General features: G+C 33.9%; 8 protein-coding genes across 12 annotated transcripts; 2 read left to right on the plus strand and 6 right to left on the minus strand.

Moving 5' to 3' along the window:
* Window positions 1-21,076: 21,076 nt before the first annotated feature.
* LOC125224348 (aluminum-activated malate transporter 13-like) lies at window positions 21,077-24,372 on the plus strand. Of its 2 annotated transcripts, none has more exons than XM_048127733.2 (6): window positions 21,077-21,421; window positions 21,749-21,889; window positions 22,215-22,427; window positions 23,048-23,172; window positions 23,270-23,413; window positions 23,877-24,372. In XM_048127733.2, exons 1-6 carry the CDS (start codon window positions 21,157-21,159, stop codon window positions 24,213-24,215), a joined length of 1,227 nt encoding a protein of 408 aa, XP_047983690.1. In that variant the 5' UTR covers window positions 21,077-21,156; the 3' UTR covers window positions 24,216-24,372. The 2 variants fall into 2 exon arrangements, with proteins under 2 accessions (XP_047983690.1, XP_047983688.1); XM_048127731.2 differs by having other exon boundaries at window positions 21,078-21,421; window positions 22,215-22,487; window positions 23,877-24,371.
* Window positions 24,373-25,702: 1,330 nt separating this feature from the next.
* LOC125222905 (antifungal protein ginkbilobin-like protein) lies at window positions 25,703-26,356 on the plus strand. Its single transcript, XM_048125787.2, has one exon. It carries the CDS (start codon window positions 25,703-25,705, stop codon window positions 26,102-26,104), a length of 402 nt encoding a protein of 133 aa, XP_047981744.1. The 3' UTR covers window positions 26,105-26,356.
* Window positions 26,303-28,888, minus strand: LOC125222904 (protein trichome birefringence-like 11). Its single transcript, XM_048125786.2, has 3 exons — window positions 28,401-28,888; window positions 27,074-27,463; window positions 26,303-26,981 (listed from the first exon to the last, which is right to left on the minus strand). Exons 1-3 carry the CDS (start codon window positions 28,754-28,756, stop codon window positions 26,468-26,470), a joined length of 1,260 nt encoding a protein of 419 aa, XP_047981743.1. The 5' UTR covers window positions 28,757-28,888; the 3' UTR covers window positions 26,303-26,467.
* A 4,980-nt stretch (window positions 28,889-33,868) lies between these two features.
* On the minus strand, window positions 33,869-36,300 carry LOC125185157 (F-box protein At2g27310-like). Of its 4 annotated transcripts, none has more exons than XM_048081650.2 (3): window positions 36,071-36,300; window positions 35,188-35,252; window positions 33,869-35,083 (listed from the first exon to the last, which is right to left on the minus strand). In XM_048081650.2, the coding sequence occupies exon 3, from the start codon at window positions 35,061-35,063 to the stop codon at window positions 33,957-33,959; it is 1,107 nt and encodes a 368-aa protein (XP_047937607.1). In that variant the 5' UTR covers window positions 35,064-35,083; window positions 35,188-35,252; window positions 36,071-36,300; the 3' UTR covers window positions 33,869-33,956. The 4 variants fall into 4 exon arrangements, with proteins under 4 accessions (XP_047937607.1, XP_047937606.1, XP_047937605.1 ...); XM_048081649.2 differs by having other exon boundaries at window positions 35,188-35,266; XM_048081648.2 differs by lacking the exon at window positions 35,188-35,252.
* A 4,973-nt stretch (window positions 36,301-41,273) lies between these two features.
* LOC125223308 (small nuclear ribonucleoprotein SmD1a) lies at window positions 41,274-43,084 on the minus strand. Its single transcript, XM_048126390.2, has 4 exons — window positions 42,954-43,084; window positions 42,789-42,865; window positions 41,580-41,771; window positions 41,274-41,488 (listed from the first exon to the last, which is right to left on the minus strand). Exons 1-4 carry the CDS (start codon window positions 42,965-42,967, stop codon window positions 41,427-41,429), a joined length of 345 nt encoding a protein of 114 aa, XP_047982347.1. The 5' UTR covers window positions 42,968-43,084; the 3' UTR covers window positions 41,274-41,426.
* A 781-nt stretch (window positions 43,085-43,865) lies between these two features.
* Window positions 43,866-46,370, minus strand: LOC125219364 (Phenazine biosynthesis PhzC/PhzF protein). Its single transcript, XM_048121329.2, has 6 exons — window positions 46,236-46,370; window positions 45,977-46,162; window positions 45,056-45,370; window positions 44,698-44,859; window positions 44,261-44,344; window positions 43,866-44,176 (listed from the first exon to the last, which is right to left on the minus strand). The coding sequence occupies exons 1-6, from the start codon at window positions 46,263-46,265 to the stop codon at window positions 44,069-44,071; spliced, it is 885 nt and encodes a 294-aa protein (XP_047977286.1). The 5' UTR covers window positions 46,266-46,370; the 3' UTR covers window positions 43,866-44,068.
* A 2,968-nt stretch (window positions 46,371-49,338) lies between these two features.
* Window positions 49,339-52,141, minus strand: LOC125218470 (uncharacterized). Its single transcript, XM_048120141.2, has 6 exons — window positions 52,006-52,141; window positions 51,750-51,935; window positions 50,779-51,093; window positions 50,281-50,442; window positions 49,783-49,866; window positions 49,339-49,709 (listed from the first exon to the last, which is right to left on the minus strand). The coding sequence occupies exons 1-6, from the start codon at window positions 52,033-52,035 to the stop codon at window positions 49,602-49,604; spliced, it is 885 nt and encodes a 294-aa protein (XP_047976098.1). The 5' UTR covers window positions 52,036-52,141; the 3' UTR covers window positions 49,339-49,601.
* Window positions 52,142-56,452: 4,311 nt separating this feature from the next.
* LOC125217957 (uncharacterized) lies at window positions 56,453-58,810 on the minus strand. The gene is made up of 6 exons (XM_048119538.2): window positions 58,691-58,810; window positions 58,397-58,585; window positions 57,921-58,196; window positions 57,684-57,845; window positions 56,999-57,082; window positions 56,453-56,641 (listed from the first exon to the last, which is right to left on the minus strand). The coding sequence occupies exons 1-6, from the start codon at window positions 58,721-58,723 to the stop codon at window positions 56,534-56,536; spliced, it is 852 nt and encodes a 283-aa protein (XP_047975495.1). The 5' UTR covers window positions 58,724-58,810; the 3' UTR covers window positions 56,453-56,533.
* Between the last annotated feature and the right edge of the window lie 2,138 nt (window positions 58,811-60,948).

Genomic DNA, 60,948 nt, shown 5'->3' on the forward strand with positions numbered 1-60,948 from the left:
CCCACCGTATACCACGGAATCTCGATGAACCGGCGAACCGCCATCATATCCGCGCTTCAAGCGACCGCAACGATGAAAAAAGGGCGAACTGCCTATCTCGTCTACCTCCATGGAGAGGAGTAGGACGAGAAGAAGATGGAAGATGTTGCTGTTGTGCAAGAATTTCCCAACGTTTTTCCGAAAGTGTTACCTGGACCACCGCCAGATCGACAATTGGAGTTCACGATTGACCTTGAACCGGGAGCCGCACCCGTATCAAAGGCACCATATCGAATGGCGCCAAAAGAGTTGGAGGAATTAAAGATACAACTCCAGGAACTCATGGACCTAGGTTTCATTAGGCTTAGCGTCTCGCCATGGGGCGCACCAGTACTATTCGTAAAGAAGAAGGATGGATCAATGAGGATGTGCATCGATTATAGGGAGCTAAACAAGTTGACTCTTAAGAACAAGTATCCACTGCCAAGGATAGATGACTTGTTCGATCAACTTCGAGGAGCAGGCGTGTTTTCGAAGATGGACTTGAGGTCCGGATATCACCAGCTACGAGTTCGAAGGGAGGATATACCCAAGACTGCATTTCGCACAAGATATGGCCACTACGAGTTTGTGGTGATGCCGTTTGGATTGACGAATGCCCAAGCGGTGTTCATGGATTTGATGATCGAATATTCCATCTGTACTTGGATAAATTCGTTTTAGTCTTCATAGATGACGTGCTAGTCTACTCAAAGAACGAGAAGGAGCATGAGGAGCATCTACGAATCACGTTGGAGACATTTTGCTATAAGTTGTTGACATTTGATATGCAAGCTATTGACATGTGCTGTATGATCATGATATCAGAACTTGTGTCAAATAAAAAATATTAAGATAAAATAGTTGTTATTTTTTAATTACAAGAATTATTTTTGAGCTGTTGACACTATATACAAGTTGTTGACATTTGATATACAAGCTGTTGACATTTTTATATAAGTTGTTGACATTTGATATAAAAGTTGTTGACATGAAACCAGAACTTGTTTCAAATAAAAAAATTAAGAGAAAATAGTTGTTCTTTTTTAATTATAAGAATTGTATTTGCGTTGTTGACATTTCGATACAAGTTGTTGAACTGATTGACATTTGATATATATTACTTACTACTAAGTTCAAAATTCAGAATCCACAATAGTAGTCCATGGTTTGTGTTGGAAGTGCAGGTTTTGGGAAGAAGCCTTCAGCAACCCAAAATTTGATGAGTTTAGAGGCACATATCTCACAATCTTCCGAGAATGCACCCAGGTAAAGGAAACAACCTTGAAGTCTAGCGGGCAAGTAAATGTAGCTGAGAACCAAGATCTCCATGTAGGAACCCTCCCCCATTGCAGCATCAGCAGTATTTTCTTCAATCCTTTTCCAGAAATCAATCTTTTATGTCTCCTAATGAGAAGACCACCAACCACAACTAGTGATAGATGAAGACCTTTCCATTTCTCGACGATCGATCTTCCAATTTCCTTCAAATGAGGAGGGCAATGCAATGTAGCATCATCATTATCATTTTTCAGCATATCACCGAAGGTAAGATAACAGAGCAACTGCCAATTGTGCTCCAGCCCGAGCAGCTGCATCTCATGAAGTAAACTAGATTTTTCAAAAAATTTATCAGCGACCTCCCGAGGCCTAGTGGAGAGAAGAATCCGGTTTCCGTTCTCCTTATCCGGCAAGGTGTGCGCGATCCGATCCCAAGCATTAGTGTCCCAGACATCATCCACGACGATTAGAAACTTGAGATTGTAAAGCTCCTAATGCAGGCACTGGAGCAACGTCTGTTCGTCGCCCTAGGTAGCATAGTGGTCTGATTGGTAGTTTTTGCTCTCCATGGTTACTAGCAGTTCATGACCTCAACTATAATTCATTTACTACTGTTGAATATCAAATGAACTTAGTAAATTTGTTAAATTTAGTCATGCATCAAAAACATTATTCCGATAATTCATCCCGAGAAACATGTTTTTACAGCGGGACGAAATTAATTGATATCAAAATCATAAAAATAAAAAAATAAAAACACTTCGACAAACTTTCAGTAGCCAACTTCATTGAGAACTTTCATCAAACAGTTGGCAGAAAGATGCCACTTACATATGTCAACAGTATACAATATCATGTCAATGACAAGTATATGCTGTTTATAGAAAACACAAGTATATTGTTATAACTATGTCAATAGCTATTGTATAAAATGTTAATAATCTTAAAAATTTAAACAAATCCTTAACTGGAAGGAGATGTTTGTTCTCTTCCTTTTTTACCAGCAGCAATATTCAATTCCATCTCTTCTGGTTTTACCATAGCTAATCAACAAAAAAAAATCAGCAGAAATCGAATTCATAAGAAAACAAATCCAGATGTGTTTTAACACACTAAAATCGAAGCAATATACTTAAAATTTGAATAAATTTCTTAACCTGTAGAAGTCGCTTCAACGATCGCCGATTTGGATGCCTTTTCCGGCAACAATCGGCGCTTCAGCTCCAGCCGATACGCTTATATTTAGTTCTTCGATCCTCATTTTTGGAAATTATTGATGTAGGAAATTGACTTCGTAGATCTAGGATTAGGAGATGAATAACAATGTTTGATTGATTTTTGAAGATTTGCATAATTGTATAAGTGATTTTTGAAGATTTGCAGAATTGTTTGGGAGAGAAACTTGGGAGAGAAACGTTCGAGAGTTTTAGAGGGGTTTTGAATATAATTTAAACATTTAGAACTGAAATGAAAATAATACCCCCTTATTGACATAAACTACATGTTGACATTTCATAAATATTCTGGATGAGTGGCTGAGATTGCATCTCAATTCTCAATTAGGTCCAAAAATCTCAACCTAATAAGACCCTATATATATAGATTGTGATCAATTGAGATTATTTAGGCTAATTGAGAAATGAGATGCAATATCAGCCACTCATTTTTATTAAATGAGTGGTCCAGATTTTGCCACACAAAAAATATTTTTAGATTAATTTATTATGAAAGGGTAGATTGGTAATTTCATCAATTAAATTCAACGAGAGAAAGCACTACAGCAGCTGCTCCAAATCCTTCTTCTCTAACATCTGCTTCTCCACGATCATATCCACCATTGACCGCCTGAAATTCCCCAGCGGATCCTCCGATTTCTTCACGATCGCGAAGCTCTCCTTCACCTTTCCCTCCACTGTGCACGGAATCAGCTTCTTCAGCATCGACAGCCTCGTCGGCGCCGGCGAAGGCTAATTCCTCTCCGCCGCCGCTCGATTTGACGATCGAGATGATCTCCTGCTCCGGCGGCGGGGATTTCTAGGGTTTGCGGCGTGCGATTTCTCTCCGATCGGATGCAGATCGGAGGAGGATCGCGAAGATGAGTAGGCGAATTCCCCTCCGCCGCCGCCGATGCTCCGGAGAAAGTCGTCGAGCTCCGCGACCAGATCTCAAACCTCACCCTCACCGACGCTCAAAAGCTCGTCGAGTACCTCAAGGACAAGCTCGGCGTCTCCGATGCCTCCTTCATCTCCGCTCAAATCGCTGCTGGAGATCGTCTTCGGCGAGATCTGCAGTAAGACGAGCTCGTGCACGCTGAAGCTGCTGGTGCAGATGCTTTCATTTGCTTCGTTTCTGTTTCAGATCAACTCCAATATGTAAGTTTTGCTTTCATTTGCTTCGTTTCTGATCCAATTTGCTAGATCTGTTTGTGAAATCAGCGCCTTTGCTTCGTTTTGCTTGATTTCGAATCAAAATCATGTAATTTAATTCTTAACTAAACTTGATTTTGTCTACGGCTTAAGTGAACATTTAGTTTTCAAGTTGATTTGTGTATTTTAATTCGATTGTGTTGCTGGAATTTTTTAGTTGTGTAGATAAGATGTTTGTGATATTGTCGACATAAATTATATAAGTAGTTGACATGAAAATGTTTATTTTTTACATGAATTATATAGCTCGTTATTGACATTAATTATATAGCTCGTTGGCATAAATTTTATGAAAAATGTTGTTGACATAAATTATATATGTAAAACATTGTTGTTGACATAAATAATATACGTCGTTGACATGAAAATATTTATAGTTGACATTAATTATTTGTAAAATGTTATTGTTGACATCGTAGTTGATATATATTAATGACTGATGATTAAAGCTATCATAATCACTAGTACTGAACTAATTTGTAATTCCAATATTAGTTTATTGAATGTATTGAAATTTGAGATATGTTTGTTCGAATAATTTAGCAATATGTAAATATATAAAATGGGGGTTGAGTCCAATCTGTGGTTTCGAAATTGAGGAAAAAGTTGAATCTGAGGCGGTGGAGTTGGTCGCTTTTGATGGGGCGGAAATTGAGATGCATATATCTCAATTTTTTAGCTACGGTGAACTGGGGAAAAAGGGGGAAAGAAGAAATTGGTGAAGAGAGGGAGGAAGATTGGCGCTGCGGTGGTGACATTTTAATAAAGTTGTTGACATTTGATATTTTGGCTATTGATATGTGAATAATAAGTGTTATATTTTAGTTGTTCGCATTTTAATATGAGTTGTTGACGTTTGATATTCTGGCTATTGATATGTGAATTATAAAAGTTATTTTTTAGTTGTTGACATTTTAATACGAGTTGGATAATCTGGCTATTGATATATGAATTATAAGTGTTATTTTTTTTTGGTGAGTATAAGTTTTATTTTTTAGTTGTTGACATTTTAATACGATTTTGTTGACATAAATAATATACGTCGTTGACATGAAAATATTTGTTGTTGACATTAATTATTTGTAAAATGTTATTGTTGACATAATAGTTGACATAAATAAAGTTTGTTGTTGACATCGTAGTTGACATAAATAAAGTTTGCTTTTGACATCGTAGTTGACATGAATAATGTTTGTTGTTGACATCGTAGTTGATATGAGAATTATAAGTGTTATATGTTAGTTGTTGTCATTTTAATACGAGTTGTTGACATTCGATATTCTCTGTATTGATATGTGAATTGTAAGTGTTATTTTTTATTTGTTGACATTTTAATACGAGTTGTTGACATTCGATATTCTCGGTATTGAAATGTGAATTGTAAGTGTTATTTGTTAGTTGTTGACATTTTAATATGAGTTGTTGACATTCGATATTCTCGGTATGATATGTGAATTATAAGTGTTATTTGTTAGTTGTTGACATTTTAATACGAGTTGTTGACATTCGATATTCTCGATATTGATATGTGAATTATAAGTATTATTTGTTAGTGTTGACATTCGATATTCTCGGTATTGATATGTGAATTGTAAATGTTATTTGTTAGTTGTTGACATTTTAATACGAGTTGTTGACATTCGATATTCTTGGTATTGATATGTGAATAGTAAGTGTTATTTGTTAGTTGTTGACATTTTCATACGAGTTGTTGACATTCGATATTCTCGGTATTGATATGTGAATAATAAGTGTTATTTGTTAGTTGTTGACATTTTCATACGAGTTGTTGACATTCGATATTCTCGGTATTGATATGTGAATTATAAGTGTTATTTTTTAGTTGTTGACATTTTAATAAGTGTTATTTTATTGAAAATTGAAGATTTGAAGATTTGAATATTGAAGATTTGAAGATTTGAAGATTTGAATGTTGAAGAGATCTGAAGATTTGAATGTTGAAGATTTGAAGATTTGAAAATTTGAATGTTGAAGATTTGAAGATATGAATGTTGAAGATTTGAAGATTTGAAGACTTTGCGGCTAGAGTTTTAGAGAGGATTTTAGAAAATGATTTCAAACACAATTTAATGAAAAGACAATTATACCCCCTTGTTGACATAATGTGGTATTTGTTGACATTTTGTTAATCATGTGGATTAGTGGCCCATATTGCATCTCATTTCTCAATTTAGCTAAATAATCTCAACCTAACAAGACTCTATATATATAGAGAGAGAGAAAGAGAGAGAGAGAGAGTTGTGATCAATGTCGAACCAATTTTAAAGACCGAACTAGAGACTAAATCTAGGCCATTAGATCTAGTTTTTTTTATGAGATGTGCTGCTGTGAAAAAATTTTCGGCTTCATTACAAGCTCATTTTACTTCATTATATAGGTTTATTACTTCATTCTGTACGCAATACCTTGAAACTACAACATGATTTTACTTGCTTCCAATAGGTTTTGAAATAATTCAACATATGCTTCATTCAAATTCATTGACGTGGGTTTTTGCTTGATTAACATTTAAAAATGCAATTTATTCAAGTGAGTTTATTACTTCATTCAGAAACGTTATTACTTCATTGGATAAGATTTTTACTTCATTCCCGTAGGACTTCAAATGCTTCTACACATACTTCATTCCAATAATTTATTACATCATTCCATGTGTTTATTAAACCATATTAGCGTCATGGCGTTGGTGATAGATATTGTAGAGAGAAAGAACGACACGCGACGGCGAAACCACATTTACGTACTGGAATGAAGTAAAAACCTACTAGAATGAAGTAATATATTCTGAAACGAAGTTAAATCTTCGTAACATGTTAGTATGACTTATTTACCTTCAGATGAATTAAAATAGGCTCGTGATGAAGGCGAAAATAATTTATAAATTTCTGAATCTTATCCATAAAAAAACTAGATCTAAAAGCCCTAATTTGATAGGGTTCGGTGGTTCGGTCTTTAAGAGTGGATTTGTGGATAATGGAACTCTCTCTCTCTCTATATATATATATATAGTCCCTCTCTCTCTCTCTATATATATATATATTATATCTTCATCGCAATGAATTTTAAAATTTATAAAAAAAAATAACAAGCATGTCTTTAAAACTTGAATCAACTTCATTAGATGTACAATGTTAAGATATCACCTTACGTAAATAGGCTAAACTCCTGATAGGAAATTGTGTTTTGTTTCTCATGGTTAAATTAAGAAGGTATGAGAAATCACCATGACAGCGCGAAAATTGATTTCTTCCAACTGATTTTAATTAGGAGTGAATAGTTTTGATTCACAATCGTTAAGCCACCAATATTGAGCATGGGAAGACAACTTTAATTTAACCATATTTAACATGATATTCCACAACGAGTCTTCTTTTAAAATCATAAAAAGGAATAAACTCAACGAGTCTTCTTTTAATATGATATTTTGTTTAGATATTAGTATGAACTGATTAAACTAATCAAAATTTTTGAATTTAACTAATTAAAGTACATGAAATATATTCAAATGATCAAATTTAACTAATTAAATAATATTTTTATGAAATGATCATTTTATATAAAATTATTAAATTCTCAACAAAAATTTATTATGGCCCCCCACAGTGTAATTCTGCCAGTGATGGCCACGATGGTTGTCTCCCACCAATTGTATGTACGATCACAATTTTTAACTAAACTTATAATTCCTTACATGCTTAAAATACCTAATAACCACATAAGGAAAATAGGGTTCGTGCCTTATCTTTTCGGTCCCAAAAATCTAAATTTAGACCAATAGAAGAGAACAAATTTTATAAGAATTTTTTATAATAAAATGGGGAAAAAATTAAGTACAACATCTAATACAAACATCCCACAAGAATAACTAAAACTAATGGATAAAAGAAAACACAGAAATCTTGGTTTATAAATTCAAAATTTATTAATAATAGAGTAAAGGCCAAATCTGGTTCTGAACATATGCTCATTTTATGATATTGGTCTTATACTTTATCTTTTGAATTTTTTTATCCTAAACATTTTAACTCGGATTACAATTGGTCCTATACTAACAATTCCGTCAATTTTTAAACAGTTTTAACCCGATTTTGATCGATTTTGATGGTTTTAACACTCCCATTCGGATTAAAACCGTTTAAAAATCGGTCAAAATCGGGTTAAAACCGTTTAAAAATTAACGGAATTGTAAGTGTAGGGCCAATTGTGATCCGAGTTGAAATGTTCAGGATGCAAAAATTCAAAATATAAAGTACTCCCTCCGTCCCACAAAAGATGTCACGCTTTCCTTTTTAGTTTGTCCCACAAAAGATGTCATATTTCCATTTTTGGAAAAAGTTCTCTCTCACATTAATATAAAAATTATATTTTCTCTCTCCATCTAGCATACAAAATAAAACCTCCTAAAATCTCATGTCATCTCCAAGTGTGACATCTTTTGTGAGACGGGAATACATGACCAAAATCATAAAATGAGAATATGTTTAGGACCAGTTTTGACCTTTACTGTTAATAATATTAAAAAATGACGGCAAAAACAAAAATACTATTTATAAGTAGTTTGGAAGCCCTGGAAAATAAAACGAAATAAAGAAAATTAATAAAATAATGATTTAACCTTATAACATTGTCAGGTAGCCAAAATTGTGAACAATTATCTTTTGTAAATTCAGACATCTAATTGTCTAAAAGCTAGTAAACTACTTTTATACTATGAAAATAGGAAAATGGGATGTATTACCATGAACAATTTCTCAAGAGAACAAATTAAATACACATGAATGAAAGACAACCAAGAAGTTTGTTAATATTGGACATTCAAAACCATAGATAGTTGAATTCAAAACCAATAAAGAGCAAAACCATTCAAAATTAAAGATCGAAATTTATATGGGTGAAACATAGGAATTGCGGACCCAGGACGGTATAAATCTGTAACACCCGCCATTTTTATTCCTAAGAAATTTGGAAACTGACCTATTAATTAATATATATTAGTTTCGCGCCTAACCTCTTTTACTTCTCAGTATGATCAAACGTTGTGAAGTATTTTTGAGTGATGAGTGAAAATAGTGTTATTACAATATTTAATATCCTTATAGTCCATATTTAAAGACCGAGCTTCAAATAAAAGTTCTACATCGAGTTCAACATTAAAGTAAAAATAAAAATTATGCTCCATGCTCTCCGGATTTTGCTCAATAGTCACGTCTTGAACCTCGATAGCTACACGAAAGGATAAGAAGCATGTTAAATCAAGACGAGACGATCGACGAAATCAAATCACATCAAGCACGCTTATCAAACGACGGCTCGCGTTTTCCAAACGACGGCTCACGTCTTTTTAAGCGACAAGATGTAAGATTCTTGCTAAATATGGTAATTAGAATGATGGATGAGACAACTTACCCCAAATGGTAAAAAGTCCCTACACTTTGGACAATACTTTTCATTCATAATTCAAGCTTATGACCATGTATTTCCATGCACCTTTTTCCTCTATAAATACTACACCCACTCCACTCTTAAACACTTTTGTTCCACCACAAAAATCTTCAAATTAAATGATCTAGAGGTGATGATTCAAATGAGAGCTTGAAGAGGATAAATCTCAACACCACTTTTCTTTCCTCTTTTCTCCAAGGTAATCTTTTCTCCCAAAACTTCTCTTACTTCATAGACATTATCCTACCATATTCAAGCATGAACATTTAGAGTTTAACATGCCCAACACCATCGTCTTATTCTATGCCGTGAACTTTGGAATCACCAATGCTTATGATTAATTGTTCGTGAACAAACTTTCTTATGCAAATTGCTAATAACTATGCTTTACCTAAGCAATCAAGGATTATGAGCTTTTGATAACCATTAAATCAATAATCATAATCGAGCATCAAATGGAAATGAGGGCTTAGCTTTTAAGAGTGCAACGATAAGCACCGGAAATTCCCGAACGGCGCCGTAGCTGCTCCGCCGTGGCAGCCACCACAGCTGCCGCTGCTGTCCCGGCAGCCACGCACAAACGTTGCTGCCGCTGCCCTCACACACACCCATCCCATGCCTTCGCAGCTACTATCCGGCGACTCCGCCGTGACCTTGCGCTCGCTGACCGGGCACCGCTACATCATCCCGAGCAACCCAGCGCCGCCCCTATCCCGGGCAATACCCCGATGCACCCTTCTCCCCTCACTCGGCGAGTCGGTGCTTGAAATCAAACCTAGAGTGAGGAGTGTGTGTGTATGTTCAAACGTGTGCTAAAGTATGGAGTGGTATGTGAGGTAGAGAAAACGTACCTGAATTTTAAGACGGCGATGGTGGTGGCGGACGGACGGCGTGACGAGGGGGCTGCACTCCGGCAGCCGAGTCCCTGTTCACCGAGAGAGAGCAGTCGAGATAGAGGGAGGGTGAGCGTGACCGAGGTTTGAGAGAGGGAGTAAGGCCGAGGAGGGAGCAGCCTCGACCGGTGGCCAGCGTCGCTCGCCGGCGGGCGAAGAAGATGGTGACGAGAGAGAGAGAGAGAGAGACGTGAGATGTTAGGGGGAGGAGGAAAAATCTGATTTTGAAAATGTGTTAATTTAAATTAGCATTCCACTTTAAGTTTTGGGTATTGAGCTCCCCTTTGGGCCAAGATAATTCTTTTAGTGTGGTCTCTTGTTAGTTTTAATGTGGGCCGAAGTTTTAGAAGAAAGGAGAATTTGTGGCTTTGGGGCCTAAGTAAAGAAATAGACTTTTATTTAATTAATTGTTTGGTTTGATGTTTTATTTTGGTTTGATGTTATTGAGTGGTTTGAGATGATTAAATAATTCAATTTCTTTTAAAGTCTCTTATAATTTTGAGAACCATAAGTTTTTAATTGAATGAAGTTATCTTGATCGAACTTCGAACATAGGATGCATTTCCATATAGGATCATTGCATGTCATGCACCTAATGTATGTTCATATGACTAATTGAATGAATACCCTCTTTCAAGAAGGGCGTGTACAAGGAGTTTGCTTTCGAAGCCGAGCTTGTGTAGAGAAGTAGTACTTTATTGGGAAGCATCGAGGTGGGCTTTATATCCAACACATTAAGTGTGGATAAAATTATCAAATATATGAAATGATTTTTGCTTGATAAAATCGCACTTACTTTTTTTTCAAATATTATCGTGCCATAAATTATTTGTTTTATGATGCCTATCTGCTTGGCGATGCCAAATGAATGAATGAATGGAACGAATTCGGCTCCAATAGGACCAAGATCCTATTCGAGTTAGTGTACACAAAGGAATGGACCGTGAGTCATCGTAAGGGTTGGCCGGTCAATGTGATCGTGGAAGGTGGCCACCTTCCCGACACACAATGAACCATCAGATATGGCGGATTGATGGAATGAACTTAGCTTGATCAAGCGAACTTTATGAAAATGAACTTAGTAAGCTCGGGCCTTTAAGAAAACCCCGTGTGTTACTGTGATGGCATGATAATGACTTTTTCTTATATATGTGTAACTTTTGGCAATGTGTTCACTGAGTACCTCGTACTCAGCCCTGCATGTATTTCTAAATGTGCAGGTTGAGCAGTGATGAAATGGTTGCTGAGTGGAGTTGGTGGTCGTCTCATCTCTTTTGTAGGGTTCTTGTGGCATATGTCTTCATACATATGGCCATGTGTTTACAACTCCTTCCGCTGTGCACTATTGTAGTATTATTTACTAGATGGATCGTAAGAATAATGATTAGTAACAAGTGACTGTGTCAAACACTCTTTTAAATTTCATCATCTTTCGTTGTCTTGTGAACCTCCTTTGTCTTATTAAGAAGTATGTGATTTCTTATCGTTATTTCTTTTATCCCCTTTCTATCCCCTCTTCTTATTTCTCTCCCCTAGTCATGATTCACCGAGCAATGCTATCCTTAGCAAGGTGCGGTCGTGACAAAATCATAACTATCTATGTACATATTTTGATAAATTGAAGCAACATAAATATTCAATCATGGAGTGCATGGGGCCGGGGGTCCGGTGTGACAGCCTAACCGGCGCCCTCGTTGAATTTTTAATTACATTTGTAAGGACTACGCTCATGCACTCGTGCACGGGTCAAACCCGACCCATATGCTAGTTTTCCCGAACCGACACAAGCACTAAATACAAGAACCCGACCCATATTTCGGAATGGGCCACCATCCAATAAGATGATTTTTGTTGTAAGAGAATAACACTATATGGCATATGCATGTTATTATTAGCTATTAAACTTAAAACTATTATGATTTGATAAAGTTATTGATTTTAATTTATAATAAATATTTAGGAGCAAATAGAATTCAATAATCCTATAAATAAATATTTAGTATGGCCGAGTCATCAATCTCTTAAATGGAAATTAACCAATTGGGCTAATATATTGTTGTCAATTGTGAAACTCTTACATAATAATATAGATTGGATATAGATTTTATATGTACAAGATTTATGCTAAAATGGGCTTCGACATGAAATGAGACAATGTTGTGAAGAGCCTATATGATAATGGACTATATTAGAGATATTATATCCATAGTCACATGCAAACAATATTTAAAATTGGCCCTATATAAGAGCATCTGCAATGGTGCTTAGGCCAGTCATAGGTCAGCAATAGGCCAGCCATTCTCTCCCCTGCCACGTCAGCAACACTAAAAAATCCACCTGCCACATCAGATTTAGGCCAGCCATAGGCCAGCCGCAATAAAAATAATTCAAAATATACTACATTTACGGAATTAAAATTACGATTAAATTACGGAATTAAATTTACGACACATATACGGGAAAATTCATTAATTGCATTTAAAAAAGTTACATAGATAAAAAAAAAATCCGGGCTTCCACACACGAGCCACCGCCCCACTCTACTCCTCACTAATTTATTAAAAATATACATAAAAAATGTTAGTATGCCTTGAATTTGTTGTCCATCGCTGGATGTTGCTCTTGTACAAAAATTTAGAGATAGAGAAAATCGCGTTTATATAGTTTTTCAAAAATTAAAAAAAAAATTAATTTTTTTTAAAAAAAAGAATTAAAAAAAAAATTAAAAAGAATTTTTAAAAAAACAAAATTCGGCGCTGGCCGATCGGGCCGCCACAATGGCGGCCAGCGCATCGGCCAGCGCCGAGCGATCGGCCAACCCACGCCGATCGGCTCGCTGATTTCGCTCTCGCCGACTGCAATAGTTCGGCTAGCGCGACGAATCGGCTAGCCGATCGCTAGCCGACCATTGCGGATGCTCTAATTCTGAATTCGAATTAATTCGATCATTAGCAGCCCAATCTCATTTCCTACCTAAATCATGGAGTACTACAATTCATCTTTTCAATGCCACGTCAGCATTATACTCAAATCTTAAATTATACCACAACAATTAGTAATACAACTTCGTACCATACCCCAAATTGAACTATATCTCACTTTTTTATTTTAATATTTGTTTTAATTTTTAATAATTTGTAAAATGTAAATGAACTAGAAATGAAATGAAGTGTGACTATTTAGTACTTATTGTATTTATATTGTATTTATATAAGGAAAAAAGTATAAATAAATAATAAATTTTAAATAAAAAATGAAATTTGGTTTGCGGTGTGATTTTGTGCCCCGCAATGCAACCGTTGCCGAGGCCAGACTGCACCATGCCCCCAACTTCGCACCTCAACCATGAAGATGAATTGTGACTATTTATTATCGTATTTATAGAAAAATAAATAAATATAAAATGTTAATTTTAAAATAAAATTGAAATTTGGTTTGCGGTGCGGCTCCTTGCCCTACAATGCATGACATTTGGGAATAATAAATCTACATAGTAATCCCATAAAATTTTCACATAATCCCTCTCATGAAGTAAAACTCAATTGTCCTCTTCGTTTTTTTAAAAAATTGTTGATAATCAAAATAAAAATCATTCCACAAATCTCATGATTTATGTTTAGCCATATGTGTAGGCAAAAATAAGAGGGTCAATAACTTCCATTTAAGAAAATAGTCTTGACACAAACCTAATTAGATCACTTCATCAATTAACCAATGGCTTGAATTTATCATGGAGATTAATGAATACTTCAACTAATTTCGTTTAGTTAGATGCAAGACAGAGTTATGGGTAGGTGGAGTCTCCACTAGTTTGTGCATTGTATTTCCCTTATCTCTTGCAAGCTTTGTACGGTTGTACCTATTTGATTTAGAACTTTCGAGACACAAAAATGAATTTCATTAATGGAAGAAATAATCGAAATGAAATGGCACTACAAAAAACAGCACATTTACCGACGGATTTTTCTGTCGGTAAATCCTATTTTCCGTCGGTAACACTCTACCGACGGACATTTTTCCGTTGTTAAAAAGCTTGTCGGTAATATTACCGACGACATATATTCTGTCGGGAATACTTTCTGACGGAATCTCTCATGGAAAAAATCTATTGGTAAAGTTAATCTAATATCTGTCGGTAATTAAATACTTCTATGGTTGATATCTAAGAGGATTGAATTAGGAAGAACACCAACCTCTGGTCTAAGAACTAAGGGACATGGACAAACATTTCTTCTCTTTCTTCTAGTCGGATTGCAACACTTAGAAATGTTGCCTTATTACAAATATTCCAAGTAAGATCATATTGTGACATAAAATATAGAGATTTATAACTTTTTATCAAACTTCAGAATATAGCGTCCAACCAATTTAGAAAGCACATCGTCATGACAAAAGGAAATGCTCTAACACTCATAAAATAATGATATACCACCTTATAAAAGATGACCTAATTTGCTATGTCAACCACGCAAATACATCACAACTAAAAAGTTTATTTTTTCGGCTTAGACTAGTATTATGTTATGATTGGATATTTAAACTTGAGTGAGTCACTATGGCTAATTCGATTATCTCATACACATATTGTCGTATATGAGCATTATTTATATAGTTCATCATAATAATGTAATAGAAGCAACTAGAACAAAATTAATTGATATGAACAATGATGAGGCCAATAAAAGATTAATGTGATGATTATATAATTTAATTTGATGTGATAGAAATGGAGAATTCCGTGCTACGGATAAAGTGGTAGTACGATTATGCCCACCCCCCATAGATGGAATCTCTCTACATCACCCACCAAAGATTTTCTTTTTCCACTAATCCAATAAGTATTTTTTTTTTCTTATTTTCTTTACGTGATACAAAATGTTCAAATTAAAAAATAGCTAGCAATTTAAGATATAAACAATTAGTAAAAAGTAACAAAATTATTGTATCAACAATGCCGGCAATCTTTCTAAAAATCAGTACATAAACAATACTAATCAGAGTAAACACGAAGCATATATGAAATCGTCATTCATCGTCCATTAGGAAGTAGTGATTTCACTGCAATTTTGAATTGGACAAGAAGTTACAGTATATTCTCAAAACATTTATTGGATATCGTTAACTGAAGTATAAAATGCAACCCACGTATATTGAGTGATGCATATGCAAACGGAGCGGACTATCTACATTCTACAATTGACACCGCCTACTGAAACATAGAGGCAATGGTTAACAATTCAAACTTACCAACCTTATTTCTCGCTATCAAATGGATAGGGGAACCTAATTGAAATGAGAAGATGGTTGGATGAAATAATAAAACGTGTCCTACAGTCGGCGGCCGATGATTATATCACTTACTAGCATAGTGAGCGTGATGTTATGAATATTTTTCTCTTTAACTTTGTCCATCGAATGTCAGAGTGTTATCTTTGGATTAGTTTGATGACATGATTTATGTTGATGACATTCTTTGTACAACGCTTTAGCGCTTTTGGTTTTATTGAGAATGTCCCTCAATCATTCTCATAAATTGTAGGAACCGTTTTGTTTTGTTTTGTTTTTTTTTTTTTTTTGTTTTAATTTTATCAAATTCATGCTCACTACTATTCATTTAGTACTAATATATTTATTTCATTCAATCACTAACCGCACCAATTTATTTAAGGGAAGCAACTATTTCATTTGTTAAATTTTGGGTAACCTATATTATAGCAAACATTCTAATTTCCAACCACTCAAAACTTGTTGGGAAATTGCACTGAAATTGCCAAATCAATCTCATGAAACATTGAGGAACATATGTCACCATGTTAGTCCAAGAATTTAATTAAATGTATAGATATTTTATATGTCAAAAGCAATCAGGTATCCATCAAATCAAGAAGGCATAAGCCACACCACAATTTCATCAAATCATCTAGTGGATTGGTATATGAAAAACAATTACATCACAAAAGTTAATCAAACAACTAGTGGCCAACACCTTATTGTTTCATTTCTTTTTTTTTCTCTATAATCTATTTTGTGGTTTGATTTTGATTTTGATTTTGATTTTGATTTTGATTTTTTGGGGTTTAAAATATAAGAGATATTCCGTGTTGGTTACGCGTACAATTTATTTCATTTAATTATTGACAAATCTTCAGCCGAAATTCTTTTATTTATACCATATTTTGTCTCATGTTATTTCAATCGTTCCATAGGAAAGTACTGATTTGGTTCTCAAATGAGATCTCATGGGTCTATTTGTTCATTTTCTTTTTAATTTTGTACTACTATGAAATAATTTAAATATATTAAAACATATTTAAAATATGTTTATTTTGTTATATTTTCACAAACCAATTAGTGCTGTTTTTTTGTATTTTACTATATTAACTTGGGTCATGCATGTGTGTATTTTGCATTAATTGGAGTCAATAAATTAATGCAACTAATTATAAATATAAATAAAAAGTTTTATAGTGAATGTTGAGTCATATATATCATGCATGCCACCTGATATTATTTTTTTAAAGCAAAATAATGAATGGATTTTAATGTCCTCGTTTTTAATGGTACAAGTCCAAGATACCGTACAAGATGTATTCAATGATACGTTGAAATTTACTTTGATACTACTTCTTTATGTAAATTAACTATTGAAAGAAGCATGACGTAGAATAAACCATTTTATTATACTTCCTCCGTCCGTAAATTATTGTTCAAGTTTGACTCGGGTTTTAAGAAATGTGCATAAAAGTGAATTGAAAAGTTAGTGGAATAAGAGTCCCACATTTATATATTAGTTTTATAATAGACTTTGAGTGTAAAGAGTTAGTGAAAAGTAGGGATCACTTTGGAAATATTACAAATTTTAATGTGAAACTGAAAAATAGAAGTAAGAAATAGAGTTAAAATAATGTTAGTGAATAGTTAAACCCACATATCAGTAGTTTAATGTGTGACATAAAAATCTAAAATAGAAATTGTTTAAATTTACGAGGCAGACAAAAAAATTAAAAGTTAATAATGTTGTATCAAAATGACAAAATCTACAACATATGCTTCGTTTGCTTCAAACAGCTTGTTTAGTTATCAATGATGGGGACCTTTCAATGGCTATTATTTGATGGACAAATTGTTTACTCCTTATTTTATCATTATATAACCTATAAGAGAATAGACGAATAGATGTGTCACAACCATGTGAAAATTATCTTTACAAGATTTCAATTTGAATGACTTAGGTGGAATTAATTTGCTAGTGGCAAACCTATCATTATAGTGTCTTTCTTGGCCCAATATTTATATGTTGGATTATTGGATATGATCCCATAATATTGATTGGCATTAAATAAATGGCCCAATTGGATAAGCATGATGTTACACAATTTGGTAGTACACAATTTGATAGTACTCTGGCTATTTTCTATGAATACAGATATTTTTATTAACAGCACCTTTTTTATAAATCACGAGTAAAAATGTTATTGCGTTCCTGTTTGAAGACATTTATAAGTACAAGATTTTATTTCTTTCTAGAAACAAAATTATTCTTCTTTTGATCATATAGTTATACACGTCAAAATTTCTTTTTCTTTTAACAATCTTTATTATTCTAATACTTTATAAATAAATTATAAAAAAAATCAAAGTTCCACTTCTTTCTATGTATTTTCCCTTTTAATCACAAATAGTTTAATAAAAGTAATGATAACGATAATGTGTGTGGATAATAAGATAATGTGATTTCGTTTATTTAGGGATAATGTTTGGGCATTAATGTTTTGTCGTAAGCTTTGGAGTATCATATTAATTTATCAAATATAATCACCATGGAACTGCACTTATTTTATGGTTCCAAATATTCCGAGTGTCTATTTTGGGAAAATACCATGTTACTTATACAATATAATTAATTATATTATACCAAATGAATGCCACGTCAACTTACATATGTTTAATATATATACCTCAGCAATTAAAAGGATCCACACGTATTTCATTTTACAAGGAAGACTCGGTACTAAAGACTAGTTTCTCAACCAACGGGTCGCAGCGCAGTTGGCAGCGCGGAGCTACCGTGACTATGAGGTCACGGGTTCAAACTCTGCCACCCGGTGGGAGATTTTCGGCCTTAATCCGCAAGCCCGGTCGAGCAGGATTAGTCGGATTCCGCCAAAAGGCGGGTTTGGTACACAAAAAAAGACTATTTTCTCAACTTTTCAACTATTTTGTTCCGAAATTGAAGATGATAAATAAAAACATACACTATATATCTTTTGTAAGGAAGAGTTGGAGTGTTGAAGATCAATGAATATTCATGTTTTATATCATCACACTATGAACTTAAGTAGGATTTAATTTGAAGAGAAACGGTTAATTTGGTGTCCTCTTATTGACATGTCGAATAATGAATCGTAGTTTTGCTAGAAAGATTGAGATCGGAATTACTATTTGGTGACAAATTTGTGAAATTTTTGCATTTGTCGAATTTGTAATTTGTTGTAATTGTAAATATCAACATTTGAGTGCATTTAACTCAAAAGATATAGTACTAAACAAGTAAAGTAAGTAAATTATTTCATTTATTCCTTGTTAATAGAGTCACTTCTTTTTTTCACCTGTTTTAGAAAAACGATAATAAATAATAGTTAAAATATATAAAAAAAAGCAAGAGAATAATGTTATTTTATTTTCATCTTAACTATTTATTACTATTAACTTTTTAAAATAAATGGAAAAAAAAGTGACTCAATTAATAAAGAATGGATAGAATAACTACTAGTTTGATTTTTAATTTATTTACCATAAATTATATCCACTTCATTATGGTGGATATAATTTATTATGCGCATATATTCTTATTATTAATCGTTTCTTCAAGTTTCATTTCTTGTATTTAATTTAATTTTATAGTTACAAATTAGGGCTGATTATAACCATTGTATTTATTACATAATAATCATAAAAAATAAACAAATTAATATGAATTGTACTATGTATTTATTACATCATAATCATAGAAAATATGGAATTGTACTCGGTCAAAATTTATTGGCGGACCAAAATGATATACCGCATGTATTTTTAAATTCAAACTTATTCAAACACTTGCTTCACTCAAATAATAATGTCTCTCTTATTTTAGATAACTTAGATTTTTAGGTTGCCTTACATAAGTAGTGAAAGTTTTATGAGTTCCACTTCCATGTAATTTTAGTAAATTTTTATTTTTATTTTTTGACTTTTGAGGAGAGGGAGAATTATGGAATTTGAATTGTAGGAGTATTGTATATCTTAATGACAACTTGGACATCTTCCTAGTGATAATATAAACTGCAAGCTTAATTTGCATTTTTAATATGGTTAATTATCTATAAAATTAAGTTTAGTCAAATTATTGTACTTATCTCTTATCTTTTCTGAAATTTTAAAAATTTGTATGACAAATTCTGAAATTTTAAAAATTATCAATTTTCTCAATTGATCAAAATTGTAATATTTATTTTCAATTTTTTAGACTTAAAAGGTCATTTAGGTGTCCATGTCGTTGCACGAGTATATATTTGCGTCACTATTCATCGATTACTAAAATTATACAAGTGCGCCAATTTATTGTACTATCAGATTTGCCCCAAAAAGGTTATCGTTTAACAATTAAGAATTTTTCGTATTGTATTCAAAATTTAAAAAGTATGGATAACAAAAATTCGACCAAAGTTTGTTAATTTGTGATTTTCTAGTAATTAACCCTTTTTCATATGAAATTATTTGCAATAATATTATTGTCTTTAGATTTAGGTTGTAATTAACCCAAATTAGAATTAATTAGAGATAGACATTGAACATGTGACACAGGTATTTATTAAAAGTAAAATGTGGAGTTTTTTTATGTTTAAATTTGTTGACTCGTCGTCGCCTACGCGGAGTTTGGCGAGCAATGTCACATTTTAAAATTAATTCTCTCTCTAAATATCAATGTTGTGATCAAATGTAAATTTTAAGGTGTCAGTTTATAATGAAAAAAGGCATGAAAAATTAGGAATTTCTCCAACATCTGCCAAATAAAATACAACAATTTAAATTCTTGCATCCACCTCCACACGGTACATTACACGACATTTAACTTTAAATACTTTTAAATAATTAATTACAAAAAAAAAAATCCCATCCTTCACAGTTTTGTCTGATGCAATCGTGCTAGGCAGCGTGTACCACTTAAGCCACCAACTAAAAAGTACTTCCACAATATATGTTTTTATGTTACAAATGTACTATAATATTTTAACTTTTTTTTAATATTATCACTTAACAAACGTTGAATATAAAAAATATATAAAAACACACATATTTTGCAATATTGTGAGGGTTTTGCTGCGTACAAAAAAATTTAAAATTATAATGATATTGTTTTCATCAGGACCAAGACCACACACATGTCACAAGTTATCACATGTCTTGACTAAGACCACAGGTCTTGCACATTGGGAACTTCACCTGCAAAGCCGCTGATCGAACCTCGATGTGATATCAGTGTGAGGGTTTGATGATACACACTCGAACTTAACATTATATTAGTATACCGCTTTGAGTCAAATCCTCTAAGTAATGTTTTTGTGTCATTTCCCATAAGACCTCGCGTACAAGTGGAGTTGGACAAACAGTTATGTATTCCTTGCAATATTACTTTATTTTTGGCTCAAGTGATACGAAAAGAAAGTGCTCAAACTATCAGATGGTGAGCCAAATAGAGTCGTAACAGATACAAACACACATAATATGTGATAAAAAATTAAAATTCACGATATAAGACCCCAACCACAAAAGATGGAATGGAAAAAATGTATACCTAATTAATACTACTTGAATTCATGCTATGTTTCCTCTTATTTTGGCAAACCAAACGTGATAAAAGAGACAACACCCATCCCCCCACCCTACCCTACCCTACCCCCTCTTGATAATTTAGAAATAACATGCTATATATAAGACTAGAAACTCGAACTCAAATTGGCATCAAAGAAGCTGAATGAGTGTATCATCAAATTGTTTATTTTTATCAATTTTGTTGGTTGTTACGTGCAAGCATGAGTTCTACTACTACCTCAAATGGAAGTAAGAAAAATGGAGATGGGAATGATTCATCATTTTCTTGGTTTGAGGGTTTTGCTTCGGTTTTTAAGGAAATATGTAATAGAAGTGACAAAAGGAGGATTATCCATAGCATCAAAGTTGGAGTGGCTTTGGTTCTTGTCTCACTCTTGTATTTGGTAAATTCGATGTTCAAGCAAATTGGGGAGAATGCCATGTGGGCTATCATGACCGTCGTTGTCATGTTCGAACTCTACGCAGGTCGACTCTCTCTTCATCTCTCTATCTTGAATTCAATTACTCTCATTTAAGGTGTGAGATGTTCGCTGTTGTCTGATTGTGACATTGTTTTTCTTTTGTTCTTTCCGTTGATTTGAGCATTTTTTTTGATAAAAAATAAAATCCATTACAGGGTTTGCTAAGCCCAATTCATGATTGGAAAATGTACATTTTTTTGTATATGTCTAAAAATGAAAACTCCATTCTTTGCTTTATTTCTCTATTTTACAGCATAAAATTTTTCCATTTACCACATTAAACAACACAACATAAAATCTCGTTTGCTGAAATATATGCGTGCGTGTGCAGGAGCTACATTGAGCAAAGGGATAAACCGCGGGGTCGGAACGTTGATAGGAGGAGGAATGGGGTGTTTGGCTGCCGTTTTAGCGGCTGAAAATGGAGGGATTGCTAAGCCAACCATCGTTGTTATTTCACTATTTGCTTATGGTGCGCTTTCTTTTTTCCTATCTTTTAATTTTGTTATTTATTATATTAATTATCAAAGACATATCTAATCTCTTCACATGCACCCAAAACTTTTCTTGTCCATACCTAATAATCTTATACTTTCTGTTACTATTTATTGATCAAAAAATTATGTGTCAAAGATTTCCTATAACTCCTAGGACACGTTTGTTTGTTTGGTGGAAAATAAAACTGTATTATGATTTCTAGGAATATTATGTATGAAAATATAAATTCTTGTGGCTATCTTAATTACAAGTAATTTACATACACACAATTGAGATAAATTTTGGATTTAATATTTTAGGCACTGTGGCGACATATTATAGAATGGTGCCAAATATCAAGAAGAGGTACGATTATGGGTTCATGATTTCGATCCTAACTTTCAATCTGGTGGCGGTCTCGGGAGTCCGGGCGGAGAAGGTGGTGGAGGTGGCGCGCGACCGCCTTGCTGCCATCGGCATGGGCTTCATCCTTTGCATCTTTGTCAACTTGTTCATATTTCCCATTTGGGCAAGTAATGACCTCCATTTCTCTACCTCATCCAAGTTTAACAAACTTGCTAATAGTATCCAAGGCAAGTAATTATTTTTTTGTTATTGTGGATTAATAGTAGTTAAAATCAAGAAATTTGAACAAATTCTAGGCAATCACATAAGTAATAATGTTTGGAATCAGAATATTAAATTACAAAGTTTCAATTATTTCTCGATCAATGTTAGAAATGACGTTACTCCATTAAAAATAAGAAAAGTAAAAAAGAAAGAAAGGAAAATATAAGAAAAATAGAAACACACCATTTTGAACTTAAATTTGAAGTAAACATTTGAGAAAAATGAAATTTTGCGATATGAAATTCAGATTTTTAATTTTATGGGACTGGCCAAGATTTGACTATTTTTTACTGTGATTTAAATGATTGTTGACCTTTATTATTTTGGGCTATATTGAAAATAACATTAGGAAAAAGATTAGTTGAACGTTTTTTAATTTTGATAGTTATGAATTTTAATGGATGAATGGTGATACCCAATTATTCATTAATGTTGCTTAGTGCTTCTAGTATGCATTTATTTTTTGTGATATTATATTGGAATTTTAGTTCGGGGTCTAACAATATCTTTTGCAATATTTTAGGATGCTTTGATGAATATTTCAAATTGGGAAGTGACAAGGAAATTCATGATAAAGTGGGTGATGGTAGTGCATCGATTCTAGCTTGCAAGATAGTTATCAATTCCAAATCAAATGATGAAGCATTGGTAATTAATTCATCATGTTGTAGTTAAAGATTTCATTTCCATTTTTTTATAAATGTAAATTAACCAAATAATGCTAATTAAATTTAATTATTTGCAGGCAAATCATGCAAAATGGGAACCATGGCATGGTAAATTTGGACTGTATTATCCATGGGATAAATATTTGGAAATTGGAGAGCATCTAAGAGAACTTGCTGCAACAATTATTTCTCTTAAAGGATGTCTTCAATCGCCCAAACAGGTACTAATAACTTGTTGCATTTCGATCAATTCGATAAGGTTTAAAAACGAACTATTAAATCACGAAATTTTGATTTTTGCCAATCGTCCCATCTGTGTACTGTTAAACAATATTTTAGGTGATGCTTTAAATAATGTTGTTTAATTAATATAAATAAAGGAAATAAAATTCATTTTAATGACACAATTTTGTTACAAAAGAAATTTGTTTTATACATATGAGACAATATGAAGAAAAAAAAATCATGATTTAATATTTTGTTTTAAAACCTTATATTACCTACTCGAATTTGATCAAACGTTTAAATAATTATCATCCCGTTAATATATCATTACTTATGTAAAATCATCTAGTCATTAGATGATTCAAATTTGAACTAATATTTAATTTCAGTGGTATATTTGTAAATATGAATCAAATTTATGAATTATAATTAATCATGTTTTTTATATTTTGTAATCAGCCACTACCATTGAAAAGGCAAATGCTAAAGGGACAATGTGACGATTTCTTGTTATCAATGATTTGGATATTGAATGAGATTGGAGACACCATTGGGAAAATGGAGAAGTGCCAAACAAAGCTTTCAATCAACCCTAAATTGCAGTTGCTGAAATTACAATTAAGCCCACCAGGGCCCTTCTCTTGCAAGATCGAAGTTGTCGAAACTGATGAAAATCTTGCTATTTTGAGCTCGAATTTCTTGATGTTGGAGATAGTGGAGAAGGTCGAAATTTTGGCTGCAAAAGTGGAAGAATTGGGGGAGATTGCAAATTTTAGAGCCACCAAAATGGATGTATAATATTTTTATGCTCCTATAACTAGTATTTATAGAGGCTGTAAATAACAAATTAATTTTGCTCAACATATAAGCCTTACTTACATGATAAAGTATACCAAAACTATAGAAATACACATAACAAATAGTATATGATGATATAAAGATTATCTTTTTTTTTAATCTAAATTCCATGACTATTTTAGTTATAAAGATGGATTATCTTGTCTTAAAAGTTGTGTCCAGATTTTTATTTTCTATAAGGACAAATGTGTGAGAAAATTATCAAAGTAGAGGGCGGCCCAAAAATAAAGAACAATTGCTTCCCATGAGGATTGTTTAGAGGCCCAATGTTTACGGTTCGGGTGATTAACCGCGAAATCGTAACCGACGGTTATGGTTTCAACCGGAATCATGAGATTTAAATATAATTAAAATTGTCACTTTTGGAGCCGTGTTTCGGTTGAGGTTCCAAAATTTCGAAACTGAAATCGTGTCGGAACCGCCGGTCTGCCGAAAAATCGTGAAACCGACCATCTAAACCATAAAAAACCGCATATTTTAGAACTTAAACCGTAACCGCAAAACACCCTCACGGTTCGATTTCGATTTGACAATTTCCGAAACTGGAACCGTGGGCATCTCTAGGATTGTTTCTTAGATGACTTTCTTATCCTTGCTTCTGTGCCTTAATGAGTGACGCTCAGCTTAGATGTGTAGCCTATTGGCTAAGGACGTTTTTTATTGCTATTTTTCGTCTTGCTACTTTGTTAGTTGCCGAAGAGTAGGGTTTAGGGTTTCGCTGCTCAGCGAGGACTTGGGTTTCACTCCACTTGTTTGCTTTCTTTAGTTACGAATCTTGTACTGCTTTACCTACTATTTATTCAGTAATCAAACCCTTCTCTAATTGAAAAAAATAAAAATAACACTATAGTACTCCCTTTGTCCCACATTTAGAGTCACTTATTGTTATGGCTCGAGTTTTAAGAAATAGTTAAAGTGTGTAATAAATGAAGTGAGATGGTGAAGTGTATAATAAATGAAGTGAGATAGTAGAGTGTGTAATAAATGAAGTGAGGTGATAGAGTTGGTTGAAGGTGGGTCCCTTTTGACTTTCGATTTTTGTTTTGATTTATTTTAATGTAGATAATGACATTTTTATTTAATTTTGATGAAGAATAGGGTAAAATTGTATGACCAAATATGGAAAATTCTAAAAATGACTCTTAAATTGGGACGAACTTTTATGGCAAAAAGTGATTCTTAATCTCGGACAGATGGAGGAATATATACGACGAAATATGTAAAATGTTATAAATGAAAGTATTGTTTAAGACAATACAGATTATTTTATTTTGGAATGAGCATAGAAAACAAGTGAGGAGGCGGCCAAAAAGAGAGCAAAGACGAACAAAAAATCTAAAAATGGGCGAATCATCCAACAATCTCACTAACGCATTTTCACAAACACCTCTTCTCCTTCACACAAACAACAACATTCATCAAACAAGATGGCTAAACCAATCCCCCAAATCCTCGCATCATTCCTGCTCCTCTCTCTCTGCCGCATCTCCTCCGGCGCCCCCAACACCGCCGTGAAGAGCGTCCTCTGCAACTCCGGCACCTACTCCAGGGGCGACCCCTTCACCGCCAGCCTCGCCCACGTCCTCGCCGAGCTCGAGGCCTCCACGCCCTCGCGCCGCGGCTACGATCTCCGCAACATCTCCCCCTACCCCAACGCCTTCGCCTACGGCCACGCCGCCTGCAACGGCACCCTCGCCACCTCCGACTGCGCCTCCTGCCTCGCCGCTGCCAAATCCGCCATGCTCGCCGGCTGCGACGCCCGCATCGGCGCCCGCGGTGAGCTCTTCGATTGCCTTGTCAGATACGAACAGTACCCTTTCGATGACTGATTCGATCATCGTGTTTGAATAATTTTGTGAATTGAACACAATCAGAGCTTTGATTTGTGCAATTTGCTGAAAAATTGGAACCCTAATTTACAGTATTCAGCATCATAAGCTTTAATTTGTGTAAATTGAACACAATCTGAGCTTTGATTTATGCAATTCGCTGCAAAATTGGAGCACTAAGCTTTACATTTGTGTAAATTGGCAGAATCAGAGATTTGATTTATACAATTTGCTGCAAAATTGGAGCCCTAATTACAGTAGTCCTGTGTATATGCAACAACATAAGCTTTATATCTGTGTAGAAACAAAATCTGTGGTTTTGTTATGTTGAATGACTCCCAAATGTGGAGGTGATTGAGTCAGTCAGGCTGAGGCAGGGGGAGAAGAAGAAGACGACGACGACTGTCGTTTGAGGAAGGCGGCGAAGAGGAGCTCGTTCCACGAATCGGGCACGCCGGGGAGACACCAGTGGCTGCAGTCTTGGCGGTGGATCGGAGCTCGTCCCCCGTTGGGACCTAAATAATACAAGGAGGAATGGCCATCTTTCCTCTGAGAAGTCATCAGAGTCACATTCAGTAACTCCACATTCCCAGTTTTTAGATGCTCGGATAGGCCATCTAACACGGTTTCCAGCTCTACGTATGAGGAGGAAGGCGGTGGGCCCGGATCGGGCAGCGTCTGGAGATGGCAGGTGCCGCCGTTCTTCCAGTCTCCGCCTCCGAAATGAATGGGGGAGTAGGCTCGGAAGACGAGATGGGTCTTGGAGGAGTTCACTTCGCGGGTTATCCAATCTGAGAGAGTCCTCAGGGACGCGTGGAACGCGTCCCCGACGCTCATCCCCATCTTGATCTCGTCCCCTTCTTGGAAGTAACATCCCCTGAAGACGACAATACGCGTTAACTTCATATACATGTATCGTATACAAATCGAACAAGATAACTCATTACAAAAGAGTAGTCTATCGCGTACCCTCTAATGGTCTTCTCGTAGTTCCACCAATGGCCAGTGTTCAAAACGAGCAAATCCGCCTCCTTCCAATGCTTGGAGCTCCAATCCATGTGATCGAGTTTGAGGGTCATTTTGATCATCTCCGGAGTGCCTGGAGGCGCTCGGCTCTGTAGGACGAGGAACGGAGCTCTGTAGTATTCGACTGTGCAGTTGAAATCGGAGAATTTGAAGATCAACGAGCCCGAATGCTTCGTGATAGGGCTTCCGTTCACTTCATACACGGAAGTTTTATTACCAATGGCAGAAGACAACATACACAAAAGGGATTCCCATTGGTTTCTTCCAATTGAATCTCCAACAAAAACTATCCTTTTGTCTCTCAGCTTTTCAAGCATCACTTTTCCATCAAATCTGCAACCCAACAAACATGAAAAAATCTAATTTTCATTCAATTTCCGTCAAGCCCATAAAAAAAAGATTTCAAGAAATAAAACAATACAACAACTTAATCGAAATCCCATAACACTATTATATGCATTTCTCTATCTCATTCATATTTCACTGCCTAATCCCACTATGTAAAAATTTTCCAAATCTTCATAGAAAAACAAGAAGCCCCTTCATTCAATTTCCATCAAGAAAAGAACCAATTCAACAACTTGATTAAAATCATGACACTATTATATGCATCTCTATCAAAAACCTCATCTTTTTCATTCATATTGCACTTTCTAATCGCACTGAAATTTTTTCAAGAAAAACATCTTCAACAAAACTCAAGAATCCCTTTTATTCCATTTCCACCTAACCCATAAAAAGATTTCAAGAAAGGAAACAATACAACAACTTAATCAATCCCATGACATTATTATATGCATATCTCTGTCAAAAACTTCATCTTTCTCATTAATACTACATTATTGTCTAATCCCACTGCGTAAAATTTTCAAGAGACACATCTTCACAAAAATCAATAAGCAAATTTCCATCATGCCCATGAAAGGATGTCAAGAAAAGAAACTATACAACAACTTAATCAATCTCATATCTCTATTAAATGCATATCTCTATCAAAAACCTTATCTTTTTCTTTCATATTGCACTGTCTAATCTAATTTCACTAGTTAAAATTTTCACAAAAAAAAAAACCGTCATTCAATTTCAAGAAAAGAAACAACACAACAACTTAAACAATCCCATGAAACTATAATATTGATACTATTATATTGCAGTGTCATGTAAAATATTAAAGAAAAACACCAATCTCCACAAAAATCAAGAAACCCTTTCACACCCACAACCCAAACTTCAAAATCCACACCAAAAACAAGTAATCCAAAAACAAAACCTGGGCAAGTTGCAATCTTTAGGCTGCCAACGCCACTTGGTGTAGAAGTGATCAGGCCGCCCATTCTCAGTGCATCGAAATCCACCATCCAAAAACATGCAATCTTGGGATTGGTAGAGAGGGTAGCTCTCATCCCACACCCAATTCCCACTAAATATGTCACAACCAATTTCAAGAAACCCCACTTTCTCCGATGACTTGAACCAGCTGCTCAGAAGCAGCAGCTGCCCATTGAGGACTCTGTAATCGAGTAACAGAAAGAAGGAGATTAGGCAGAGGCTGGAAAAGAAGCATCCCACAACTGCAGGAGAGGATTCTTGAAACTTCAATTTCTTGATGAAATCAAAGTGCCCCATTTTTTCAAATTTGAGAGGATTTCGATTGGGCGGTGTGGGTTAAGTCTGACAAGAATGTGGGATGATGAGAGGGAGAGGACAAAGATGTGAACAAATGATTTGTGGACCAATTTGTAGCTTGATTAATTATTTTGTTTGCATTTGAGAGAGAGGGAGAGGGAGAGTGGTGGGGACTGTGAAGTTGAGGTGTATATACAGTTGTGGCAAAGCGGTTTTGCGCATTCAGAGGTGACGCCGCAATTTCTCCCCTTTTTGGGAAAACGTTATTGCTTCATTATTTTTATATAATCTCTAATGCAAAATTTGCTTCCTTACACAAAAAAGTTAAATTGGTCCAAATAATGAAGTAGAGAGTCTATAATAAGTCCACACAGAATTTTTCTAAGATGAAATTGGTTACTCTTATAAATGTAAAAGGTTGAAATGAATAATTATAAGATAAAATAGTGGTATAATTTTGACGTTATGGAGAGAGAATGATATATATTGTTACAGGTTGAGTTCATACATATTGTCACGAATTGAGCTTATGAGTAGAAAGTTAATCGAATAAGATATAAGAATAGACATGACATCTAATCACAATTAATCATAACAACCGAATAGCTCCTAGGTATCTAATGCTATTTTATACATTAAGGTGACGTTCGATTGTCATGACTAATAATCATGAGACTATCCATCTAGTATTAAGTTATGAGATTATTTTAGTTGGAGGGGGAAGCTATCACTAATTATCATGAGACTATCCATCTAGAATTAAGTTGTAGGGTTCAATCTTATGAACCAAACATGATACATATTTAATCATGAGATTTAGTCTTGTCAACCAACACCCCCTTAAGATGTGTTCAGTTTTCATTATTATTAATTACATGAGGCCATATTTATTTTTATGGCAAATTATTAAAAAATATGAATTTTGATCAAATTTTGGTTGTCTTATTATTTTGAAAATAAGCTATTTTAACACTCTTAACAATTTTTCCTAAAAGGGCAATATTCAAAATTCAATAAAGATAACACCACTTGTGAATAAGAATTTGATTTTTTTTCGTTGAGGAATTGAAAAAAAAAATGTTGAAATTAGTATTTTACTGTTGATTTTCAGAGTTCTGGTACAGATCAAATTATAGTATTTGCAACAATTTTTCCTTATTTTTATATCTTGTTGGCTTGCATCTTTTCAATAATTCAACTCTCGCGTCAGTATATTATTTAGGAGGATGATTTCTAGATGGGGAAATATTAATTCAAAAATGAAAACAAAAAATGATAAAATTGTTAATTTATACAAATAAAAAAGAAAATGGAAATTGAGGAATGGGGTATAAAAAGTGTGAGAGAAAATGAAGGAAAGGCGTGGGAATTGTGGGGCTTTGGTTATGAAAAAATGACATTTTGCAGCCGACAAAATTCCATTGACTCTCTTCCAACACGTGAAATTCTTTGTCACAAAATTAAAATAGAATCTAATTGTAGAATTAAATAAGTACTATAAATTCTTTTCGTGTGACGTGAAATGTGTGTTATATAAGCGCATTTTATTGCATCAATTAGAGAAATATTTTTATGCACTTAAATAAAACTTCGCTAGTTTTTAGGAATTAGAAGCTAGTATCAACCGAAAATTTTGCATTTACTAAAAATATAGTGGAAAAAAATCCCACATTGATTTCGTATTATTCTGAATGGAGGCTTCGAAATGCTCACTCTATTATTCTATGAGATTTCTCAATCAAATATATAATTTGATACTCCCTCCCCTTGATAAATAATCTCATTTTGGCATTTTGGAATATCTACTAAAAATAGTTCAAATTTCTAAAATGGAAAACTTCTCTTTCATACTTATAGTACTTTATTTACTTTTTCTCATCTCTTTTATATTTTACCCACTTTTTTCTTAATATCTCTCTTACTTTATCTATTTTTTCTTCTTCTAACTGTTATTTACAAATTTCTCATTAAAATTCATGTTGTCCACATATTAATTATTTTTTGTGGACGAAGGAATATTATTTTATTTTTCTATCATTGAAAAAATATTATTGGGGGTGATAGTTTGGGGCTTTGTACTACTCAATTTTATTATAGTAGTCCTATAAGAGAGATTCAGGAAATTATTTTTAACATTAGTTTATGATTTTTACTACCAATTCTTAGGCTCGCCAAAAATGATTAAATTCGAGATTTTGATAACGATTGATCTAAATTAGAGTTGTTCAAAATCTAATTGGGATATGACGAAAATTAAAATAGTTAAAAAGGTAAAGTACGTTTGTTATTTAAAATTTTTGATTGATTATAAAATAAGGCGGCGTCTAACGTTTTCTCATTTTGCGCATTAATTTAGGGTGATTTTATTCATACCCTTTATTTTAATTATTATAGTATCAAAGGATTAATAAGAAATTATTATAAATTTGCAATTTAACACTATAATCCATAGCCCTTAAATTACACGTAACTTTTTATATCGAATTAATCTATAGCTATTGAGAAATAACACATGCACAATCACAAAAATAAATAAAGAGCACGAGACAATAATACTCAGTTTAACAATACGGACTTATGGAGTAAATATTTGTCTTTGTTCTGTGAAAAAAAATTGCGAATTTTAATAAAATCGCAATTAAATCCGCACTATTTAAATGTTATGGAATTGATAAAAAAAATGAACCAAAGTATGACTTAAATAACCGATAATTTATCCAAGAAAATAATCGCTTCAAATTGGGGCTATGGACTATAATTAACTAATAAATTCGTTACTATATGTTTTTCCTATAGATAGATATAGTAAATACGGGGAGTAATCAATGGCTAACTAATTAGCAATCTCAAACTAAGATTAAATCTGAGCTATTAGATTAGAAGATCTAATGGTTGAAATAATATTATATAAATTATATTTTTAATTAAAATATTAATAAATAAAATTAGAGGGTATTAATATCAATTCCCTCTCATTAAAATCATCTTAAAACTTTAAATTTACGTAACTCTCTCGATTTAAATTATTTTTTCGCAAAAAATATATCAAATTAAAGATAATTTTATAAGGATTCCAACGATATTTCAATTGCATATGTTCCGACGACATTCGGATGATGAAATTTGATATTTTTTATTTTAGTTTTCGTAAATGTTGATAACCGGATTTTTATCAACAAATACATCAAAAATCTCAATAAAACCATGTAAAAATCTCAATAAATATGTGTTGATATTTTCTTATACTTGTGTTGATATTCTTATGTCATATTGTTGATATTTGTAATACACTATGTTGATATAAAAAAACATTCACGAAAATTATCATATGATAACATAATGACGATATTATCCTTTTATTGATATTTTGTCTACTATTTATTGAGATTCATAAGATTTAATCTCATCCACTCATTTTAAAATTTAAGAATAGAAATTTAATCTTGATTTTGGATTAAGGTGCTACAAGCATTAGAATATAACCCTACTAAACATAGTGAATATGACAGCGATTCACGAATCACCCATTAATTTGTTAGTTATCAATTTGTATGTTGACCTTAATATAATAGTATAAATATAGGCATCAATAATATTTAGACTAATATTTTAATATTGGATATATCATTACACTTTTCGTGGGGCGGCCCAATAGTACACCTAGCACCAGCGCAAATATTTGATTCTTGATAAACAATTACTAGTATTAACATGCACTGTCCTAATTCCATGAACAATTACTATATTAAAATTATATATTTCCTTCTTCGTACATCCACTTTTCTTTTTAACTAAAATGATTCAATAAAAATATTTTTATTTTTATTTTATTGCATCTCTCTTAATTTACTTTCTCTACTTAGCACACAAAATAAAGCTGCATAAAATCTCATGCCGCCCAAATAAGAGATCATCTTCCTTAGGACGGAGAGTATTATATTTAGTTCATGAGATTGAATCTCACACCTTAATCCTAGATAAATAATTATAATAATTAGTTTTAGTGACTCTCCTTCAACTAAAATAATTTTTCAACTTAATTATAAATAAATTATCTTATAATAATTAATCACGACAAATTGAACGAAACACCATATAATACTAAATCAATTCCATTATTCTCTTTAGTCCACTAACAAATAATCTCATATGATATGAGTAATATAATATTCCAATTCCAAATGTTTCTTAAAATGTGTCAAGCGAAGAGCGATTTTTTATTTTTTTATTTCTAGAAGCGATTTTAATTAATGTGCTAAGTGCTTCGTGCTAGATCATGGTATGCTCATTAAATCTACTCATAGACTGCTAGACTTTTTAAGGTTTAACTAATCCTAATCCTTTAGAATATTCTGAGGTTGAAATATTCATTTAATTTTGATTTATTTAATTACAGTCTGTACAGATGTATACTCCTATGTACGTATTTTTCCTCATTTCAGGAGGTGGTAATGGAAAACGAATGTTCGAAGTATTATTTAATTAGAAAAAGAAATGGAAGAAGAAGAAGAAAAAAAAAATAGTTAATTCAATCAACGTCACATCATTTTTAGCACCATCATAAGTCGTCTTTTTGTATGAACGGAATAATTGAGAAAGAGTGAAACATTAAGCTGGAGTACTAGTAATATTCAATTTTCAAACTTATTAATCAAACTTTGTGATTTAATTGAATATGATTTGATTCATATTATAATTTTCAGTCTCGATTGGAATCCTTCTTTTACGAATTCCAAATTTGCAAAATTTGTACAAATAATTATTTTAATTCATGTTTAAAATCGAACCGGAACCGGACCAACAATTCCCATTTTGGAATCGGACTTGCCTCTAACTAGCTGAACCAGAACCGGCATACCAATCAATTCACCAATCCAAATTCGGTTTTGGTTCAGAATTTTTGGAACTACAACCGGTTATTAGTTGCCGGTTTTGACCTAAAAATGTCAAAATCGGCAATACCGGCAAAAATAGCCCTAAAACCGGAATTGCCGTTTCCTTTTGTTATGGTTCCAAAAAATTGGACACATAACCATGATTCTTGAACTGACGACATCCCTAATCTATTCAGATTATCCATTTATTGCAAAGATCAAACACACAGACACCAAATAAAACAAGAAAACCAAAAACATATTGCTACATTTGATCAACTCTTTGAAGATGAAAAGATGAAATTACAAACTATACATACATATATTCACAAACAGTATAAACAAAATGTAGCACAAGCAGCAATGCTTCCCAAAATCCACATTGTATCCAACCTGTTCTCATATCTCATCTTCTCCTCCTTTAGCTCACTCTGCACTCTCGAATACAACTGGCACGACTCCAGCACCTCGCTGTAGTTCTTGCTCCTCGGGCAGTTGAGCGCCTCCCTCAGAACGAGCAAGCTGTTCCTCCCGTTGACGTGAGAGCCCTCCATGTCCCCGAGCTGCATGCTCAGCTCCGTCAGTTTGAGAGACGTCAAGCTGTTGTCGGACGCGACCACTTTGAACTTCATGATAAGGATGCACTCCACCACTTGGCACGGGAGGATGTATTTCGCGGGGAGAATCGAGCCGAATCGTATCAAGAAGTCGTTGTCCGTGGGCCAATGTCTCTGCCCTCCGATCGGGCTCCAGCTCGAGAGGTTCGCAGCCCTTTTCGTCTTCTTGTTGACGAGAATCCAGCTGAGCCTGATTCCATCGCGAAGCTCGTGCCAGAGCTTCCCGTCTTTTCTTTCTCGATCAATCGACCAGCTCGGAGGCAGGCCGTCGGAGAGCGAGAGCACGACGTCGTCTGCTTCTTGCTCGGAATTCGCAAGGAGATCGAGACGGAAAGGGCAATTGTAGAACCAACCACTAGAGCCATTCGCGTAGGGAATGCCCCAGACGACTTTCGAACAAATTGTCTTCTCTCTATATCGGATATCCACAATCGACACGAAATCGGACGGTGAAATGTTTTCGACTTCGTCCTCGTCGCCGTAGTAATCGGCTTCCGTCCATTCTTGAGGGTAATCGTAGTAGTCGTTGCAGTGAAACTCGGGCACATCCTTGTTTACTATGAGGGGGAAACAATCGGCGTAAAACTTTTTAAGGCCGCCGACGGAAGAGATCAAATTTTTGACATCATTCCTGTTCGTCGAAGGCCACATGGAAGAGCATACGTCTTCCCACAGCCTCTCTTCTTTCGAGATAGACGAGAACGCAGCACAAGTACAGGCTGCAATGGCCAAATTAGCACCATCGAGGCGCCTTAATATGTCATAGCAAAGATCGCTGCTTAACGATGCCATACTATCAACCGATGAAACCGACATTTTCAAAGCTCTTTTACCATCTGAAAACGGCAACAAAAATTACAGATAAAGACAAACAAGCTGCGATAATACTATAAATATCACAAAAGAAATCATTTAAGTAGGAAAAATGTTTCCAGTTTACCGCATGAAACCTTAGAACGCCTGATCCTTGAGCATAATCATCATCGGGTGATAAAGTTCCTTCAACTAAACAGCAATAGCTTTTAACCGAAACAACGACTAATTTAGGGATCTTCCTGCACCTATGTATTTAAAAATCTCTAGCTGCATACGAACTATTGAACTAATTCAAAGTCTTATACCACTCATTCAATCAACTACGGTAATTTTCCCTATAAATCTCGTTCCCTCAAGATATGAAACAAGGATAGGATGATTCTCCATGAAACTTGATACGAAAAAAGGATCTCTGGCTGAAGTCTGAACTAATCCATCATTCATTCACACACAAAAACCAAGATTTTGAATAAAATGTTCACAACTGACAAAGCAACAAAAATCTCAACTCCCTCAATAAATCAAGCTCATTTTTGTTCAACTTTTAACGAGCATTCTGCTTCTCCGGGCAAAGCAACTTGGGCCATTGACCCCAAAAAATAGTCCATTTTGCCATTTTGCCATTTTGATCCATCCACCAAAACTAGTCCACTACTTTTTCATCACACATTACACTACTTATTATGTGTGACTACTTCATCTATATTTTTATTTTACCAATTTCACATCAAAGCCCGCACCATCCCCAAAGTCTCAATTTTTAGGGGAAGGAGGGAGTATAACAAAAGAGAAAGATTTATGTATGAAAATCAAGTGCACCAAATCTGAATCATGACATATAAACAGTTTAGCAAGCTGTATGCATATCCAAATTCCATTATGCTAGTTTAAAAAAAGCCTAAGCCATAGTTCTAGCAAATCACCTAAAAGCAGGAGCAATGCCAATACACACATAAAACTTAAAAGGGAGCAAAATTATAGACAAAGAGGGGAGGAATAAAACGAACCTGAAATGGATTGAAACCCTAATTCGAAAAATCGCCTTTTTTTTAGTAGAGCAGCTCCTCAAGGGGATTTTATGAGCAAGAAATGGGAGAAAGGGGACTGTATTTGTATGGGTCACTCATTAAATCTCTCCACTACTTTTCCGCCGAAGATCTTCTGCTTTGTCGGATCCCGAATATTTATTGCTCTCTGTGAATTTTGTGTTTTTAGAAATCTTAACAATGGCTTTGAGAAGATGAACTTCGATTCTCATCTTGACACGTAAGGAAGTACGGTGGGCCCCACGACGATCTTTACTATGGCCGATAAAAATTAATTTAATTTTGTCTGGACCATATTTTTTCACTTGCCTCCATGGGACGGAATCAAGAATTTATACAAGTCTCAGAAATATACATAATCAATTTTAAGAATTGAGGGAAAGGCATCCCTATCTCTTAACAAATCGTCTCATTTCTTCGCTCATTCCATAACTATTCATATCTCATTCCATAACTATTCATTCAATTTCATTTTTTATCTTTATTTCCAACAAATTCAATTAATAAAAACACACTTCATTAAATAAAATAAAAATTACTCCCTCCGTCCCCGAATACTTGACACAGTTTGACCCGGCACGGGTTTTAAGAAATGTAATTGGAAGTGTGTTGAAAAAGTTGGTGGGATGTGGGTCCTACTTTTAAAGTATTAGTTTTATAATAAATGTGAGTAGGAATGAGTTAGTGGAATATGGGGTCCACTACCAAAAATGGAAAAAGTGAACTGTGTCAAGTATTCGGGGACGCACCGAAATGGCAAACTGTGTCAAGTATTCGGGGACGGAGGAGTACAATTTAAAGGCTTAAAAAATAAAAAATACATAATTAAAATCTTAAAAAAAATTAAAAATACATAAATTAAATCCTAAAAAAAATTAAAATTAAAATACTCTAAATTAAATTATAAAAACTACTCCGCCGACGAATCATCCCCCGAAGTCGGCAGTGCACCTAAGTTAGATCGAGTCCGAATACCAAGTTGAGCTTTCAAATGCGCAATTTCGTCTATATGGGCTTCAAATTGGGGATGACTCATTTTTGAAGTGTCAGCCATCGTGGCGACCAGGTACATGGACATTAGGGTGTTCGAGCCCGTGCCCGTGCCGGAGCCCGAGCCCTCGCCCGCCTGGCTTGATTCGCCGCGGCCCCTCCCCCTCCCTCTCCCCCTCGCTCACGCCGCCTTCGCCGCCTTGGTCCCTTGGGGCCGACGTCGTGAACCGAAAAAGCCCCCTGCATCATCGGTTGGCGTGCCCTCTTGTGAGGTATTGCCTTCCGCCGCCATCACTAGACGAGTAGTGGCCACGCACCGTGTGCTTCGTGCGTTTCGAGCCTGACTCGACACCGCCAACTCACCTTTGAAGACCCGCAACGCCGCTCTCAGAATGTCGGCTCCACTGGCTCCGGTAATTCGCCTCTTCTGCCCTGTATATCGCGCAAAATTTTTTGACATCTTTGTCGCATCGGTCCCAATGACTGCAGAGCATCTTCACGTTGCGGGCAAAGGTCTTCTTCGGCCTTCGTGCGTTGTAAACTTCGGTGACTTTTTTCCAGAAACACAAGTGGGATTGTTGATTCCCGACGATAGGATCGTACGAGGCGCTGATCCAAGCGTCGTACACAGCCAACGTCTCCTTTTGGTTGTATGGATGACAGGTGTCATCCCCCACAACCTCGTGGTCGCCCTCTTCCTCCTCGGCATAGATGCCGATCCTGGCGGAGCCTCCACCTATCGGCCGGTATTCCAAAGTGCATTCAGCTGTATAATTATCCGGAATTTGGGATAATCACGGCGATTGCCTGTACCTCTGGGGGGAGGGACGATAGTATGCATCCACACAAAGGCGGACCTACCAAGGGGCATGAGGGACCCTTGGAACCCCCACCCATTTCTGAATTTACTATATATACAATATTCATTAAGCATTTACTATGACATTCCGTAGCCCAGGTGGTCGAGAAGTTTGCCTAGCACTACGGACGTTGAAGGTTCGATTTCAGCTGGTGGCGTTTTTATTGTTGATTTTTGGATTTTCAAGCTATTTAGCTAAATAATCATTTATCCATTAATTATTTAATGGTTTTTATTTTCTATAGCTTGATTAATTCATTAGCTAATGATTAATGCATTCATGTTTTCACACTAGTAACTTTTTACTATAATTTTAGAGTAGTTTTTTTTTTTAATAAATATTGTTATTGTAACATCAAAAAGTAGTAATTTTTATAATTTAAGAATAAAAATAATTATTTAGTTACATTATACGCAATTATATCATATTAGTAAATTTAATTATAATGTCACGCTTTTTATTTAGAATTATATTCTTTATTTATTTCGGCGTTAACACTGTCATCGTATGTACTTTAATATATATCGCTCATTTTCAAATTATTTATCTCACATTATGTGTATTGTTCATGTCGTGATTGTTTATGGCGTTATTGTTACTAAAAATATGCAACAATTGTTAACGTTAGTTTGGACCCCCCAATATTAAAATCGTGCGTCCGCCACTGCATCCACATCAAAATGTGGTGTTTGGTACGCCGGCTGAGTCGTCGAGCCGTGGGTGCCCGCCGACGAACCGGGAGTACCGAAAAAGTTGTCGCCCAATCGTCAAACGAGTTCAAGTCGAACCCGTCGGAGCCCCCGCCGCTGGAGTTTCCATCACCGGATATTTTTTCAGCAATTGAAGAGAAAAGAATAGATGAGTATAGTGTTTGTGTTTAAATGGAGAATGGAAGAGGAATGGAGTATTTATAGAATAATAAAAGAAAATAAAAACAATTGAAAAATTCGACCGTTGCAACGGTCATTTGACCGTTTAAAATTATTATTATTTTTTTTCGAATTTTCAAATTTTTTTTTTAAAAAACAAATTTATGACGTCATAATTCGCCGCCCACTCGCGGGCCGGCGAGTGGGCGTCACCCCATCCGCCAGCGCGCGCCACGTGGCATGCGCGCGTGGGGAGCCAGCTCGACGCCGGCCTCTTCCGCGCACGACGCTCGACGAGCTGGCTCGTCTCTTCGGGACGAGATGCATGCAGCATCGCCGTGTCGAGACGAGCATCGAGCCGCGATGCGGATGCCCTTAGTTAAAAATTAAATCAAATTTCTATAGCAAATAATACATATATGTATTATACATAGGGAACTGTTGCATTGGCAGATCCAGTATTCGAAAATGCAAGGGCGGACATGTCTATTTTTTTGTCTATGAGGTGACGTTAGGGGCAGACGAAGGGAGCAAACATGAAAATTTTATGTATAAAATGTCAGTCGCATGGAGGGGGTGGTCAACCCCTCCCGAAAACCCTGGATCCGCCACTGTATTGCCCCTTGTAGCTTAATGCTTGATCCGTCCATGATTGCACTATACGGTTTATTTTCGTTTAGTATATTATTTTTGTTGGACATATGGGTGAACATAAGCAATGGTCGTAGGGTGCATGGAAGCTAGTGATGAGGGTGCATGCAGGGGATACTTTGGTGTTTTTGTTAGTTAGAAAACTAGCCGTTAGAGGCAGTTTCTCTCTTCGGTTGTAACAGACGAGTTGAATCATCATTCACTCGTCATGTGCTTTGTACTATAGCAAGTTAGATAAGATCAAAGTGAGTAGTAGACTTATAACAAATACTCTTCATCTCAATAAAAGATCTCTCTCTTTACTCCGGTAGATTAGCGTGTGTTCTTCAAGATTTCTTCGTTAGATCTTAGATTAATATCAACAATTTTGATTTGTACATAGTAGTATTATTCATGCCCGATAGTTCGCGGTAAATGTGATCCAATTTGTTTATGAATTGAGAAAAAAAGTCCTACAATGTGTCTGCAGTTTTATTTGTTATTTTTCTTCAACTGGGCCTGCAAATAATTTTACAAATCTAGAGGTAAATATAAAAATGTACTGTACTACTAATGTTGAGGGTTTATACTTTTGGGGAAGTTTAATTTTCATTTGGAGAGTAATAACCCTTTGTGCTTTCACATAAATTTTTCAAATGTATTCATATAGTTTTAGTGATTTAGTCAACAGTTGTAAAAACCAAAACATTGTACTGTACATCTCACTACCAAAGTCAACTTAATTAGTAACTTGAACCTACACGATCTAAACAGTCGATTTCTCAACGAATTTTGACGAATACTCCCTCCGTCCACAATTAAGAGTCTAATTTCTAAATGACGCGGGTTTTAAAAAATGTTAAGAAAAATGAGTGGAAGAAAGTTATTGGAATAGGGGTCTCACTTGTATATATCAGTTTTAAATGATATGTGAGTGAAATGAGTTAGTGGAATGTGGAGTCTCTTTGTCCTTTATGGTAATTATGAACTGGGACTCTTATTCATGGACGGACCAAAATGGAAAAACGGGACTCTTATTCGTGGACGGAGGGAATACTTGAAATTGATTCACAGTGAATAAACTAGTGGAGACTATTAATAAAAACTATACTAGTCTTTATTACTAGTTCATGTAGCAATAAAATCAGATACAAGTTGTTCATGTAAAAGGCTAAAGTGTAGGCCTTATCCAATAGCACAAATAGTGAAATAGTACTCCCTCCGTCCCAGAGAAGTTAGCATACTTTGAAGATGGCACGGGATTTTAGGAGGTTTTGTTTTATGTGTTAAATGGAGAGAGAAAATATAATTTTTATATTCATATGAGAGAGAACTTTTTCCAAAAAGGGAAATGTGACATCTTTCTTGGGACAAACTAAAAAGGAAAGTGTGCCAACTTCTCTGGGACGGAGGGAGTAGCAATTAAGGTGGATGGGCACCCACAATTTTGAAATCAAAAAACAAACATAAAATCCCAAACAAAGAGAGATGGGAACTCTTCACCAAACAAGAATATCATCATAAGATTGACTTTACACATACAACCAATTCATTGTACACATCTTACAGCTCACCTACTTCACACCTCCCTCAAAATCATCATCATCATCATCCTAATCCTCATATAAATACTACTACCAATTAAAGAGCAAGATACTTATCATTATAATTTGTCAACCAGAACAAATAATCAGTGCAGAATAGAGTAGCATATGTTATCCCCATATCATAGGAGAAACAAAGAAGGCAATAGATGCATAAATTATGATAAGGATAGGGTAGAGATCAAAATCATGAAAAAGAGGAAGACATAAATGATCAATTAAGCCAAAGGTCATTAATATTGAAATGATCTTTACCAGTAAACAACGCGCCGATCATATTCAAGTCATTTAGCTAGTTCAGTTCTTAATACAGATGTTTACATAACAAAAGGCCAGCAATAAATTTAGATGATGGGAATAATACTTAGCGGCCTCTGCCACGCCCGCGCCCACGGCCACGGCCTCTGCCACGTCCAACAGCTCTTCCTGAAATCACAAAATATAGAAGATTGAATACATTGTTAGAATAAAAGACAAACTACAACTGCAGAGAGGGCTTCAATGGGTAGTTTCATACCTGCAGTGGGCTTCTTGGGCTTCACCCGAGGTGTCTCTTCCACAAGCAACGTCTCGAGATTCAAGCTATCGGGAAGGATGTAATAGCGAATATTATTACCCCTCACACTCAGGTGATCCATAGTCACAGGATTCTTTCCCTTCAAAGTAAGCTTTACTGTCTTTAAGTGAGTATTCATACTGATATCAACACCTATAAAAAGGAAACATTGTTGAGCAAAATTGTATTATGGAGAAAAATCATTCTTCTATCACAGTGCAGACTAAACTTATACTGATAAATGTCTTGCTTCATAGAAAATGCATCACAGATTCTCAATACGACTACTGAAGAAGTTCAGTAATGCATGCATAAAAAGACGATATAGAGATGTGACTAAGGTTAGAAGGTGGAGCAGCACTTTTCATGCCGGAAACTCAAGAAATTTGCACATAAAACATGAGTCGTTTAATTAATTTAAAACTAAGGAAATACATTAAAAGCATAACAAGAATGCAAGAAAGAAAGTAGAGCCTAAGGGAAACGCTCTGTTATTGTGATAAGCCATGTGTGTTTTTTCCTTCTGTCCAATTTTTCAGTATTAATTTCTATTCAGTAAACACACTATAGTACTAAACACAATTTAGTTAGATAAATCAAGCCATGACTCAGACACCAAGTACTGACTTCAAAGTTCCTAGGATAGCTATAAGTCTATAACCACATTCTAGCAATTTTGCCTTTCAGCAAGCCAGAAACATAAATCACCATAAATCTTACATATAAAACCTATAAATTCATTCTTAACATCTTGACACACAAACCTAATATCATTTCGCCCAAATTCTAATGAAATGCTGAACGCCTAAATAGTATCATTTCACCCAAATTCTAATGAAATGCTGAACGCCTAAATAGTATCATTTCGCCCAAATTCTAATGAAATGCTGAACGCCTAAATAGTATCATTTCACCCAAATTCTAATGAAATGCTGAACGCCTAAATAGTATCATTTCGCCCAAATTCTAATGAAATGCTGAACGCCTAAATAGTATCATTTCGCCCTAATTCTAGAATAAATTATCTACCTACAACATATCAACAGCTAGAAAAAGAAAGATACCAGCTATATCTAGTTATCTAGTACCGCGGAATAAAAAATTTAGTTGCAGGAAATCTGGAAATGATGAACCGAAAATAGAAAAAAAGGCAAAGAGGAAATGACGAACCGATGATTGTGCCGTGAACAACGGTTCCATTTTTTAGCTCAATCGACACTGTCTCGTTGTTCAATTTCATCAAAAACCTGCTCAAATCACAACAGCAAGCCATACATTAACCATAAAACAAACAAATCAAAGCGTCTTAGCTGAGTAAAAGTAAGAAAAGCTCACCTGACGAGCTTCATCGTTGCGAGTAAAACGTCGCCGGAGATTTAGGGTTTTGTTCAAAAATAAGTGAGCGCCTTCTGCTGAAGGGGAAGGGGAAGGGTTTCGGCAGTGGCGCGTATGCTAAAATCTTTCAGATCTAAAATGAAAAGTAATATTTGGGCCTCTTATTGGATAAATGGGCTTTCAGTAACTTATTAGATAAATGGGCCTTCACTACCATATTGGGCTTTCTTCATGGGAGCATTCTTTCCTAACTATTCATCTAAGGCTTTTGAGTGATCCATTTTATTTTATTTTGGTACGGAAATTAAGAAAATTATGTTTAGTGAATTAAAGAAATTATTATAAAGTAATGAGCTATTAAACTAAATAATGAAAATTAATTAATTTCAGGTTAATTCTATCGTGTTGCAGGCTATTCGAATTGCTAATATTCCTAGACTACAAATTTTCAACTCTAATTCTATCAAATTATGAGCCTATTTGGATCAATCCATGAATTTCAGGTTGAATTGATATCTCTACTTGTGGGATTGACAATGATATTGCCCAATCCCGCACAACCCGTCTTGCATACAACTATATTGAGAAGCGTGATAAAACTACGTGGAAATAGGTAAATTGAGAGGTAAAGAAAAATAATTATCATATTTATCTTTTCTTCATAAAAATTCATTCTCTCGTGGAAGATGTATTCGAGAAGGTATAGTTACCGTTTAGAGAAGGTAATGAAAAATATACTTTCCCAATTTATCTTTTCCTCTGGAGATATATAAGCGAACACATATGGAGTGGCGAAGGAGCTTATGTCCATACCGAGCTTATTTTTTTCCTTTCTTCAATCCCCAAATTTAATTAAATTTCACGTAAATTACTATGCAAAGGCCTCTATCAATAATCTGAATCGCCTAAGTATTATATTCTCGAACAAATTTTATTAAATCTTCCTGATGATACACATACAAATTATTCTTGAACCCACAATTTTGCACAGGAAGACTTGAACAGAAATTATAACACGCTACACACAACAACACTGGCATGTAGCAATCTACACACAACAATTGACATAGAGCACAGACCAAGAAGCTTATTGCCTTATTGGGTGGAACTCTGATTTAAACCAAAAGAGATCCTTCCATCACCGTGACGGCTCTGCCCTGGAGCAACACCCTCTCATTCTTCTCGTCAAGATGCACATTTAGAATGCCACTTCTTGGTGATGCCTGAATCAAGACCATCACATTAGTTTGGTGGAGAGTGTGTTTTATGTGAGTGTGTGTGTTTAGAGACAGAGAGTTTATGTTTACTTGATAAGCAACGAAATCGCGTTTCCCCAGTCTCTTGTTCCAGTAGGGCACCAAGGCACAATGTGCGCTTCCACATACAGGATCCTGTAAAAATGGACCAAAAAAATCAAAATGTTATCGTAAGCATCATGATGCTGTTTATTCCCGATCTCTCATTGTTGACACGAAAATTGCAGGACTTAATAACTGTCAATAAGATCAAAGGGAGTGTGGGAGAACTAATGTCATGGAACAGATACAAGCTAGTAGTAATAACTAAGCAGTAATGTTTCATTAATATCAACAAGATGGAGATAAACTACTCAAAAGATAAAGTAAGAAGGAGTATATCATTAATAAGATGCTACAATTCCACGTTTTGATGCTCACTTTCGTTCCATTAAGCCACTGAGTTTCTTAAGAGATCATTCAATTTTGAAATGAGTTAAGCTTATTACCTCATCCACCTCGAGCTTGGGGCAGAAAAAGCGACTGCAAAAATCAAATCCTGAGCCAGCGGGAGCAAGCCCAGTTACAATTATTCCCCTGCCAGGACATTTTTTAATCTCAGGAATATTTGGTTCTATGTCTGCAACTGCTTTGCCAGATGGTAGAACAACCTGCCAAAACCCAAAACCATATGAGGTAACTAAATCAATCTTTTCAGTCACACCTTTGGACATTTTCAAGTATTGATTGAGTAATTTTAAGAAATTCACTTCCATAACAGAACCTCTTATAGATCAGTAACATAAGCAATGACTGCTTAGTGCAACAAAAACAATATACCAATATAGAAATGAAATGAATACGCACAATGAGATCGTCCATTGTAGTTGTTTTGTAGATCTCATCCACAGAAGCAACATTAATGCTGTTGCAGATAGTTGAAATCTCATCTCCAGCATCGTATTCCTCTATGGGGACAACTGGGAAATCCAGTTCAATGAGGAAGCCGCTTGGCGTATTGCCATTCTCCGTTGTGGATGAATCGGATAATTTGGTGACAGGCACTCTTTTTGCTGTCAGAGTCCCAGACAGGGTCGAGAACTCAATAGTATCAGAGTTCACCAAGTCATTTGAAAAGAGAAAGTGAGACGCAGCCAAAGTAGCATGTCCACAAAGTTTCACCTGCATATAAACAGTTAGTACTTGACAGTCCCTTCTTGCTACTCCGTTTATAATCAAACATTCTACCATTCAACACAAAACAAAAGCGTGCTGATATCTGAATGCCAATAGTCATCGCTGACATCTTCCAGATCATATATACCATCACTTGAAACTCTATCGGTGCTTATAAGTGTTAGAAGTTGGAACATAAACAACAATGTATTGTCTGATTGAGAACCAAATTAAGAACATCTCAGGGTACTCTCAGAGATCATATGAATAAGCTAGCACTGAATGTAATCTCATCACCAGCTTATAAAGCAATACTCAACTCATTCATAACCAATTCAATAAGAGGAGTGATTGTATGAATAAGCTAGCACAATCTCATCACCAGGTTATGGTGCAGGAATCATATATTCACCTAGGGTTGTTAATTCAAGTATTCAACCAATTCTCAATATCAATTGGCATAATTACATCACAATCAAGCTAGATACACTGGTTAACAATTACAAAATCAACACCTCGGCATTGCTCGGAAAAGGATTATAATCAGAAATAAATCGGGCAGTATACGCTAAAAACAGGAGGAATAATTGAATTAACATAAACAGATTGAACCTCAGCGGCAGGGGTGAACCAGCGGAGGCGGAAAGCCGCAGAGTCAGGGAGGCGAGTCAAGTAGCAGGTCTCGGAGAGGTTGAACTCACGCGCCACCGATTGCAGCCAGTCCTCGTCTCTCTCCTCCTCCAGCAGGCACACCGCCGCGGGATTGCCCTTGAATGCTGAATCGGTGAATGCGTCAACCTGTTTTGAAGCACCGATTAGTTTCGATTTTCGCACGCATTGTTGATAGCAGAAATGGAGATTCGGCAGTTACCACGCTGTATTTGACTGGTTTCTTCGCCATGGTCAAACTTTGAGGAAGGAGTTAGCTCCAACTTTCAAGGAAGTTAAATGCCTATGAAGAGTTACAGTTGCCACTTACCATCAATTTATAGACAGGAATTCAAGCTTATTTTTTTGGTTGCTTTATTTTAGTAAAAATAAGGCAATAGAAGTCTCATTTTCCATAACAGACTCATTTTAATATTCATTCCACTTCTATTTGATTATCAAATTAATATTATTAAAAAATAAGACATTATTTATACTATAAACTTATTGGAAGGGTTATATTGCTAACTCATAACTTAATTGCTAACTACAAATAATAGTCATTAGATATTCAAATTAAAGGCTTAGATCATTAATTCTTAAATGTCAATACGATCAACGAAAAACGTCAACAAGGCCATAGGATTAATTCCAAAAAATATCAATAGGGGTATTAATGTCAATTAACTACATGTTTAGTTATAACTAACTTTTAAAAGAAATCCCAAAACTTTAAATTCATATAACATATATCAAATTAAAGATGATTTCATAAGGATTCTAACGATATCATACATGCATATGTTCCGACGTCAAAATTTGAAAAAAAATCGAAATTTTTTGTTTTTTTTCGTACAAGCAGAAATGTCAACATACTATATAAAATATGTCAATATAATACATGTAGAATGTCAATATAAGCAATGTGTTGACATTCTTAAAGCATTGTGTTGATATTTTCGGAACACTATATTGACATTTTCATCCAAAACCCTAATTTGAAGTTTTTTTTTATCTTTTTCGATTTTATTAATAAAAACAAAAATTACACATGGCAAATTGTAAACCACACATTTTCTAAAATCCTATAGCCTTAAATTAGTTATAGTTAGCAATTCAATGATACAGAATTAGCAATTGATCACTCCCCGTAAACTTATTTGACTCGCATTTTATAAACTAATGCAGGAAAAAAAACTTCATAATAATCGTGAAACAAGTACTACTAATAACTTTGAATAGAAGCATAAGTAGGACCGAGTAAAATATATTCCTAGTATAATAGTACATAATTCGAGTAGCTAAATAGGAATTAAATAAATACAGTATGATTCTGATATTGAGAATCATTTAAAAAAAAATTATTCGGATTTTTAGTTCTGTAGTGATTATTTTTTTTAATTCCAAATATTTTTTATGTACATATAAATTCTTCTTTAATATTATTTTTATTAAAATGTTATCTTTAAATATAATACTAGCAGCAATTTATTATTATCTGATGTTAGACTCTCATAAAATACCTTGAAACAAGAAAACAAAAATAATATGACTCTCATAAGTATTCCCGCTTGTCATGCGGGTGACCCGGGTTCGATCGCCGGCAACGGCGACAAACATTTTTGTTTATATTTTCCTATATTATTGTTTTCTTATCTCACCTTTGAGAATAATTGAAAAAAAATATCTCTATACCATGATTCTGAAATACAATCTATTTAGTTTAATAGAGTTTAATTTTTAAATTCGCATTATTCTATAACTTAATTAATTTAAAACTTTATGATTATTTGTGTGTAAACTTTTCTACCCTCTAATGATTTTAAAATAAAGATTATAATAAAATTTAATCTTTGAATTCAGAATTTAATCTAATACTCCATATTTTACTAATGCGACAAATCATACATATTTATATGAATAAAATTAATAAGACATCTGTTGAAATGTTGATGTCCACTTGAAAAAATAGTAACTGCTCCACTAGCATATGATTAAGTTATGTGTTGTCAATTTGTGTATATGACAAAATAGGGTTGGATAGTCTACTACGCTAAAATGTTCCATTCAGTTTTTAAATCTAATTCATAGATAATTGAATGATGGAGTCATTTAAATTAAACAATATTGGTCAGATCATGTTTTGTGAAAAACAATTAATCAATTGATGATTAAATTCTTTAAAAAGTAGTACTAACATGTGAAAATTATATTAACGATTATGATGTAAAATAACTTGTATTATTTAAAATGTAATTTAAGTCTTCAATTAGTACTGTCTTCCTTTGTTAACTAGTCAAATGATTTGTATTGTTTTAACATGAGGAAGTATCGTAGCATGTGAATTTTGATTATTTTAGTATCATGTAACTGTTCGTGTCTTTTGTTGTTGGTCAAATAGTAATTTGTAGTAGTATTATTTTCAAATGTAATTTAGTCTACAATTTGTTCTTGCCATCCTCTGTTAATTACTAATAATTTGAAGTAAATATTATTTTAACATATTGGTTTTCAATTTGTTTTTGTCTCCTCCTGGTAGACATAAAATTTGTATTTTCTCTGTCCATAATTAATAGACCTATTTTTTCCAATTTGGATCATTCACAAAAAAATTAATCAATTTTTATTTAATAAGATAAATCATATTCTCCATGTACTAATAGATAGCATTTCACAAATTCTATTACTTTTTCTATTTACTTATATCAATTTTACTAATTTTACATTAAAATTCACGTTATTCATATTAAAATTAATGATAGTACGTAGATGAAGGAAATATTATTTTAAGACATGAAAATTTAGTATTTTAACAATGATTCTTGTCTCATGTTTTATGTCCCCTCTCGATTGGTCTTTTTCTCTTGTTCCGTTCTTCAATTTTTATGCTGTCGTTCTTCATTAAGTTGTGTTCCCTTTGCCAAGAAAGAGTGCAAAAATATACTCGTATTTCACAAAATTTCAACCTTTTCATGTATATTTTATAAAGACAATTTTTTAGCCAAGATGGAAAAAAATCGAGCAACCCCTTTTACCTCCATTTACCCCACTATTCACGATAATATTATCATAAGGTCTAGTACATAACTTAGTCACATTTGACGACAAATCACTTTATGTCTCTATTTATTTTTATTTGATATTATTTTATTTACGATTATAGTAGATGAAATAATTTTATATACTTATTTTGGGGGCTATGGAGAATCATCTTGTCTAAAGCTTTGAAAAACAAGACGACGATGCTCAAAAGTTTGAATTTTAAATAGCTTGAACATGAAAATACACCTACCGATGCTCGAGATAACATCAACAAAACAGAAATCTAACAACTTAATTAATTGCCTTCATTTTTATTCACAGCCCATGCCCCATGATACATATAGATATATATTGATTATTGACTATATAGTGAAGCATAAAAATATAAGAGCATTCACAACCGTTGCCTTTCGTCTGCTCCGAGGGATGATTTGAGTTGTGACCATACATACAAGGCAACGATTTATTAACACATACAAGGCAACGATTTATTAACACATACTAGCATAGAGCACAGACCAAGAAGCCTATTGGGTGTCACTATGATTTAAACCAGAAGAGATCCTTCCATCACCGTGGTGGCTCTGCCCCGGAGCAACACCCTCTCATTCTTCTCATCGAGATGCAGATTTAGAATGCCACTTCTTGGTGATGCCTGAATCAAGAGCATCACATTAGTTTCGTGGACGGTTCGTGTGTGTGTGTTTATAGACAGAGTTTATGTTTACTTGATAAGCAACGAAATCGCATTTCCCCAGCTTCTTGCTCCAGTAAGGCACCAAGGCACAATGTACGCTTCCAGTTACAGGATCCTGTAAAAATGGACAAAAAAAATCGAAGAATGTTATCGTATTCATAAGCATCATAGTGCTGTTTATTCCTGATTCATCATCTTAGAAACAAAATTACAGCACTCAATAGCTGTCTGATAAGATCAACGGAGACGTGTTTCATGGAATAAACACAAGCTAGTACAAGCAAGCAGTAATGTTTCATTAATAGCAACAAGCTAGAGAAAAACAACTGAAAAGATGCAGTAAGAGATTGTATATCCACATTTTCATGCTCAAGTTAATTCCATATCATGGTGGGAATAGGGTTGATAATGAAAGGTGGAGGGGGATAAAAAGCTTCTTAAGAGATGATAACTGCGGGTCCTCATGTTTTGGAAAAATGAACTTAGGAGGATTGAGATGAGGATGTCTGCAATGAGTTAAGCATATTACCTCATCGATCTCGAGCTTAGGGGAGAAATAGCGACTGATAAAATCAAATCCTGAGCCGGCGGGAGCAAGCCCTGTTACAATTATTCCCAAGCCAGGACATTTTTTAATCTCATGAAAGTTGGGTTCTATGTCTGCAACTGCTTTGCCAGATGATAGCACAACCTGCCAAAACCAAATGTAGCAACTAAATAAATCTTTTCAGTCACACCTTTCGAACATTTTCAAGTATTATATGAGTAATTTTAAGAAAATTGCTTCTATAAAAGATCTCTTAGGCCCTTCTTGGTATGATGAAATGGAATGTGATTCCTACTTCCATTCTATTTATTTGCTTGGTATGATGGAATGGAGGAAATGAAATGAAATGAAATGAAATGAAAATGTAAAGAAATTGTCATTTCATTCCTATCTTCTTTCCATTCCATCATTACAAAGCAATGGCTGCTCAGTGCAACAAAAGCAATATATACCGATATAGAGATGGAATGGAATACGCACAAAGAGATCATCTTCCGTAGTTGTTTTGTGGATCTCATCCACAGAAGAAACGTTGATACTTTTACAAATAGTTGAAATATCAGCAGCAGCATCATATTCCTCTATGGGGACAACTGGGAAATCCAGTTCAATGAGGAAGCCGCTAGGCGTATTACCATTCTCCGGTGTGGATGAATCGGATAATTTGGTGACAGGCACTCTTTTTGCTGTCAGAGTCCCAGACAGGGTCGAGAACTCAATAGTATCAGAGTTCACCAAGTCGTTTGAAAAGAGAAAGTGAGACGCGGCCAAAGTAGCATGTCCACAAAGTTTCACCTGCAAACAAGCAGTTACTACTTGACAGTCAGTTCTTGTTACTCCATTTTTAATCAAACAATATCTAACATTCTACAAACACAAAAGAGTGCCGATATCCGTTTCAGTAGTCATCACTGACTTCTTCCAGGGCATACATACATATCATCAGTTGAGGTAAAATGAAACACTATTGGTGCTAAAAAGTGTGTGTACATTAACAACAATCTATTGTCACTGGCTCATTTAGCACCAAAATTAAGAACATTATATGAAGAAGCTAGCACTGAATTATCGATGTAATCTCATCACCGGCTTATGGAGCAATAATCGCGTTGGGGAAGAGAAATCGGCTTGGAACAATACTCAACTCATTTAGAACCAAATCAAAAACTCTTCAGAACGAGAGATTATACGAATAAGCTTGCAATGAATAGATACTCAGCATAATCTCATCACCAGCTCAATCATAATTTCAGCTAGGGTTACTAATTCAACCAATCTCAAGATCAATTGACACAATTACATCACAAAATGCACTCATCCACAACATATAAATCGGCAATTACAGAATCAACACTGCTTCAAAACCATTAAAATCATGAATCGGCAGATCAATCTGGACATATGTTCTAAAAAACAGGATGAATAATTGAATTAATATAAACAGATTGAACCTCAGCGGCAGGGGTGAACCAGCGGAGGCGGAAAGCCGCAGAGTCAGGGAGGCGAGTCAAGTAGCAGGTCTCGGAGAGGTTGAACTCACGCGCCACCGCTCGCAGCCACTCCTCATCTCTCTCCTCCTCCAGCAGGCACACCGCTGCCGGATTACCCTTGAATGCGGAATCAGTGAATGCGTCAACCTGTTTTGAAGCACCGATCAGTTTCGAATAGAATGTGTGTTGATGGCAGAAATGGAGATTAGGCAGTTACCACGCAGTATTTGACTGGTTTCTTCGCCATGGTCAAACTTTGAGGAAGGAGTTATCTAGTTTACTTCAGTTTAACATTTTAGTTGCCAACAATTTATAGTCAGAATTCAAGCTTATTAAAATATCTCACTCTGATTTGTCACGATCTCAAGAAAATTTAGTGAGTAAAACGAGAAATAATTTTGATTAGAATGATAGTAGTAGTAAATTGGAGTGAGTAAAATAGCTTGAATAATTAGTATCGTATCAAATAAAAATACTACTAGTAGTATTAAATTTTATTCCCATTTTCGGATTAGGTATTTGATTTATAAATTATCTTTAAAATATACTCATACTCTTATTCCCATTTTCGGAACCTTTTGCGCAATTATTTCTATATTATTGGAGAATTTAATAGGCTCAGTTATTTAATTATTAAAAATATGGATTTTCGAATTCGAGTTTTTATTGGCTAGGATTCATTTTTTCAAATTTAAATTGGTTTGAACCACACTTAAGTCTGATTCGAAATCTTAATGTTAAAGAATAATAAGTGTTGACAAAATTTGTTTATATTTTTTGATTTTGAGATTTAATGTTGTATTTGTTGTAACTTGTAAGTACTATATGTACTTATTAGTTTATTATGAAACCAATAAGATATTTGTTGAAATGTTGATGTCCACTTGAAAAAATAGTACCCCATGTTTATTAGCATTAAGATGAGTGTTTCCAATTTGAGTATTTGACAAAAATACAATAATATACTGATATTTTGGTCATTAAAATTAAACAATATTAGTCAGATTATATTTTTGAAAATAAATTAATCAATCGAACTAATTGAATTTTAACAAAATAAAAAAAAAGGCTCAAGCCAAATTGATTTTTTATTAGTTTACCAAGTGAAATTACATCAACGATTATGATGTCAAATAATTTGTAGCATGTAATTAAGTTTTCAATTAGTACTTGTCATCCTTTTTTTGTTCAGTCAAATAATTTGTATTATTTCAACATGCAATTAAGTCTTCAATTTGTTGTTGTCATCCTCTGTTAGTCAAATAGTTTGAATTATTCTAACATGCATTTAACATGGAAGTTTTTAATCTATCAATATATAAAGGGGACAGTTTTTTGGATGCGCATGTGGCACATTTTTTGTGGGAAAGCAATTTATTGGGCAAAGCAAAGGCATATATTATTGAATAAAAATTGGTCCAGATAAAATGGCTTCACCTTATAAATAGAGAGAATCACACAACATCCTAAAAAATTGTACAATAGCCATCTCTGTTCCCCAGTTTATGTCCTGTTCAAAGCCAGTTCGAGGCCACTGTCTCATCGCCGGCCGTCGGAGGACAGGTGCACCAACCGGAACACTGTTCAGATTTCAGACACATGAAGAACTCCATGGCGCCGTTGAAGCAGGGCGGTGGAGCTGCGAGGCGGATGGAACGGTGGTCATAGCAGCACCGATGAGGAAGAGAAAGAGAGAAGGAAATGGTGGCGCGTAGCTGCACCGATGAGGAGAGAAATAGAGAGAGGGAAATGGTAGCGCCTCCTCTGTAGGTTTGATGTGAGGGAAATGGGGGGGCGTGTAGGCTTAGAGAAATATTTAGGGTTTTAATGTGTATAAGTTTATGATGTACTTTAATATATTTTATATAATAGTTTGTATATAATTTTATATTCATGCTAGGTAAGTAATTGGTATCCTTTTTAATTAAGTACGGCTTTAATTTACACGTTCAACTCTATTGTTATATCTTCAAACTTGGGCTCTAATTTTGACTTTTAATATTTGTTTGAGTTTTATGAGCTTTTTAGTATGTTTTACTGTACAATTTTAGAGAAAAAAAATACTAAACTTGCATATTATATACTTTAAGAAATATTCAAAAAATTAATTGCACAAAACGATAGTATTTGGGTGATGGAATTCATCGAATAAGATAATGGCAAAATAATATATGTCCGTAATCTTACTCTTTGTGTAGAACAACAAATAAAATTAAACACATATGAAAGTGTTAACAAAAGTATAATAATTAAAAAAAATTACTACTACATATTATATTCACACGTAACGTATTAAGAATACTATTCTTAAATTAATTGTGTCGACTCAATTTATTTGGAGTGGATTTTTGTTGGCTAAATGATACTGAAACTAACAAGGTTATTTTAATAAATATCCATAACAATATTAATAATAAATTAATAGTTATAGTAATTAATATTCAAATATTTTTACGAAGTAGTACATTCTTATCTTCTCCCATAAATTCTAACTAGACATTATTGTTATTGATTTATTTTACTTATTATTTCCATCAAAATTATTTAAAGACAGCGGCTAAGTTACTTGATGTTTTAATAATTTATTAATAGTTTAATTTTATAAAAAATATAGATCTAAAAATATAATCAAAATATTTTATAATTTTCATTTATAATTTTCTTAAGGAATGTCGTTAATATTTATATTTAGCATCACTTAAATGAAACTGAGAATTTAGATTTTCATTTATGAAATGGTATTAATTCCTTAAACAACAACGTAACTATTTGCCGCAAGTATCATAGTAAGTATTTAAGAAAAAATCTACAAAATAAAAGAAAATATTACTTACTCCTCCGACTTTCTTTTCATATGAGTGCGGGCAAATAGCTTTATGAATGCAACTTCATGTATATGTTCATCTCTTTCTTTATGCTTTTGGGAGGTGTGAGTCTTACCGTAGATTAGATTGCTGGTGGGTATTGTGTTTGTTGTCATTTTGCTTTATTTTTTTTAATTAAAAAAAGTTGAATAAAATTGGAATAAAAATAAAAATAAATTTCTACTTCCGCAAATATTACCGTTTTACTACCGTCTTTTTCATTCAATTATTTTTTGTTTCTTCTCACAAATTACAAATGCATTAAATTTTATTTCGAAATGGAAATCTTTTTGTTTAGATTGCGACTAGAGTATCATTCTTATTTTTTTATAAAGTGTATATAATTATATATTTTTTAAATTGTTTACAATTTGTATTCTTTAGCCGAATTAATAACGATGATGAAAATCGAAATCAAATTAATGTCTCCAATTAATTAAATAATATTACTAACTTTATAGAATAAATTATGAAATTATATGGAATTATTAAATAATTAAAATTAAATCTAATATGGAATTGGATTAAATTAAAAATATTTAAAATTAAATTTAACTTATAAAGTTTGTATGACTTTTTCTAATATAAAGAGTAGTATAAATTTTAAGTGATTAAATGTTACTCTCCCGTCAACAAAGAATATGCACTTTGAGTTTGATACGGGTTTTAATGGAAAAATTGTAAAGTTAGAAATGTAGAAAGGAAAAGTAATTAAAATATTGTTAGTGGGAATAGGTCCCACCCCATTAGAGAGAAAAAAGTTATCGAAATTAGAAAGTGCGTATTCTTGTGGAACGGGCTAAAAAATAAAGAGTGCATATTCTTGTGGGACGGATGGAGTATCACTTAATACGTATATGTAGTGGAAAGTGGGTGGAAGATGTTTGTGGAATGTGGGTCTTACTTTTATATATCAATTTTATGTACTAATATTTGTTGATCGAATTAAATCATGAACTATTTATTCATTCAAATAATTTTCTTATTTTCTTTTGTATTTAGGAATACCTTTTTCTTTATTTGTATATCTTATCCTATTTAATTCACGGACGTCCTTTTTTATTTTTTTGTTTTATTTTATATTACTATACTTATAATTGATACTAAAATTGTATAATGCAATAGCATGCTGAATATGAATTGTTTCATTATGATGGCTTAAAAGCATTACCAATGTTTGTTTGTTGTTGTTTATAATGTTTTTAATTGCTTATAATTTTATTAATATTATTTTTAATTAATTCATATTCTTGAAAGAAATATATTTTTATATTATTATTTTTCCTATATCCTTTCTTTTGATCTATTTAACTGTAAATATATTTTCATTATTTGAAATTTTTTTATCCCATGCATAGCATAGGTGCTAACACTAGTTTGTTTCAATCACCCAGCTCTCTAGCAAATACTAGTAGAAATCTAGCAACTTCATTAATTGCCTTTATATAGCCCATAATATTTAATATTCATATATAGCCCATAATATTTAATATCGATTTGTATATTGAGTACTAGGCAAGGATATACTATCAACAAATAAAAATCACTCTTAAATGCAAGCCATCGAAATATATTATTCTCTCGGTCCCCAATTAAGAGTCACACCTTGACCGGGTGCGAGTTTTAAGAAATGTAAAGAAAAGTTGGTTGAAAAAATTAGTGGAATGTATGACCCATTTTTTTATATTGAATTTATAATAAAATATGAGTGAATTGAGTTAGTAAAGTGTGACTCTTAATTGGGGACAGACCGAAATGGAAAAGTGTAACTCTTAATCGGGGACAGAGGGAGTAGTAATATATCTCACATTATGGAATGTTTTTATTAAGAAGTCACATTGCACAAATCAAGCAATATATAAATATTTATCATAGTGTGCTTTAAACTAAAAGAGAGCCTTCCATAATCGTGACAGCATCCCCACGAAGTAACACCCTCTTATTCTTTTGGTCGTGGTGTATGTTTAAAACTCCACTTCTTTGTGATGCCTAAATAAAGATAATGGTCATTTAAATTACTCTTCTTGAAAATTAAAGATGTGAGGAGTATGTAATTTGGTCAAATTTCGACATGTCCAATAAAATTAAAAAATTAATAGGTTTTAATTTCTTTTTCAATTGTCACATAACTCACGTCCATGTACAAAATGATATTTTTTGGAATTCTCAAACAACTATGTTTCATGAAAATAAGAAAAGAAAAAAAGAGGAACTTAAGTATTTCTTTTGATGTATTTATGTCGTTTTGAATATCAGAAAATTGAATATCTTCAAATTTTACGATAGTGATTTGAATTTGACTAAACATTGTGATTTAAATGACTATGTATACTAATGTCAACTTACTTGATACGCCACGAAATCATGCTTTCCAAGCTGCGTGCTCCAGTAGTTGACTAAGGCGCAATGAGCGCTTCCACACACGTGATCCTATACAATACGATTAACACATCTAATCAACAACTCAATATGATGCATCAAAATCAAACACATGAATTTTTAGAAATTAAACGAATTAAACCCTTAAAGAATGATCCTCCCAAATTCTTTTTGAGTTTGAACTTATTTAATATAAATAAATGAATTTGACAGAATCCATCCATTTTTGGTACAAACTAAATAAATTTAGGAAGCAAGCCCAACAAGATTATAAATACGCATATAGATGATAGATGACTAAAATTTAGTGGTCTAGCTAGACACACTGTCTTGAAAATATTAGGTACTACCAGGAGTATATAAATTTTCATTAGCATTTCCAATTCGATCCAACTTTATTTTGGTTGAATAAATTATACTGTCCCATAGAAATAGGTCATTTGAATTTAATACGAGTTTTAATGTGTAATTGGTAAAGTAAGAGAGAAGGAGAAAAAATAGTTGAATTTGTGTAATGGATTGTGAGGTCCATAAATGATAAAGTAGAAAAAAGTTACTATAAATGAATATGGACTATTTGCATTGGTTGGACTAAAAATGAAATACTATGACCTATTTCTATGGTACGAAAGGAGTCAGCAAATGAAATTACCTCATCAACCCCCGTTACTGGAGCGAAAAGTCGTGTGAAAAAGTCGAACCGTGAGGCGGTCGGTGCGACTCCGGTAAGGATTAATCCTTGGCAAGGCAATTTCCGTATCTCGTCGAAATCAGGAACCACTTCAACAACCTCCTCACTTGATCCCACCACAACCTATGCCATTTTCATATTAATTTATTTGTACATAATTAATTATAAATTTTGATTTGAATCTCGAAATTTTTATACGATGAGAAAAGCTTCAAAAGTAGTTGTCTTGTAGATTTGATTGACGGAAGTAACGTTCAAGCTCTTCAAAATAGAGGGAGTATATTCTTCTTCACATTCAGCCATAGGGATGGATGGGAAATCCAGCTCAATAAGGAAGTTTGAGGCGTTTTGAGGAATTCGTTTCGACGTCAAAATTCCAGACATGGTCGAGAAGCGGATGGTGTCGGAGTTGGCTGGATCTTGTTCGAACACAAAGTGAGACGCGGCTAATGTTCCATGCCCGCACAATTTTACCTGCCAATACACGAGCGTCGATTAGTTTGGATTATTTTTATCAGGACATCTTATCTCTTAAAGTAAACGACTTCATCTAAGTCAGAGAAAAGAAAAAGTGACATCTAATATAAAAATCCAGTACTCTATTAATTCGTCGCTTAAAAATATGAACTTATAAAGGGGACGGGTTTAATACACAATATAAATATAACACACACCTCCCTGACCGTTGTAAACCAGCGGAGGCGGAACTCGTTGCTGCCGTGGGGCATCCGAGTCAAATAGCAAGTGACGGGAGCGTTGAGCTCACGCGCCACCGCGAGCATCCACGCTTCGTCTCTTTCCTCCTCCAGCAGACACACTGCTGCAGGGTTACCCTTGAATGCCGAATCGGTAAATGCATCCACCTGTTTTATATATTCATCAATTAAAATAAAAGTATAGTTTCAAATATTAACGCATGAATATATAAGCAAAACTGTATTCACGACTATTGTTTAAAATTTAAATACCAAGCAGTATCTGAACATAGATTTCTTGGCCATGATCGTTTGAGAATGGTATGAAGTGTGAACAACCAACCTTTAAATAAGAAATTCACATCTTCGCGTAAATATGAAATCACATATACACCACAAAATATAATCCTACTTTATTACTACTTTTAATGAGAAATTCACATCTTCACGCATATATTAAATCGCCTACCACATAATGTAATCCTATTTTGTTCTTAATTAATTAAATACGTAAGGCTTGCTATACATGGAGATAATGTACATATTACTCTAGTTTGCAATTTTCACACCATTTTTAAAATGTGACAATTATAGTTTTGGCAAATGATATACTCATCCCAAAACAATACACATTTATTTGGCAAACTGTATGATAGATACTCATTCTTGAAAGATACTTATTTTTGGATTTGGAAATTAATGTTTACAAGTAGAATAGATATAAAACAAATAAATAATAAAGTAGAAGCAAATAAAATAAAATAAATAATTAAAGAGAGAGAGAATAAGCAAGTAACATAACAAAAATTAAGAGGGTTTGATTTTAGTAAAATGTGAAACGACTAAGGCCATCTCCAACCATTTACACCAAACCCAAACTCATTTTTTAGTATGGGTCACACCAAAATGTACTTTTACTCCAATTATTTACTTCAAACTCAAACCCGAAAGTATATTCCGTATTTATATACTACTACTTTTTATACCTTTTCAATTATACCTATTTATTTATATTACATATTAGTTCTACAATATTATATCATTAATTTATGTAAATTAAATAATTATCCAAAATTTTCTTATTAATATATTTATGTATTAAATATACTTTATAATAAAAAAAATTTACAACTTTAAAAATAAAATACACTAGTACAACGCTAGCATATCTCTAAATTCTCTACTCAATGTGTGCAAATTACAATCTAGTAAACAAATTAGCCGTCTAATTCAAGTGCTTCAAAATAATAGTAAGGACTATTATGCAATTTTTAAAACTTTTTTTGCAATAGATATTCAATTTTGGTGTTTACTTTAAATTTGGTGTTGTTTCATGAAAAATCTCAAAAATGGGGTTGGGTACGGTGTATGGTTGCAGAACTCTTTTATATCATAAATAAGATTTGATGTATGGTTGGAGGTGGTCTAACATACCCAAAAAAAATACAAGTCCACTGGATTAGAATAGAGAGAGTGAATGATAAAATATACCTACTTAAATAAAACACTTGATTTAATTCACCATCTAATGAAAATATTAGAATATAGAAAATTAGACACGACTTAATTAATGACTTTTATTTACAAGTCCACTAGATTAGAATGGAGGGAAGGGAGTGAATGATAAAATATACCTACTTAAATAAAACACTTTATTTAATTCACCATCTAATGAAAATATTAGAATATATAAAATTGGACATGCCTTAGTTAATGACTTTTATGTATCTATGTCAAACATCATATTATCAACACTATAACACAATCTTATTATACTGCTACTAAATTAAATAATTCTATATGTTGAAACATAGTAGTAATTTATCATAAGAAAGAATTAGCGGATGAGAGAAAACGAGACACGAGATGGAAGAGAGAACTAAGTACAAGTGATATTGTTTAATTTAGTACTCACTCCATTCTATTAGTGTTGGCACACATTTCTTTTTCGCACTTTTCTCACCCAATTTCGGTGGAAGTTCCCAATCCATTTGTTATTCAATTGTTTTAATTTTTTTTAATTTGAATTTTAATATCCCAGTTGGAATTCTAACGTGACATCATGATGTGAGGAGTAGTGCAATTTCTGCAATGAGAAATCGTACTCCATATATTTTTGGAAAGATATTCAAATTAGTAATGATTTTTATTATGGAATCCAAACCCGAGATAAATGTCATGTATAATCAAAATCTCAGGGTCAATATTGTATGAGAAATAAGGCTTCGATTCTTAAATGGTCTCGATTTTGAAGTGCCGTTATGATATGCTTTCGGGGAATAAGAGAGACCTTACTAAACTAATACTTCTACCGCATGGTAATGAGTGGTATTAACAAAGATAATGACTTCATAAAAGAAACGGAAATAGTTCTAGAGAGTGATTGTGACTATATAAAGTGTTTGGCTATTGCGACGAAGATGATTTTAAGTGTATTGTTCTCGAATATATCGCAAACAAGACACTCGATTATCATCTCAAAAAGGAAGAAAGTTTAACAGAATTTTACTGTGAAAGAATAAATGTTTTAA

The sequence above is a fragment of the Salvia hispanica genome, chromosome 1 (genome assembly GCF_029641045.1).
Source record: "Salvia hispanica isolate PSC_SH4W2 chromosome 1, Shi_PSC_v1, whole genome shotgun sequence".
In the NCBI taxonomy this organism is placed as follows: Eukaryota; Viridiplantae; Streptophyta; class Magnoliopsida; order Lamiales; family Lamiaceae; genus Salvia; species Salvia hispanica.

Coding starts and splice junctions, on each gene's coding strand:
- LOC125222905 (XM_048125787.2), top strand. CDS start 25,703: ATGGCTAAACCAATCCCCCAAATCCTCGCATCATTCCTGCTCCTCTCT.
- LOC125217957 (XM_048119538.2), bottom strand. CDS start 58,723: ATGGCCAAGAAATCTATGTTCAGATACTGCTTG. Junction 58,586..58,690: donor CTATGTTCAGATACTGCTTG/GTATTTAAATTT, acceptor TATATAAAACAG/GTGGATGCATTTACCGATTC. Junction 56,642..56,998: donor ATGATTTCGTGGCGTATCAA/GTAAGTTGACAT, acceptor ATCTTTATTTAG/GCATCACAAAGAAGTGGAGT.
- LOC125222904 (XM_048125786.2), bottom strand. CDS start 28,756: ATGGGGCACTTTGATTTCATCAAGAAATTGAAGTTTCAAGAATCCTCT. Junction 27,464..28,400: donor AAAGATTGCAACTTGCCCAG/GTTTTGTTTTTG, acceptor GTTGGGTTGCAG/ATTTGATGGAAAAGTGATGC. Junction 26,982..27,073: donor TACGAGAAGACCATTAGAGG/GTACGCGATAGA, acceptor TGTCGTCTTCAG/GGGATGTTACTTCCAAGAAG.
- LOC125185157 (XM_048081648.2), bottom strand. CDS start 35,063: ATGTCGGTTTCATCGGTTGATAGTATGGCATCGTTAAGCAGCGATCTT.
- LOC125218470 (XM_048120141.2), bottom strand. CDS start 52,035: ATGGCGAAGAAACCAGTCAAATACTGCGTG. Junction 51,094..51,749: donor GGTTCACCCCTGCCGCTGAG/GTTCAATCTGTT, acceptor GCTTGTTTGCAG/GTGAAACTTTGTGGACATGC. Junction 50,443..50,778: donor CTACGGAAGATGATCTCTTT/GTGCGTATTCCA, acceptor TGGTTTTGGCAG/GTTGTGCTATCATCTGGCAA.
- LOC125219364 (XM_048121329.2), bottom strand. CDS start 46,265: ATGGCGAAGAAACCAGTCAAATACAGCGTG. Junction 46,163..46,235: donor AACCAGTCAAATACAGCGTG/GTAACTGCCGAA, acceptor GCTTCAAAACAG/GTTGACGCATTCACCGATTC. Junction 44,345..44,697: donor CCAAGCTCGAGGTGGATGAG/GTAATAAGCTTA, acceptor CCATTTTTACAG/GATCCTGTATGTGGAAGCGC.
- LOC125223308 (XM_048126390.2), bottom strand. Junction 41,772..42,788: donor TGTTCACGGCACAATCATCG/GTTCGTCATTTC, acceptor TCCTTTTTATAG/GTGTTGATATCAGTATGAAT. Junction 41,489..41,579: donor GCCCAAGAAGCCCACTGCAG/GTATGAAACTAC, acceptor TTGTGATTTCAG/GAAGAGCTGTTGGACGTGGC.
- LOC125224348 (XM_048127731.2), top strand. CDS start 21,157: ATGAGTTCTACTACTACCTCAAATGGAAGTAAGAAAAATGGAGATGGG. Junction 22,488..23,047: donor ACTTGCTAATAGTATCCAAG/GCAAGTAATTAT, acceptor GCAATATTTTAG/GATGCTTTGATGAATATTTC. Junction 23,173..23,269: donor AATCAAATGATGAAGCATTG/GTAATTAATTCA, acceptor AATTATTTGCAG/GCAAATCATGCAAAATGGGA.